General features: G+C 45.4%; 1 protein-coding gene and 1 long non-coding RNA gene across 4 annotated transcripts; both read left to right on the top strand.

Moving 5' to 3' along the window:
• Positions 1-21,594: 21,594 nt before the first annotated feature.
• oat (ornithine aminotransferase) lies at positions 21,595-48,995 on the top strand. Of its 3 annotated transcripts, none has more exons than XM_072479266.1 (10): positions 21,595-21,762; positions 33,913-34,139; positions 35,259-35,483; positions 37,708-37,803; positions 38,284-38,411; positions 38,515-38,637; positions 38,731-38,859; positions 44,806-44,919; positions 46,605-46,749; positions 48,160-48,995. In XM_072479266.1, the coding sequence occupies exons 2-10, from the start codon at positions 33,938-33,940 to the stop codon at positions 48,318-48,320; spliced, it is 1,323 nt and encodes a 440-aa protein (XP_072335367.1). In that variant the 5' UTR covers positions 21,595-21,762; positions 33,913-33,937; the 3' UTR covers positions 48,321-48,995. The 3 variants fall into 3 exon arrangements, with proteins under 3 accessions (XP_072335367.1, XP_072335368.1, XP_072335369.1); XM_072479267.1 differs by lacking the exon at positions 21,595-21,762 and adding an exon at positions 21,773-21,793; XM_072479268.1 differs by lacking the exon at positions 21,595-21,762 and adding an exon at positions 23,053-23,162.
• A 9,277-nt stretch (positions 48,996-58,272) lies between these two features.
• LOC140392436 (uncharacterized) lies at positions 58,273-59,681 on the top strand. The gene is made up of 2 exons (XR_011935352.1): positions 58,273-58,427; positions 59,412-59,681. It is a non-coding gene; the product is annotated as an uncharacterized lncRNA (long non-coding RNA).
• Positions 59,682-72,089: the final 12,408 nt, after the last annotated feature.

Below are 72,089 nucleotides of genomic sequence, written 5' to 3' on the forward strand. Positions count from 1 at the left end.
TCCCTTATGGTGCCAGTAAAACAATGCCGGATCTGCTTTCAACTGGCAACAGCCTAACTTTAACAAAACTGACCTTCCCGAAAAATAACAGACTCTAGATGCATCATTTAATCCATATACACATTTGTCCAACTTCCAGAGTATCCCTTCTGTGTTTGCGGCCTCTTTCGGAAGATGGAGAAAAATGTCTCTCTGAAGCTGATGCCCCTGCAAAAAGGCAACTTTTATATCTATAGATTTTCATTCTCATACCTTTGTGGTGAATAGAGCCAAGAAGGTCTTTAAAATAACCTTTCCTGCTGTAGATGAATCTATCCTTAAATCCTGATCGTCTAAATTTTCTTCAAATCCCCTTGCCACAAGCCTGGCCTTTCCCTTATAAGTTCCATCTGGAAGAATATTTTCTGTGCAAATCCATCTGTGGGATAGAACTCTTTGTCCCCTATCCGGTATTTCCGTTTATACCCCAAATTCACTCCAACTATGCAGTTCTTGCTGTTTGGTATCTTTGATAACTTTTTCATCTAATTTATTGGAGGCCACCAAAATCTCACGTGCATGTGGGCTTCTACTCCTGGCAGCATTCATAGTCTTACCCGTGTTCCGAGACCTTGACAAACAACGTCCCCTATCCCGCCTGGTATCTCGTTCTGTACTGCTACTTCTTGATCTTTCCCTTCTGCTGTGGGATGTCCTTTCAATAGTTCTCGACCTTTTCCTGTGAACCTGTTACTATCCAATGTACTATCTGAACTGGCACTGCATTTCTGTGCCCTCTATTTTTGAACTTTGTATTCCCAATCCATTGTCTTGACACCCTCCCCTGTATGCTGGACATTCAACCAGTGTTTATACTTTCCAGTGGCCTTCCCTGCTCTACTAATAACAGTTGCATCCTTCCATTAACTAGACCCTTCAGGCAAGTATGTCACTTTTGTACCAACTTTTGGCAGTTGTCCTTTCGGAAAAATGGCCTATTCTAAGATGTTCTTTGTTTTCCCTGGAAAAGTGTCTTTTAACCCTTTACATTTACACAGCAACCATCCTCTGCTACCACTGTTAGCCTCTGGCTGCTGTTGCGTAAAGAATCCTTTTTCCAAGATCATTTATTTTTCTTTGAACACACTCAGCACCAAACTCTATCATCACATACTCTAAAGACCACCTGTAGCCTCTTTACATATCAGTGCCAATGATTGGACCAATGAGACATCTAATTGGAATGTTTCTTAACCCATTCCTTAACATTTCCTACTTTTCCTTCTCTGACCTGACTTACCTTTTTCTCAACTTCCCATTATCGATCCCTAAAGGAGGGTCAGAAAAGAGGCTTTGATCTATGAACTACTTCATAGTCATCAGCAAGCTCTGCAGTCTGCCTGGCATTTATAACTCTTTGTTACTCCACTTGAGTCCTTATCATTGAAAATAATGAATCTTTGAATTAATAAAAATTACTTTGCTAAGAACTGTATAAGTTCCTTCTATTGTATTTGCTTTTATCCACCTATCACAATTACTCTATTTAACACTTTAGAATTCAATACAAGTCTGTCCAGACTGTTTTCTTGCATTGTGAAACTTTTGTCTATAAGCCTCTGGCACTAACTCATAAGCAATTATTATAGCTTTCATCACTGCATCATACTCCCCACACATTTCTGACAAAGACATATATGCTTCACTATCCCTACCTACTAATTTACCCTCTCAAGCAACCTTTTTTTCATCAAATTTTGGAAGTGCTTGAATCTCCCCCCTAGCTTCTTGGCCAGAAATATGTTCCTTCCTCCAGTGTCTTTGTAACTGCTAGCATTTTAATCTGATATTCCCTGTCTCTCTGCTTTTTGCTTCCTTCCCTTGATAACTTTTCCATTCCAATTCTCGTTCCTGTCTTTTTTCTTTCTCCTTTGCCTCCAATACTAGTTTTTAATTTCCATTTCTCTTTGAAAGGTTTGCTCCTTTTCCTTTCCTTTTCTTGGCTTTATTTTTCTAATTGTTCCATTTGTGAATGGATTTTTGCCAATTCAGTTGCCGCAACTTTAGGAGAACTTGGTCTGTCAGCTTTCTTCATCCCTGCAATTAATCCTAATTATAACATATCGGTCAATTCCCTCAAATTAGTTTTAGTTGCACTTTTTAAACCGTCCAAGGTTATGTCCTCTACACCCAAATAAGTCTTAGCCACGCCAGAGCCATTTTTCAGTCACCTTATTTTAAAACCACACAATAACCCACCTGGTTCAACAGTCGCCTCACTAAATTCTAAATTATAATACAAGCAAGGAATTATGCATTTAATATCCCACCAAAAAGCCCAATTTTGATATGAACCTTGCTGAAGTTAAATGTGAGGGCACCCCAAATGTCAGGAAAACCTGGAGTGCTGGCTCTTAACTGCTTATTTTTGAGATTTGACAAAAATGTGAAAACAGAGTTTCACCCCGGTGAGGAACGGAGTCACTCCTTTTGTAAATTATTGAAAACACAAAACGTTTATTAAATTTTAAAACACAGCACAAGAAAGGCAACAGTAAAGAACAACATTTACAATTAACTACAATAATGATTACACAGACAGTACACTTAATTTGCCCCCACAATCTAAATCTATCTGCTTTCCTAAAATCGGCGAAAACACCTTCTCCAAACAACAACCCATAGATTTTAACATTATGAGGCATACCAATCAAATAATTATCACAAAAGACCTGTAGCTTTCTTTTGGAATGCTTCTTAGAGTTTAGAGTAGAATTTATGGGGTGTCTGCTGTGTTCTTCTGCACAACAGCTCGATTCTGTCTGAGGGAGTTCTGCTTTGCAATTCGGTGTGACTATGATCTACTTTTTTGTTTTTAATAAACATTTTATTGAGGTATTTTTTGGTTTTACAACAACAAAATAAACAATGTACATGAATCTATAAACATAGTGCAAACTGCGTCTTCCTCCCTTACAGGTCCCACCTTTATTAACCCCTTACTCTAAACTAAACTAACCCCCCCCCCCCACTCTGCTGACAATTAATTTTCTGCAAATAAGTCGATAAATGGTTGCCACCTCCGGGCGAACCCTAATAGTGACCCTCTCAAGGCGAACTTGATTTTCTCCAAACAGAGAAAGCTAGCCATGTCAGATAGCCAGGTCTCCGACTTCGGGGGCTTTGAGTCCCTCCAAGCTAATAATATCCATCTCCGGGCTACCAGGGAAGCAAAGGCCAGAACGTCTGCCTCTTTCTCCTCCTGGATTCCCGGGTCTTCTGACACCCCGGAAATCGGCACCTCCGGACTCGGTGCCACCCTTGTTTTTAACACCGTGGACATGACATCTGCAAACCCCTGCCAGAATCCCCTGAGCTTTGGGCATGTCTAAAACATGTGGACATGGTTCGCTGCCCCCCCCCCCTCCTCCCCCCGCACACTTTGCGCACCTATCTTCTACCCAAAGAACCTGCTCATCCAGGCCACTGTCATGTGAGCCCGGTGAACGACCTTCAACTGTATCAGGCTGAGCCTGGCCCATTTTGTGGACGCGTTGACTATACTCAACGCAGACTATGATCTATTTATCTAGTGTGGTAGGCTATATTAGGGGTATCGCGGTACCTAGGTGGGATGTACCTTACATTGTAGAATGAGTTGTAGAACCTGCCTGCTGGTTCCGCCCAGCAGGCAGAGCATAAGAGTCTGTGTTTCACCCACAGCAGTCATTCTGTATTGGAGCTGCTGGAGTAACTACTTGTTCATTAAAGCCTTCAATTGGACTACAATCTCGCTTCAGTGGTGATTGATCGTGCATCAATTTAATGAACAAGATTGAAGAATGGCTGCTCTCCGCATCAAGCCAGAGTGTCTACAAATCAACCCCCACGCGGCAAATGCAGCAGCACCTTTTAAACATTGGCTGGCATGTTTCAACGGGTACATCAGGACGGCCCCGACTACCCCCACGGAGGAACTGGAAATGCAAGTCCTCCACTCAAGTCCTCCGGCATTACCTGGCCGGCAGGAGATTCACTCTCCTCACTGACCAACGGTTGGTAGTCTTCATGTTTGACAATGCACAGCGGGGCAAAATTAAGAATGATAAGATCTTAGGGTGGAGGATCGAGCTCTCCGCCTATAATTACAAGATCTTGTATCATCCCGGGAAGCTCAACGAGCCTCCTGCTGCCCTGTCCCGTGGCACTTGTGCCAGTGTACAAGTAGACCGACTCCGGACCCTCCACGACAACCTCTGCCACCCAGGGGTCACCTGGTTCTTCCACTTTGTTAAAACCCGCAATCTGCCCTACTCCATCGAGGAGGTCAGGACCGTAACCAGGAACTGCCAAATCTGCGCGGAGTGCAAGCCGCACTTCTACAGGCCAGAGAAAGCGCACCTGGTGAAGGCTTCCCGCCCCTTTGAACGCCTCAGCGTGGATTTCAAAGGGCCCCTTCCCTCCACTGACCGCAACACGTATTTCTTAAACGTGATTGATGAGAACTCCCGGTTCCCTTTCGCCATCCCCTGTCCCGACATGACGGCTGCCACTGTCATTAAAGCCCTCCACAGCATCTTTACCCTATTCGATTTCCCCGCCTACATCCACAGCGATAGGGGGTCCTCCCTCATGAGTGACGAGCTGCGTCAATTCCTGCTCAGCAAGGGCATTGCCTCCAACAGGACGACCAGTTACAACCCCCAGGGAAACGGGCAGGTAGAGAGGGAGAACGGGACGGTCTGGTAGGCCATCCTACTGGCCCTATGGTCCAAGAGTCTCCCAGTGTTCCGATGGCAGGAGGTCCTCCTCGATGCACTTCACTCCATCCGATCACTACTGTGCACTACTACCAACGAAACACCTCATGAACGTCTCCTCGGTATTCTGGTCTGGGTCAGCTCCAGGGGAAGAAATGAATCTGAGGCCTGCACCTGGTCCAGATGTTTTTTTACTCCCACAAGTATCTCATACGATATAGATCCTGTCCTGGCCTTGACTATTCCTGCTCCCCATGTGGGGCCATTCACATAATTTCTGACCCATATCTTTTCACCCGCGTTGAACTGCCTTTCTCGGCGAGTGTTGTCATGGTCCTCTATTAGGCCTCTTGGTATCTTTCTACTCTTCCGCCTAAATTTGGGAATAGTACGCTGAGCCTGGTTCGGAGTCGTCTGCCCATGTGGATCTCCGCCGGTGCTATTCCCATTGTGGCATGTGGGGTTGTCCTATAATCGAATAGCCAGTGCAACAGTGTCTACTCAACTCGACTTTTAGGTTCTGGATGGCTCTCTCCTCCATTTGATGGCAGGTGGTATGGTGCCGTCCTTATGTGCCAAATGCCGTTTGACTTCATGAATTTTGTGAACTCCTGGCTGGTGAAAACTGATCCATTGTCTGAAACTAACACCTCCGGGATACCGCTCTATTCTGCCACTTAAATTTGGTAATAGTAGACTCATCCGGGTTCGGAGGCGTCTGCCCATGAGTAGCTCCTCCGGTGCTATTCCCGTTGTGGCGTATGGGGTTGTTCTGTAGTTGATGTACCATCAATGACCACGAGACGAGAATGGTGAAACAATTGAGGCTTTATTGCACAAGATGTTGAGCCTCCTGCAGCTGGAACCAGAATGGGAGCACACACTTTTATACGGCGCATGCTGGGAGCAGCCAGCAGGCTGGATTTACTGTGGTATGGAGGCGAGCTGCGGAAGATGTTGGGAGGTCCCGGGCTGATCAGTGGTGGCGTAGGTATCAGCGGGCCACGAACGGCCAGACGAGCAGGGGTCCTGAGGCGCGGTTCAAGATGGCGGCACCCACGGGGCGCACATGGTGGGCGACATCAAAGATGGCGGCGCCCACGGGCCACACGTGACTTGTGGTGGAGAAGATGGCAGCGCCCCTGGATCACATGTGGGGGTGTAGCAATGCTGGGTCTGGAAACAGTGGCGACCGACCGGGCCTGGCAAACGGAAACAAAGTGGCTCTTCTTCCCACACCTGTTGCAGGTCGCGCTCCATGCCGGGCAGCGCTGCCTGGGATGTTTGCTCTGGCCACAAAAGTAACATTTGGGCCCTCTGGAGTTGGTCGACTGCCGCGTGGCACAGGCTTGCGGTGCAATCAAGTCGGCCATTGGTGGGGCCCACGATGCCCACGAGGGTGCCGTGCGATCGGAGGTGTAGCCCTCCAGATTACGGGAGGCCACTTCTAGGGAATTAGCAAGCTGCACAGTCTCTGTAAGGTCGAGTGTACCCCCCTCCAATAGCCGCTGGCGAACGTAAGTAGACTTAATGCCCGTGACATAAGCGTCTCTGATTAATAGTTTGGTGTGTTGGGCTGCCAAAACTGCCTGGCAGTTACAGTTCCTACCGGGTATCCGTAGAGCCCGCAAAAAATCGTCCTGAGACTCCCCCGGGAGTTACTGTCTCGTGGCCAAGAGGTGCCTGGCGTACACTTGGTTCACCGACTTGATGTACTGTTCATTTAGTAGCGCCATTGCTTCTGTGTAGGTGGGCACATCCCGGATGAGGGGAAAAACTTGTGGGTTCACCTGTGAGTAGAGGATCCAGAGCTTCTGCGGATCTGAGAGTTCTTCAGTGGCTGCTCTGAGGTATCCTTTGAGGCAGGCTAGCCAGTGCTCGAAGGTGGCAGTGGCTTCGGCTGCGTAAGAGTTCAGCTCCAGGCGATCAGGCTTGATTAAGACGTTCATCTCGAAAAATCATGTGCAATAAATTGATGTACCATCAATGACCACGAGACGAGAATGGTGAAACAATTGAGGCTTTATTGCACAAAATGTTGAGCCTCCTGCAGCTGGAATCAGAATGGGAGCAGCGCAGGAGAGCACACACTTTTATCCAGCGCCTGCTGGGAGGAGCCAGCAGGCTGGGATTTACTGTGGTATCTGTAATACAGTGGCAGTACCGTAATATGCATAGTGTGTTACCAGTGGTGTTTACCACAGTAGTCAAATAGCCAGCGCAACGGTTTGGTGTCCTGCTGACTGTTTCTTCAACCCGACTTTTAAGGTCTGGATGGCTTTCTCCACCAAACCATTCGATGCCGGATGGTATGGTGCCGTCCTTATGTGCCGAATGCCATTCGACTTCATAAATTTTGTGAAGTCCTGGCTGGTGAAAACCGATTCATTATCCAAAACTAACACTTCCGGGATACCATGAGTTGAGAATGAGGTGCAGAGTTTTTCAATGGTAGTTGTTGAATTTGCATAGTTCATTTTGTAGACGTCCAGTCTTTTGGAATGGGCGTCTACTATTATAAAAACCATTGAACCCATAAATGAGCCTGCAAAATCGACATGAAGTCGCAACCATGGTCTACCTGACCATTCCCATGGGTGTAGCGGGGCTGCCGGTGGCACCTTCTGCCCTTGTCGGCCCCGCACCTTCCACTACCATGAAAGGCAGCGTAACCAGTTGCTCTCCATAAACCACAGGTACATGTTTTGTGCCCATCACTCTCAGTGGTTTCCCTGTGTACGTCCTCAGTTTTGCCCAGGTCCTGGTTAGGGATAAGGGTTGGAGTCCAGTGCGAATTTTATTAAATACTGTTTCCCCTATTACTGATTGTGACTTCCATTAATGTTGGACATCCATTCAGCCTTATGGTTAATTTAACGGGTTTTGATTTAACCATCGTTACACAATTTAGTTGTTCCTCATCAGAGGGAGGTGGGGCTTCTAGGGTGTGCATTCTCTTGTACCCTGGCCTACGTGTCCTTCTCCAAAATGTTGGTTTTGGGCTTCTAGTTCTCCTCGCTGGATCTGATCTCTGGCAACAACTACAATACCTTGCTGGGAGAAAGGCTGCAAGGGCTGCCGTCTGTCTAGTCCTAATTTTCCCTTGCTTGGGAGTGGTTCAGCGAGTGGGCCTGGGTTCCTTCATATCCAAGTCGTTCCTGAGGGTCGTTATGCAGTTGCCTATCACCCAGTGGTAGTCCCTTAACTCAGTTGCACTGGTGTGGGCGTCTACCTCCATTGGAGTACCCTGTACTCAGGTGCTCCGCTTGACGCTTTTTCCAAGGACAAAGCCAGCTGCAATGCTTGTTTGCAATCCAGCTCGGCCTCTGCTAGCAGATGTTTTTGTATTGTTAAATTATTTATTCCGCACATCAACTGGTCTCGGAGCATCTCATTTAGCGTCAGGCCAAATTCGCAAGCCTCTGCTAATCTTGTTTAAAAATTAGGGACTGACACTCCCGTGTCTCGGAATGCTGCGTAAAACTGGTACCTTCGCAGGATCAGAGGTGTTTTTCGGGTCATAGTGCTCTTTTACTAAGTCCGTCAATTCCTGGAAAGTTTTTGTGTCCGGTGACTCCGGAAAAGTGAGATTGCGCATAATGCCCGCCCACACACGGTCAGTAGAATGACCCGTTTTTTTTCATCCGGAACTATCTCGTTCGCTCTAAAAAAGTACTTCAACCACTCTACATATTGGGCTCAGTCTTCCACTGCAGGGTCAAAAGAATCCTACTTCCCAAATAAAGGCATTTCGCCTGTCAGTGGCTTACCCTCAATATGTGGCGGCTGTTAATGAGCGGTTCCTTTGCATTGTTCCATTTTCCTTGTCGCCACTGTAATACATCCACGGAGGCAGAAGTTCCCTCACCAGAATTCCTTTTATTTACAAAAGCAACAGCAGAACAACCATGTGCATTCAGCTTGCTATCTGCAGGGTGTACATAGATGAGGTTGCAGCAGTAAAAGGATGCATTATGGAGCAAGGAAATGGGCAGACTGTGGAGTTGCCTCTTCATGTTGTCAGTGGAAACTTTGCTGCTTTATTTGATAGAACCTGGCTGACAAAACTTAAACTCAATTGGGTAACAATAAATCAAGTAGTGGAGTCCAAGAACAACCTACAACAACTCCTAGAGAATTTCAAGGAGGTGTTTGTAGATTCACTAGGCTCCATGACTGGAGTTGAAGTACAATCAAAAATCAAGCCAAACAGTACACCAAAATGTCTCAAAGCTATAACCGTACCATACGCCATCAGTTCAAAAGCCAAAGAAGAACTAGGAGGGCTAATTTAAACAGGAGTCATTGAACCAGTTGCTACGAGTGATTAGCAGAGATGAACTTACACTTCTATGGACCCGCGCTCTCCATCTTTGTGAGGCCCCACATCATGTCCTGCCAGCTGGTGAAGTGGCGGCCAGCCCCAATTGTATCACACTCCACCCCGAATGACACCAAGCTCTGCCCCCAATAACACCAATGCCCTCCTGAGCCACCCAACCTCAACTCACCCGATGGAAGCCACAAAATCCAAAAACCACTGCTTAACTTCCTTAGTGCTCTTTACCTTATGAGAACAAGTCTGGAATTGATCAATTGAAATCTAATCTACCTGTTGTCAGCATGACAGAGAGATGGTTAATATTGCGATTTGTGTGTCTAAGCGAGCAAAAATGAACTGGCTGATGAACAATAGGATGGAGAAATTAGCCAACGATATGAATGCAGCAGATGCTAGTGCAGGACAGAATGAGCCAGAAAAAGTCCAGTGCAGCAGCAAATATTCCAATGAAGTGTAATGCTTAGTCCAAGTCTAATATCAGTACCTTTGCTGGAAACTGGCCGGCAGGATTTTGACCTTTGTCCAGAAAAGAACAGACTTCTGAAGACCAGTATTGAGAGTGATGGGGGTTTACTCACCGGTTATAACTATCTGTATGTGACCACCAGCCATTACATCAGCCCAGCATATATTCTCTTTTAAAGAACAGAATTTAGACTGGGAAACATGGTAGAGGGACAGATTTTTAGGTTTTCTTGCTTCATCAGTTGTTTGCAATCCATGGCTATTCAGGTACCTTTTCTTCTGCACTTCACAAAATCGTCAATAACATCATAGGTAAAAAGGATGCATTTTGAATAGTCAGTTCCTGACTCATCGCACTTCGCAGATAATTTTTCAGTCTTCCATACAGAGAAAGAATGTTCACCAGAATCATTTGTCACGGGTATTATTAAAAATATTTTCAGAATGGTTTCCACATTTGACGAGATTGACTGTCAGATTCTTAGTGTCTCCATATTGGCTGATTTCTCTTGATTTCAACAAATATTAAATTTCATAAAGAGCAGGCTTCTTTGCCCTCCTCAGCCCTGGCCTGGGGCTCGAGTCACACCTACATCAGTTCCCCTGAATAACCTAAGCTCACAGGTGTGCTATTGGTGGCTCACTGCCTGGCTGGCTATATGGACTTGCCTCTGTTCTCACCCTTTCCAGTCCATTTGCTGCCCACTCTCATTCCTGGACTCTGGTTGAGTCACCTTGCGGTTCCGCGAAAACCATGACGCCAGTGCCTGCCTGGCCCTCAACTTCCGACTGCTCACCTCTCACTTGGGCGGCCGAGCCTCACGCTTCGATGACTGCATGTGCTCCTGGCTGGCTACCATTGCTGGCTATCTGGCCTGGCCTCTGCTCTCGCTGGTCCAGTTGCCTCCCAGTCCTCTCACTGCCAGCCCTGGCCGGGTTGCCCCGCTGGCTGCTGCTCCCCGAAAACATGGCGCCAGCACTTGCCTGGCCACACACCTCCCGAATGCTCACTAATTTGTTATGTTCTAGGTGTAACATAAGCGGCTTCCTTGTGGTGCACTTGATAAAGCAAGGTTCAGACGTGGAATAACTTCAGCATGTTTATTAAACTATTTACACTTCTATTACTCGGGTTCGACACTACTGCTAATCCTACTATAACTACCCAGACTGACTAACCAGTTGCTGCAATCCACGTGGTGGGAGTGATATTGGATCAACCCTGTGTCTCTACTCACTGACTGTCTCCACTGGAAAGAGGCAGATCATGTGTGTGGTGTCCTTTATATATGGGTTGATGTAATGCCCTCCTATGGTCGTGTCACCTCTGTGTATCGTGAATGTCCATTGGTCGTGTCCTATCTAACTGATCTATTGGTTGAGTGTGTGTGTGATGTCTCTGGTGCTCCCTCTAGTGTCTAGCTAGCCTACATGTATTTACATTGATGCACATCACCACATCCCCCCTTTTGTATATGTTACATATTTTCTGTACACTTTAAGAAAATTGAACAAAAAACACGTAGATAAGTTAAGGCATATACAAGTCGTGGGAACAGTGATTAAACAAAGTCCAAATCATTTGTGTGAGTCCAAAAACCATCAATCATCGTGGCCAAATGTCTCTCTTGGTTATGAACGCCATCAACGCCACTGTGCTACAGGAACCACGAAGTGGTCAAATCACTTCGCTGTCTGATTTGGAGTCCCTTTCTTTTTTGATGTTTGTGATGGTGCTGTCGGATGGCATCTTGTAGCTGATAAGGTGTTGATGTTGAAGAGGTACCATCAACAGTATCATTCGAGGTCATGGATGTGCCATATGTTGAACTTGAATAAGACTGTACATACTGGTTCTGGCCACATGCTGTGCAGGAAGGGTGATCCTGCTGAGAACCGTTGAAGCTTGTCGAATTGGAAACAGAATTGCTGCTCGCATAAATACCTGGTGATGGTGTGAAACTAGAACCTTGCATCTAATAGGAATATGCCATCTGGCCAGGCTGGGGTGCAGCAAATCCTGGGCTGTAACTAAGGCATCCAGTCAGTAGCGCAGATTGCGCTTGCGATAGTCCTCCTTCGGTCTTGATTCCATTAGTGGGAAATCCGTAGTGCTGGCCTGTTTGAGAATATGCTGCATAGACTGCTGGCTGCTGCATGCCTGAATACCTGAATGGGTTTGTCCAGCATGAGCTGTCATTGGCTGCACTGCTGGTGTGGAAAAAAATGTGTGGACATAGCTGTGGTAATATTGGTGTATTCCTCTTGGACTGTAGCCGCTGCTTGTTATTACTGACCCGGTGTAATTGTTACGTGATCCATCTCCTGTCGTTGTGGCATCTGCTGTCACCCTGAGCGTGCCATCACTGAGGTTGCGGCACTCCCTGTCTGGAGTAAAGTCCGGCTTACGTGAATCAGAGTCGGCGTTTGGTTGCCCCCTATCTGGAGTCTGGTCTGTTTTAACTGAGTTAGTGTTGGTTTGTTGATGCTCCCCGTCCGGAGTCTTAGCAGGTTCACTGGAGTCAGCTGAGATTTCTTGAAGCTGCACATCTGGAGTCGGAACATGCAGGAATGCATTGACTTGTGGAGAGGTTCGAGCGAATGAGGGTGGAAGTATCATGGTGTCACCGGAGTCACCAGTGGTCTCACAGTGATCGTCGAGTGCCTCTGTACACACTAGCTGAGGTCTGTCACTTGGCACATCTTGCATGGGAAGTGGGATGCTGTCATCACTCGTCTCACATACCGTGGGTAGAGCCTCAGTAGCTGCTTGTTGTTCACTTGGGTTGGGTACATTGTCAGAGTCTTCATCTGGTGGCGCAAACAATGTGGGTGGTCTGTCACTGTCTTGCTTTGTCATTTGGACTTGGACTGTCATCGTCGCTTTGTTCTTCACTGTAGCATGATAGACCGTCATGGTCGTCCTGCTGTGCACTGGATCATGGTAGACTGTCATAGTCTTCTTGCTGTTTACTTGAGCATGGCAGACTTGCATCGTCTGCCGCTAGTTGGTCAGAGGAGGTTGCTAGACCCTCATGGTCTTGTCCTGCAAGGACTGCGCATCGGAGTCGTGTGTATCTTCTATCGTGGAGGCTGTCCACGAGCTCGCTGCGGAGGCTTGTGACACTGGAGTCACGTCTTGTGTATGCAAGGACTGCGTTCTGGAGTCTTGCGTTTCTTCTATCGTGGAGTCTGTCCACGAGCTCGCTGTGGAGGCTTGTAACACTGGAGTCACTTCTTGTTCGTGCAAGGACTGCGCTCTGGAGACTTGCGTTTCTGCAATTGTGGAGTTTGTCCACGAGCTCGCTGTGGAGGTTTGTGACACTGGAGTCACTTCTTGTTCATGCAAGGACTGCGGTGTGGAGTCTTGCAAGTCTTCTTTCATAGAGTCGGGAACCCTCAGCGGTGTGTGGACCACGCTCTGTGTGGCAGCAGGCCGCTCTCTGTGGGCTTGCACCGCTCTCTGTCTCTTGGTTTCAGGCTGCAGCATCATCCTGCACTCATGAGTTGGGATGTCATATCTGCTGGGTTGAAGATCCTCAAATCCGAAGAATTCGTCGTCGGGGTCGTCAATGTGCAACACGTCTAGTTGCGGTTCGGATTTGGCACTGGGGTAGCCTCCCAAGGTGAAAGGTTCATTTGAGTCATTGTCTTCTAGGACCATATCATCATTGTTTGCGTCGGAGCTGGCATTGGGCTTGTGAGGTCCAGAGAAAATGTAAAGGTCGGTTTTGAAGTATTCAAGGTCGGAATCATCGGTTTGAGCGTAGGTAACTGCGTGTTGCAGGGTTCTTTGGAGGTTAATTTCATTTCCTGGTTCAATTTGAGGCATTGTGCTGTCATTCCAGGTGAAAGAAGGTTGTTTTACGGCTTTAAAAGATTTTTTCTTTGATTTGGGACGTGTCCCCTTTAAATGGGTGTGGTCCGGGGCCTCTGATGTCATGATGCATGTGACATCATACGTAGGAAGTGTTTGCACATGCGCAAATCGCTGTTCCTGTACTGATGGCCGTTTTCGTGATTGCGCATGCGCGGCGTCTCGCGCATGTGCAAACGGACCTTCCCGTTCTGTGCGCTTCTCGCGCAACTGCAGTCCCTTTAGAAAGATGGCCGCTGATCATAATTGTTCTTTGCTCCAGGATCTCGGCCTCGTGGTGAGTACTGGCGCTTCTCTTATCTTTTCTTGCTGGTTGGAGTGTGTTTTCCTCACAGTATTTACCGGATTTGTCCAGGACTGCCTGGAAGTCGCTCCTGTTTTGCCCTTTGGAGAACTTGAATTTTTAAAAGATTTCTTCTGCTCTGGCACCGGCAATGGTGAGCAGAAGCTGTCTTTTCAGCACGGCCACTTTATGTAGGTTGGCTGCTACCAGAAAGATTTCAAACATTTGCCGGAATACCCGCCAGTTTTCGCGGAGATCGCCGTGGCACTGGAGCTGCTGCGGAACCCGGATCTCGAACATCTTGCCTGGGTACCATTGCTGGTTATCACTGTACGCTGAGGTATGGCTGTAAGGATTGAAACAGTTCACTGCTGGTACCATGATTTGTTATGTTCTAGGTGTAACATAATCGGCTTCCTTGTGGTGCACTTGACAAAGGAAGGTTCAGATGTGGAGATAACTTCAACACGTTTATTAAACTATGTACACTTCTATTACTCAGGTTCGACACTACTGCTAATCCTACTATAGCTACCCAGACTGACTAACCAGTTGCTGCAATCCACGTGGTGGAAGTGATATTGAATCAACCCTGTGCCTCTACTCACTGACTGTCTCCACTGGAAAGAGGCAGATCATGTGTGTGGTGTCCTTTATATATGGGTTGGTGTAATGCCCTCCTGTGAGCGTGTCACCTCTGTGTGTATTGTGAATGTCCATTGGTCGTGTCCTATCTAACTGATAGGGCAGCACGGTAGCACAAGTGATTAGCACTGTGGCTTCACAGCGCCAGGGTCCCAGGTTCGATTCCCCGCTGGGTCACTGTCTGTGCGGAGTCTGCACGTTCTCCCCGTGTCTGCGTGGGTTTCCTCCGGGTGCTCCGGTTTCCTCCCACAGTCCAAAGACGTGCAGGTTAGGTGGATTGGCTGTGATAAATTGCCCTTAGTGACCAAAAAAGGTTAGGAGGGGTTATTGGGTTACGGGGATAGGGTGGAAGTGAGGGCTTAAGTGGGTCGGTGCAGACTCGATGGGCCGAATGGCCTCCTTCTGCACTGTATGTATGTTCTATGATCTATTGGTTGAGTGTGTGTGTGTGATGTTTCTGGTGCTCCCTCTAGTGTCTAGCTAGCCTACATGTATTTACATTGATGCACATCACCACACTCACCTATCGCTCGGTTGGCAGGGCCTTGAGCCTCGATGACCACATGTGCTCCTGGCTGGCTGCAGTTACTGGGCGCTGGCTTTTTAACTGACCTTTTCTGGCCTAGCTTCTGTTCTTTCTTGCCTGCCCTCCTCAGCCCTGGCCTGGGGATCAAGAGATATCTCGCTGTTCCACATGACGGTCGTTGGACAGCACCTCCTCCTCCTTGCTGAAGGATACACAGGCGCGCACCCCGATTTAAGGTCAGCGACCTCACTTTTGCCTCAGGCTGCCAGGCTGACTATCAGAAACCTGGCTGCAACTTCACTCAGTGAAAGTTCAGGAACTTTACACAAGACAATTAGGTGACCCATCTGAACGGCTCTAAGTTTCCACCACCTCCAAAGGAGAGTCCACCAATTAGAGCCTGATTGTTGCAAATTCATAGTTACCAGGCTCTGATTGGTGCTCCCACATTACAGCCACCTCTGAGTGTGCCCCACCCCCCACCCATTCGCTGGGGCCCCGGGCTGAAGCCCTGTGTGTTTCATTGTAAGTCCACTGCTGGCGATTGGGCAACACCAATTATTCCTGTACTGAAATGCGATGGCTCAGTGAGAATGTTTGGCGATTTTAAAACAACTATTAACCTTGTATTATGTGGAGATCGCTACCCACTGCCATTGATTGAAGACTTATTCGCTGGACTGTCTGGAGGACCGAAATTCAGTAAAATTGATTTATCACATATGTTTTTACCAATGAATGTGGCTGCAAAATCACAGCTGCTACTCACTATTGTGATGCACAAAGGTCTGTTTCATACAGAAGATTTCCTTTTGAATCATAGAATCCATACAGTGCACAGGAGGCCATTCGGCCATTGGATCTGCACTGACCGTCTGACAGAGCACCCTACCTAGGCCCACTCCCTCGCCCTATCCCCCATGACCCCACCTAACCGTTGGACACTAAGGGACAATTTTAGCATGGCCAATCCACCTAACCTGCACATATTTGGACTAGGAGAGGAAACTAGAGCAACCGGAGGAAACCCATGAAGGCACAGGGAGAATGTGCAAACTCTAGTCACCCAAGGTCAGTTGAACCCGGGTCTCTGGCATTGTGAGGCAGCAGTGCTAACCACTGTGCCACCGTGTCGTTAACATCTGCTCTTGCTCTTTTTCAGAGATCCATGAATCAAATTCTGAGTGGACTAAATGGAGTGCAATGTTATTTGATGACATTCTCATCACCGGTTCGAATGAACAGAAACATTGAAGAACTTCGAAAGTACTCGTGAGGTTAAAAAGGGAAAGTGTGACTTTTTTAAGACATCCATAAATTATCTGGGCCACACCATCGATACAGATGGCTTGCACATGGAGCCCAAGAGGAAGACAGCAATCTTAGAAGCACCACAAGCTAAGAATTTGACGCAACTAAGATAGTTTTTAGGATTGATCAATTATTACAGTAATTTTGTGCCGAATTTAGAAGATGATTTAAGCCTTTACACACTTTATTATGTGCCAAACAGGTACGACACTTTTCAGGTTAATGTAAAAGTGCATACAAGGGGAGGTGGTGGCATAATGGTATTGTCACTGGACTAGTAAACCAGAGACCGATAGTAATGCTCTGAGGACCCAGGTTCAAATCCCGCCACATCAGATGGTGAAATTTGAATTCAATAAAAATCTGGAATTGAAAGTATAATGATGAGCATGAAACCATTGTCGATTGTTGCAAAAACCAATTTGGTTCACTAATGTCCTTTAGGGAAGGAAATCTGTTATCCTTATCTGGTCAGTCCTCCATGTTGACTTTTAACTGCTGCCTAATGGTTCACTACAATCCCAAGCTGAAGTTACAACTTGCTTGCAATGCCTATGGGGTTGGCAGTTGTCTCAGGTATAATGCCTTCAGGAGAGGAACGACCAATAGCGTTTGCTTCACAAACTCTTACTAGTGCAGAAACGAATCACATTCAGCTGGACCAAGAGGCTCTATATTTTATTGACTTCATTTTACTCTTTTGATGGATCATCGACCCTTGATGACAATCTTTAGCCATATAAAAGGTATTTAACTCCTTTAGTAGATTACAAAGATGGTCTTTGATATTGTCGGCACACAGGTACGATATCCAATATTGTAAGTCAAAGCAACATGAAAACGTTAAGGATTTGTGAAGATTGCTGTTACAAGTGAAGCAAGCACGGTAGCATGGTGGTTAGCACAATTGCTTCACAGCTCCAGGGTCCCAGGTTCGATTCCCGGCTTGGGTCACTGTCTGTGTGGAGTCTGCACGTTCTCCCCGTGTGTGCGTGGGTTTCCTCCGGGGGCTCCGGTTTCCTCTCACAGTCCAAAGATGTTCAGGTTAGGTGGATTGGCCATGCTAAATTGCCCTTAGTGTCCAAAATTGCCCTTAGTGTTGGGTGGGGTTACTGGGTTATGGGGATAGGGTGGAGGTGTGGACTTAGGTAGGGTGCTCTTTCAAAGAGCCGGTGCAGACTCGATGGGCCGAATGGCCTCCTTCTGCACTGTAAATTCTGTGATAAGAACCTGAAGAGCATTTAGTCAACATCCTTTATTTCTCACTCATGAATAATGTACCTATGACTTCATCTCACGTTCAGAGATACCCAAGAACCGATCCAGCAATGAGGAAGGTAATGAATATGGTCCAAAACGGCACAATGTCAGATGTTCATTGTAAAATCCAGAGCTCAAGCCCTACATTACACGAGGACTTGAGTTGATAGTCCAAAATTGAGTTTTATTTTGGAAAATCTGAGTGATTATTTCTCTACGCTTGCGTAGTAAAGTCCTTGACCAACTGCATGAAGGGCAACCTGGTGTGGTGAGGATGAAAGAACTGGCACACAGTTAGTTTTGGTGGCCAGGATTAGATGCTCAAATCGAAGAGAAAGTGGGGCAATGTCAGTCCTGTGCAAAACTAGAAAACACTCCACCACGATAACAGTTACATCTGTGGGAATGGCCAACACAACCATGGCAGTGAATACAAATAGACTATGCTGGTCCAGTGGAGGGTCACATGTTCCTAGTGATTGTGGATGCACATTCTAAATCGCCAGAAGTCATTATCATGAAATTTGCGATGACTGAACAAACCATTGAGAAGCTAGACAAAATATTTGCAAGCTTTGGTGCACCGGAACAGGTTGTAAGTGACAATGATACTCAGTCCGTTTTGAAGGAGTCGTGGATTACTTAAGAGGAAACCGTATACAGCATAGACGTCAGCTTCATACCATCCTGCAAAAATGGGTTGATTGAACATTTCATTCAATCATTGAAACATTCCAGCAAGGCATTGAAGGTCCAAGGTACATCGACAAGAAGAGTAAATAATTAAAACATTTTTTTTAAAGAGTATCCAATTAATTTATCCAATTTAAGGGGCAAATCTACCAACCCTGCACATCATTGGGTTGTGGAGGGAACAATGCACAGGACTGACATTGCCCACTTTCTCTTTGATTTGAACATCTAATCCTGGCCACCAAAAATAACTATGTGCCAGTTCTCCCTTCACGCAGAGAAGGGGTGAATGTGCAAACTCTACACGGACAGTGACCCAGGGTTGGGATCGAACCTGGGACCTCGGCACCATGAGGCAGCTGTGCTAACCACTGCGCCACCATGTCCTGAGTAAATAAATTCTTCATGTCTTACCAGAACGCCACATACGCAACAACAGAGTTCACCAGTAATGCTGCTGTTGAGGTGGAAATTGCGAACACAGTTTGATTTGTTACTACCACCTGATACTTCAGGGTTTGTCAAACGAGAACAAGAAGCATAGATTTATACGAGAGAACAGAACTCTAAAAAGTGAGTACAGGTATTCAATCATGGAGAGCGAGTACTACAGCAGCAATGCGAAATGGGTACCTGTTATGATCCAAGCAAAGACAGGTCCAATATCATACACGATACAGACGTATGATGAAAGAACTTGGTAACGTTATGCTGACCAGCTACTAGCTTTACGAAGTGAAATCACGGAAACTTCTCAAGATGTATTACCCTTGAATAATATAGACCAGTTTTTTTCAAACTTTTTTCCCGGGACACGCTTTTGCCAACCGGCTAACCTTCACTCACGTGGCTGACTGACCTTCGCGACACACACTATGTTCGCTTACCTTTAATGCGAAACGGGAGCCTGCTTGGTGCTCACAATCTCACTCCGATCAGGTTCACAGGAGGGGAATGCATATATCAGGTACAGAGTTCAGCCAGTTCCTTTGTGCCGTGTTCATCTTTGTGAGAATGGAAAATTCAACCTCGCATATGGGTCGATATGAAGGACAATTAAGATCATAAGACATAGGAGCAGAATTAGGCCACTCAGCCCATCGAGTCTGCTCCGCCATTCAATCATGGCTGATATTTTTCTCATCCCCATTCTCCTGCCTTCTCCCCATAACCCCTGATAAGACCATAAGACATAGGAGCAGAATTGCAACAAACTGCTTGTTTTACTCGGCACTGGATGGGATACTCCTGGGAGATGCTGCTCCAGACAGCTTCATGGACTTTTGCCATGTTTCTAATGTGCTGTTGCAGGTCAGGTCAGCAGATTAGTCTAAATCACTAGCTTTGAAAGTAGACCAAGGCAGGCCAGCAGCACGGTTCGAATCCCGTAACAGCCTCCCCGAACAGGCGCCGGAATGTGGCGACTCGGGGCTTTTCACAGTAAATTCATTTTGAAGCCTACTTGTGACAATAAGCGATTTTCATTCATTCATTCATTCATTTGGAGTCAGTTGTAAGTTAATAACTAACTCTGGGGTCGCAGCCTCAAAAGGAAGTTTTCATCCACCACTTCTCTTTTGAAATCTGAAACGTTGCCAGTATATAACAAACATGGGCTTTGCATCCTCATTTGCATTAGCACAATTAACAAAACAATACCTCAAAAAATCATCTGTTGTGGGCCAGAGTTTAGAGAACCCCAAAGCGTATCATGGAGTTCCCCTGACCCACAACTTTTAATAGATTGTGATATGGGGAGCACATGGCCCACTCTACAGGTGTGGTACAGCAGAAATGGAAAATTATTTTTTTAAGCAAAACAATGTTTATTCTATGAACTCAAGTTAACCTTTTTAAAACATACAGTGAACATCTTAGCAACCATTAATTCAAATACAACCCCCAAAGAATACACCACTAAGTAATGCTTAATAACTTCCAAAACAACATCCAGAAGACAGAAGGAACACCTTTCAACAGAAGTACATTAGGTTAAAGTCATTACTGCAAGCAGTTATTAGTTTTAAATCACCAAAGGATCGATTTACAGTCTTTAGATTAGAGAGAAACTCATACACTTTCTGGCTGTGACTGCAGCTATTCCAGATCTGAAAACGAAACTAAAACACACCCTGCAGCCTGCTCAAAAATGAAAGTAAAATGCTGATAGGACAGCCCAGCTCCACCCACACTCTGACATCACTGCAGTAATATGAGCAGCCAAACATTTCTTAAAGCGACATTCATATGACACATCTATATGCTGCTTTGTTCCTGATTGAAGTTTCTTCTTTGTAGGATGTTGTCCAAAGATCTTGGAGCTTTGCACAGAGCTAATAATAGCACTGCTCTGTCCTGCCATGGACTCTTCTGACAGCTCTCTCCCAACAAATTCAGATGTGAGATTCTGGCCAGTAGGTACACTGCCTATTTGTGCCTCTGGCCGTCTCTTTCTTGTAACAAAACCTATCTTCATAGTCCTCTTGTCTGGTTAGCTAGGAGCTAGAAAATGGAAGAAGCTCGCCTCTGTGATTTCGTGCCAAAAGTACGCACATACGTTTGACGTCAAATGTACGTGTAAGACGCGCTGACCTGCCGCTTATGGTCGGAAGACTACGCTCAATACCATCCAAGAAAATGAAGCCAGCTTGATTGGCACCCCATCTACCAGCTTTCAACATTCACTCCCTCTATCATCAATGCCATGTTGCCACAGTATGCACCATCCATCTTGGGGGCAGCACGGTAGCATAGTGGTTAGCACAATTGCTTCACAGCTCCAGGGTCCCAGGTTCGATTCCGGCTTGGGTCACTGTCTGTGCGGAGTCTGCACATCCTCCCCGTGTGTGCGTGGGTTTCCTCCGGGTGCTCCGGTTTCCTCCCACAGTCCAAAGATGTGCGGGTTAGGTGGATTGGCCATGATAAATTGCCCTTGGTGTCCAAAATTGCCCTTGGTGTTGGGTGGGGTTACTGGGTAATGGGGATAGGGTGGAGGTGTTGACCTTGGGTGGGGTGCTCTTTCCAAGAGCCGGTGCAGACTCGATGGGCCGAATGGCCTCCTTCTGCCCTGTAAATTCTATGATAGATGTAATGCAGCAACGCATAAGTTCCTTTGACAACTTTCCAAACGTAGAAGGTAAAGCAACAAGAACATGGGAAAATCATTACCCTAAAAGTCCCCCCCCCCAGTCATACACCATCCTCCATTGTAAATATATCCCTGTTCCAGCACAGCTGCTGGGCCATGGTATTTTGATTTTGATCTATAGTGTTCAAAATGACGGAGGCGGGGCCTCAATGGAGAGCAACTGTTCCCATTGACAGAGAGTTAGAGAACTGTTCCCATTGAATTGAGTTGGAGAAGCAGAAGACTGTCGTTTAAGGTGATTGAGAAAAGAAGCAATTCCACCTCCCCACCCGAAGAGCGGTTAATGCCAGTACCCAACCTCCCCCAAGAACGCTCAGTGACGCAGATGCCAACTGGCGGGCGGCGCGCGCACACCCACCCCACGGTGACGTATCCGCTGTCACGTGGGATGCCGACGTGTTCATTTAAACGGTTGCTGTGGGCGCGCGCGGCCCAGCTCCAGTCAGTCCGTTAGCCCGGTGGTGGTGCTCAAGGTGAGACGGAGAGGTTTGGAGCGCACATCAGGTTCGGCCGCGACAACACTGGCCTTTTTTTTTTTTTTCCTCCTCCTGGGCTTCCACTTTCGAGCCTCGGCGGCAATTGCAGCTCGCCTGCGTCGTGCCGGCAGTTCGGGCTCCGCGCTTTTGACGGTGTTGCTCGGATCTCCCCGTGGGCGTTGGGGATCGGTTGCTCCCCCACCCCTACCATTGGCCACGCCATTCTGCCTGAACCGGGAGAGCCAGTGCTAGATCCCGCGGTCTTAACTGGCAGTCCCTAAAGAAACAAAATCTGGCCCGCCTGCTACATGGGGAGGGAGAGCGGGGCGATTAACTGTATTCCACCTTTCTCGACTGCCAGCCGCTTTGGGGAAGCCAGGGGCACAGGGAGAGAGCGCAGACTGATTTGGAGCCTTTGGGGAATTTCAGCAGTGAGTGGATCATTTTACACTTTGTGTAAATTAGGCTGGATATGGATCACGCAGCTCATTGGGATGTTGAGGTCATAAAAGCAATTTATACTAACTAGACAGCTGTTTGACTTCTCACTTTGGAATGGAAATGAATGCTGCACCATCTGAAATGCAGCTTACACAGTGTGAGGGATCTTCTGTTGATTGGTCAGCAGGGTACTTGCCCCCACGATGCGCAACTGCTAAAGATATTTGGGAGCAGATTCCTACTAATCCTACCAGTCACATGTGCCGGAGCTCCCAGGGCATTTTCCTGCACTCTGGAGTTTCGTCGATTTTTAAATGACCTGCCGTTTTAACAACTTTTTAGTTTTGCAAATGTTTATTTTAGCTTTTAGATGGTAACCCATTAATATGAAAGATACGTTGAATGGGAAATAACTTGTAGACTGCTTGAAGGTTGACCTGCGTCGAACAGTCTTTTGTAATGTTTTCCTTTATGGCAGGACTGTTGCAGGCATCAGTATCTGCTGATCAGTCCACAGCACTCCAGTTTTGTGACGGACAGGCTTGCTGCACAACCCAATGTTTGAACACTATTGGGCTGGTCTGCCAAGGCCTATTTGTGAAAGGTTGAGCATACCAGTTCTCACCAAAAGCAATATTAGATGCAGTGTGTTAGACCATATGAAAAACGCTTGTCTTTGCAGGAGCAGGCCAGTCGATTTCAGCGGGAGCGGTGCGTTAGTGATTTCTGGGAGACCGTCACAGGGGCAGGCTAGTCAATTTCAGCGGTAAACACTTACCTGGTCCCGTTTTCGGTCCCTCTGCTGTTTTTTTTAAATTTTAGTGTTTAAGGCGGGAACAGGAAGTTCGACCCGCGGACTTCTTGGAAGACCCTCACCAATAAATTCTGGTGGAGAGGAAACCCGAGACACTACACGTGCCGCCCTCTAACCTAATAATAAAACCCATTGGTGTGAGGTAAGTACCATATTTTATTATTATTATTATTTTAAAAAAATTTAATTTAGTTGTTAGCCAGATCTTTGTAGAAAGTTAGAGGGATGGCAGGGAAGGGCGTGCAATGTTCCTCCTGCAGGATGTTTGAGGTGAGGGATGCCGTTAGTGTCCCTGCTGATTTTACCTGCAGGAAGTGCTGCCATCTCCAGCTCCTCCAAGGCCGAGTTAGGGAACTGGGGCTGGAGGTGGAAGAACTTTGGATCATTCGGGAGGCAGAGGGGGTCATAGATAGCAACTTCAGGGAATTAGTTACACCAAAGATTGGAGATAGATGGGTAACTGTAAGAGGGACTGGGAAGAAGCAGTCAGTGCAGGGATCCCCTGCGGTCGTTCCCCTGAGAAACAAGTATATCCCTGAGAAACAAGTATACCACTTTGGATACTTGTGGGGGGGGGGGGGGGGGGGGGGGGACTTACCAGGGGTAAGCCATGGGGTACGGGCCTCTGGCACGGAGTCTGTCCCTGTTGCTCAGAAGGGAAGGGGGGAGAGGAGCAGAGCATTAGTAATTGGGGACTCGATAGTCAGGGGCACAGATATGAGATTTTGTGGGAGCGTGAGAGACTCGCGTTTGGTATGTTGCCTCCCAGGTGCAAGGGTACGTGATGTCTCGGATCGTGTTTTCCGGGTCCTTAGGGGGGAGGGGGAGCAGCCCCAAATCGTGGTCCACATTGGCACTAACGACATAGGTAGGAAAGGGGACAAGGATGTCAGGCAGGCTTTCAGGGAGCTAGGATGGAAGCTCAGAACTAGAACAAACAGAGTTGTTATCTCTGGGTTGTTGCCCGTGCCACGTGATAGTGAGATGAGGAATAGGGGGAGAGAGCAATTAAACACGTGGCTACAGGGATGGTGCAGGCGGGGGGGATTCAGATTTCTGGATAACTGGGGTTCTTTCTGGGGAAGGTGGGACCTCTACAGACGGGATGGTCTACATCTGAACCTGAGGGGCACAAATATCCTGGGGGGGGAGATTTGTTAGTGCTCTTTGGGGGGGTTTAAACTCATGCAGCAGGGGCATGGGAACCTGGATTGTAGTTTTAGGGTAAGGGAGAATGAGAGTATAGAGGTCAGGAGCACAGATTTGACGTCGCAGGAGGGGGCCAGTGTTCAGGTAGGTGGTTTGAAGTGTGTCTACTTCAATGCCAGGAGTATACAAAATAAGGTAGGTGAACTGGCAGCATGGGTTGGTACCTGGGACTTCGATGTTGTGGCCATTTCGGAGACATGGATAGAGCAGGGACAGGAATGGATGTTGCAGGTTCCGGGGTTTAGGTGTTTTAGTAAGCTCAGAGAAGGAGGCAAAAGAGGGGGAGGTGTGGCGCTGCTAGTCAAGAGCAGTATTACGGTGGCGGAGAGGATGCTAGATGGGGACTTATCTTCCGAGGTAGTATGGGCTGAGGTTAGAAACATGAAAGGAGAGGTCACACTTGGGAGTCTTCTATAGGCCTCCAAGTAGTTCTAGGGATGTAGAGGAAAGGATGGCGATGATGATCCTGGATAAGAGCGAAAGTAACAGGGTGGTTGTTAATGGAGACTTTAACTTTCCAAATATTGACTGGAAAAGATCTAGTTCGAGTACATTAGATGGGTCGTTTTTTGTACAGTGTGTGCAGGAGGGCTTCCTGATATGTTGACAGGCCAACAAGAGGCGAGGCCACGTTGGATTTGGTTTTGGGTAATGAACCAGGCCAGGTGTTGGATTTGGAGGTAGGAGAGCACTTTGGGGACAGTGACCACAATTCGGTGACGTTTACATTAATGATGGAAAGGGATAAGTATACACCGCAGGGCAAGAGTTATAGCTGGGGGAAGGGCAATTATGATGCCATTAGACGTGACTTGGGGGGGATAAGGTGGAGAAGTAGGCTGCAAGTGTTGGGCACACTGGATAAGTGGAGCTTGTTCAAGGATCAGCTACTGCGTGTTCTTGATAAGTATGTACCGGTCAGGCAGGGAGGAAGGCGTCGAGCGAGGGAACCATGGTTTACCAAAGAAGTGGAATCTCTTGTTAAGAGGAAGAAGGAGGCCTATGTAAAGATGAGGTGTGAAGTTTCAGTTGGGGTGATGGATAGTTACAAGGTAGCGAGGAAGGATCTAAAGAGAGAGCTAAGACGAGCAAGGAGGGGACATGAGAAGTATTTGGCAGGTAAGATCAAGGAAAACCCAAAAGCTTTCTATAGGTATGTCAGGAATAAGCGAATGACTAGGGAAAGAGTAGGACCAGTCAAGGGCAGGGATGGGAAGTTGTGTGTGGAGTCTGAAGAGATAGGCGAGATACTAAATGAATATTTTTCGTCAGTATTCACTCAGGAAAAAGATAATGTTGTGGAGGAGAATGCTGAGACCCAGGCTAATAGAATAGATGGCATTGAGGTACGTAAGGAAGAGGTGTTGGCAATTCTGGACAGGCTGAAAATAGATAAGTCCCCGGGTCCTGATGGGATTTATCCTAGGATTCTCTGGGAGGCCAGGGAAGAGATTGCTGGACCTTTGGCTTTGATTTTTATGTCATCATTGGCTACAGGAATAGTGCCAGAGGACTGGAGGATAGCAAATGTGGTCCCTTTGTTCAAAAAGGGGAGCAGAGACAACCCCGCCAACTATAGACCGGTGAGCCTCACGTCTGTAGTGGGTAAAGTCTTGGAGGGGATTATAAGAGACAAGATTTATAATCATCTAGATAGGAATAATATGATCAGGGATAGTCAGCATGGCTTTGTGAAGGGTAGGTCATGCCTCACAAACCTTATCGAGTTCTTTGAGAAGATGACTGAACAGGTAGACGAGGGTAGAGCAGTTGATGTGGTGTATATGGATTTCGGCAAAGCGTTTGATAAGGTTCCCCACGGTAGGCTATTGCAGAAAATACGGAGGCTGGGGATTGAGGGTGATTTAGAGATGTGGATCAGAAATTGGCTAGCTGAAAGAAGACAGAGGGTGGTGGTTGATGGGAAATGTTCAGAATGGAGTTCAGTTACAAGTGGAGTACCATAAGGATCTGTTCTGGGGCTGTTGCTGTTTGTCATTTTTATCAATGACCTAGAGGAAGGCGCAGAAGGGTGGGTGAGTAAATTTGCAGACAATACTAAAGTCGGTGGTGTTGTTGATAGTGTGGAAGGATGTAGCAGGTTACAGAGGGATATAGATAAGCTGCAGAGCTGGGCTGAGAGGTGGCAAATGGAGTTTAATGTAGAGAAGTGTGAGGTGATTTACTTTGGAAGGAATAACAGGAATGCGGAATATTTGGCTAATGGTAAAGTTCTTGGAAGTGTGGATGAGCAGAGGGATCTAGGTGTCCATGTACATAGATCCCTGAAAGATGCCACCCAGGTTGATAGGGTTGTGAAGAAGGCCTATGGAGTGTTGGCCTTTCTTGGTAGAGTGATTGAGTTCCGGAGTCAGGAGGTCATGTTGCAGCTGTACAGAACTCTGGTACGGCCGCATTTGGAGTATTGCGTACAGTTCTGGTCACCGCATTATAGGAAGGACGTGGAGGCTTTGGAGCGGGTGCAGAGGAGATTTACCAGGATGTTGCCTGGTATGGAGGGAAAATCTTATGAGGAAAGGCTGATGGACTTGAGGTTGTTTTCGTTGGAGAGAAGGTTAAGAGGAGACTTAATAGAGGCATACAAAATGATCAGGGGGTTGGATAGGGTGGACAGTGAGAGCCTTCTCCCGCGGATGGAAATGGCTGGCACGAGGGGACATAACTTTAAACTGAGGGGTAATAGATATAGGTCAGAGGTAGGTTCTTTACGCAAAGAGTAGTGAGGCCGTGGAATGCCCTACCTGCTACAGTAGTGAACTCGCCAACATTGAGGGCATTTAAAAGTTTATTGGATAAACATATGGATGATAATGGCTTAGTGTAGGTTAGATGGCTTTTGTTTCGGTGCAACATCGTGGGCCGAAGGGCCTGTACTGCGCTGTATCGTTCTATGTTCTATGTCAGAGACGGCCTTTTGGCCCATCGAGTCTGCTTCACCAGTCTGAGGTTAGATTTATTGTCACATGCACTGAGGTACTGGGTGAAAAGTATTGTTCTGTGCTCAGTCCAGGCAAATTGTTCCATGCATGAGAAAAACATAGGATATACGATAATTACACAATGTAAAGACATAGACATCGGGTGAAACATGGAGTACAGTGCTACGACAGTAGCGAAGATGTGTAGAGACATCAGTTCAGCCCACAAGATGGTAATTCAGAAGTCTGGTAGCAGCAGGGAAGAACCTTTTTTTGAATCTGTTAGTACGTGTTCTCAGACTTTTGTATCTTCTGCCTGATGGAAGAGAGAATATCCTGGGCAGGAGGTGTCTTTAAATATGCTTCCTGCTTTCCCAAGGCTGCAGGAGGTGTAGACCGAGTCAATGGATGGGAGGTGGCTTCACGTGATTGACGGGCTGTGTTCACGACTCTCTGTAGTTTCTTAAGTCTTGGACTTGCCGTGTCAAGCTGTGATGCAGCCAGATAGGTTACTCTCTATGGTGTATCTGACTGATCTGATGAAATAATCTAAACTCTACTTTTCTGTTTTATCCTCAGTCCAAAGATGTGCGGGTTAGGTGGATTGGCCATGCTAAATTGTCCTTGGTGTCCAAAATTGCCCTTGGTGTTGGGTGGGGTTACTGGGTAATGGGGATAGGGTGGAGGTGTGGGCTTGGGTAGGGTGCTCTTTCTCATAGCCAGTGCAGACTCGATGGGCCGAATGGCCTCCTTCTGCACTAAATTCTATGATTATTAAAAATCAGTCTTTTGCAGCCTTGAACAGACTTAATGCCCAGCATCTACAGCCCTCTGTAATAAAGAATTCTGCTGATTCATTACCCTCTGAGAGAAGAAATTGGTCCTTGTTTCTGGTTTAAATTAGTGACCCCTTAGTCTGAGATTATTCCCTCTGGTCCTCGACTCTCCCACAAGAGGAAAATAACTCCTCAGCATTTACCTTGTCAAGTACCCAGAGTATCCTATCTGTAAAGATAAGTTCGCTGAGGACCCCGAGAGCCTAGCAAACCACTCCGTTGTAATCAACCACTACGAAACCACAAAAAAGGAATGAAACGGGATGGATCTCCCAGTGCCGAACCAGGCACCGGAAACGACAAAGGCAAGCCCAGCCCTGCCGACCCTGCAAAATCCTCCTTACTAACATCTGGAGGCTTGTGCCAAAGTTGGGAGAGATGCCTCGCAGATGAGTTCAGCAACAGCCTGGCATAGTCAAACTCGCAGAATCATACCATCCACCACTCGCCATTCCTGGGCGTGTCCAGTTTCATTGACAGGACAGACCCACCAGAGGTGGCGGCACAGTGGCATACAGTCGGGAGGGAGTTGCCCTGGGAGTCCTCAACATTGACTCTAGACCCATGAAGTGTCATGGCTTCAGGTTAAACATAGGCAAGGAAACCTGCTGATTACCACACCTTCATCAAATGATGAATCTGTACTCCATGTTGACCCACTTGGAGGAAGCACTGAGGGTTCAAGGGTGCAGAATATGCTCTGGGTGGGATTTCAATGTCCATCACCAAGAGTGGCTTGGTAGTACCACCACAGACCAAGCTGGCCTGGCTGTAAAGTACATAGCTGCTAGACTGGGACTGCAGCAGGTGGTGAGGGAACCAATAAGTGAGAAAAACATACTTGACCTCCTCCTCACCAATCTGCCTGCTGCAGATGCATTTTTCCATGACTATCGGTAGAAGTGACCACCGCATCGTCCTTGTGGAGACACCGTTTCATCTTCACATTGAGGATACAGTCCCTCGTGTTGTGTGGCACTACCACCGTGCTAAATGGGATAGAATTTGAACAGATCTAGCAACTCAGAGTGGGAATCCATGAGTCACTGTGGGCCATCAACAGCAGCAGAATTGTACTCCACCACAATCTGCAACCTTATGGCCCTGCATATTTCCCACTCTACCATTACCACCAAGCCCGGGGATCTACCCTGATTCAATGAAGCGTGCAGGAGAGCATGCCAGGAGCAACACCAGGCATACCGAAAAATCAAGTCGATCTGGTGAAGCTACAATACAGGACTGCTTGTGTGCCAAACAGCATAAGCACCAATTAATAGACCGAGCTAAGCAATTCCACAACAAACACATCAGATCTAAGCTCAGTTCTTCCACATTCAGCCATGAAATGAATGAATGGTGGTGGTCAATTAAACAACTCACTGCAGGAGGAGGCTCCACAAACATCCCCATCCTCAATAATGGAGGAGCCCAGAACATGTGTGCAAAAGACGAGGCTGAGGCATTTGCAACAATCTTCAGCCGGAAGTGCCGAGTGGATGATCCATCTTGGTCTCCTCTGGAGATCCCCAGCATCACCGACATCAGTCTTGAGCCAATAAGATTCACTCCACGCGACATCAAGAAACGGCTGAAGGCACTGGATACTGCAAAGGCTATTGGCCCTGACAATAGTATTGAAGACTTGTGCTCCAGTACATGCCGCACCCCTATACAAGCTTTTCCAGTACAACTACAACACTGGCATCTACCTGGCAATGTGGAAAATTGACCAGGTGAGTCCAAGACACAAGAAACAGGAGAAATTCAAAACCGCCAAATACAGCCCTATCAGTCTACTTTCCATCAGCAAAGTGATGGTAGGATTCATCATCAGTGCTTTCAAGCATCAGTTACTCAACAATAATCCGCTCATGGACACACAGTTTGGTTCCGCCAGGGTTAATCAGCTCCTGACCTCATTACAGCGCTGGTCCAAATGTGTACAAAAGAGCTGAATGCCAGAGGAGAATGAGTGACTGCCTTGACATCAAGGCAGCACTTGATCAAGGAGCCCTAGCTAAACTGAAGCCAATGGGAATCACTGCCAGTTGAAGTCATACCTGGCACAAAGGAAGATGGTTGTGGTGGTTGGAGGTCAATCATCTCAACTCCAGGAATTCATCCAGGTAGTGTCCTAGGCCCAACCATCTTCAGCTGCTTCATCAATGACCTCCCGTCTTGTAAGGTCAGAAATCGGTACTGCACTGTAAATTCTATGAAATCTATGAAATGTTCAGCCCCATTCGTGACTCAAATAATGAAGCAGTCCATGTCCAAATGCAGCAAGACCTGGACAATATCCAGGTTTGAGCTGACAAGTTGCAAGATATATTCGTGCCACACAAGTGGCAGTCAATGACCATCTACAACAGAGGATCTATCCACTGCCCCATGATATTCAATGGCATTACCATCGCTGAATCCCCCACTATCAGCATCCTGCAGGTGGGGGGGGGGGGGGGGGGTGGGGTGGTGGGGGTAGCATTGATCAGAAACTGAACTGGACTAGCCACAATAATATTGTGGCTACCAGGGCAGGTGAAAAATTAGGAATCCTACAGTCAGTAACTCCCCATCTGACCTCCCTGTCCCCTCCCAAAAGCCTGCCCACCATCTACAAAGCACAAGTCAGGAGTGTAATGGGATACTCTCCAGTTTTATGGATGAGTGTAGCTCCAACAAGAAGATCTACACCATCCAGGACACAGCCTGCTTGATTGCTCCCCCCCTTCCACAAATGTTCAAACCCTCGACCACTAACAGTGGCAGCTGTGTGTACCATCTGCAAGATGCACTGCAGTAACTTGCCAAGGTTCCTTAGACAACACCTTCAAATCCACAACCATTACCATCTAGAAGGACAAGAGCAGCAGACACCTGGGACCACACCACCTGGAGGCTCCCCTCCAAGTCACGCACCACCTTGACTTGGAAATATATTGCCGTCCCTTCACTGTCGCTTCGGCAAAATCCTGAAAATCCTTCCCTAACTGCACAGTGGGTGTACCTACACTTCAGGGACTGCAGTGGTTCAAGAAGACAACTCATCACCACCTTCTGAAAGGGCAGCTAGGGATGGGCAATAAATGCTGGCCTAACCAGCAACTCCATCCTGCAAATGAATAAAAACAAATAAAAAAATCCCGGCCCCGGGTCACTGTTCATGTGGAGTTTGCACATTCTCCCGTGTTTGCGTGGGTCTCACCCCCACAACCCAAAGACTTGCAGGGTAAGTGGATTGGCCACACTAAATTTCACTTAATTGGGGGAAAAAAAAGAATTGGGTACTCTAAATGTTCAGTTCACATTCTTCTAAACTCCACTGAGTGTAGGCCCAACCTAATCAACCTCTCCACATAAGAAAATCCTATCATATCCATGATCAACTGAGTTTACCTTCATTGGACAATCTCTTGTATTCCTTCGATAAGGGAATAAAAACTATTCACAGCACTCCCGCTGTGGTCTAACTAGTGCCTTGTATAGTTTCAGCAAGGCTGTATTTTTACTCCATTCCTTTTGAACTAAAGGCCAACATCTCATTTGTTTTCCCTGTTACCTGCTGAAATTGTGTTTTATGCACGAGGACTCCCATATTCCTCTGTGCTGCAGCTTTCTGCAGTCTTTCTCCAATTCAATAATATGCAGCTCCTTTATTCTTCCCACCAAAGTGCATAAGTTCAGATTTCCTCCACTATATTCCATCTGCTAAGTTTTTGCCTGCTCACTGAACTTTTCTATAATCCTCTCTCAGACACTACTAGTTCAGCCTCAGCTGCAGTATTCTGGGTGCCACACGTTAAGAAAGATGTGATGGTATCAGAGAGATCACAAGAATGTTCCGGTGCTAAGAAACTTGAGTTACGCAGATAGCTGATGTTCTTTGATATGATACTGGTGATTGCAATTAAGAGTTGGTTACTTTCATCAGAATCTTTCACCCGCTTAATATAACCTAGCTTCAGCAGCATCAATGCTATTAATTTTAGCCTCAACAGTTGCATGCATGTGATTCAGAATTTACATTTTGTTCTAGTGATTGAAGTACAAAGGCATTTCGTAGGTGCAACTTGCCTTCTTAGCTGGTGCTGGAGTGTTCAGGTTACATTGAAAATGCTTAAATTCTGCAGAACTGACAACAGAATTTGACTTAAGATGGGTGAAGATTTGTACATCAATTTGGCTACAGTATTACTTGCAATTGAATTTCAAAATTTGGTTTCAGTATAGTTTATCATTTTTGAAAACTAAATTTTAGTCGACTTTCATTGGGACTGACTACAAAATAAAATCTGCTTTATAAAAAATAAACTGTTTAAAAATAAATTAAGAGTATCCAATTATTTTTTCAAATTAAGGGGCAATTTAGCGTGGTCAATCCACTTAACCTGCATATCTTTTGGGTTGTGGGGGTGAAACCCATGCCGACACGGGGCGAATGTGCAAATTCCACACTGACAGTGACCCAGGGCTGGGATTCAAACCCAGGTCCTCAGCGCCATAGGCAGCAATGCTAACCATCATGCTGCCCCTATTTTTCAGAAACTTGATTGTGATCAGCCGTGGTAGTTTTACAACATCCATGTTGAAGTGCTTATGTAAGAAATACTTAAATGGTCTAGAAAATATGGGGAATACTCAAGTCAGGCAGCATGTGTGGCGAGATAAACCTAGTTAATATTTTGCCAGCGGTCTGACAAAATGTAATCGCCCTGAAATGTTCACTCTGTTTGAACTGCTTATTTCCAGCATTTTCTGTTCCTTTTATTTCATGTTTCCCGCATCACCAGTGTTGCTTTGACGAGTGGTATACTTCATAACAGGAGTAAATAAAATGTCATAAACTGGGAGATTGCACAGGATAGTTGTTTCTGGAGTGAGGGGCTAGACCAGAAAAATGCTTTCCTGTTAATTTTAAAAGCAAACTAAACTATAATAAAAACTAATTTGTACATTGTGCTTGCGTCAGTGGTGTTCATTCTGGATATGCAAACGTATCCTTGGTTAAATAGAGCAATGCTCCTTACATGTTGCATCATCATAACATGGCTTCCTTCCAACTATTGCCTGCTCCAAGCTTTTACTGACACTGAAATGAGCACCAAAGTAGTCGGGCATGACTTGATTATTATATTATCTTTGTATGTATGCATATAATAATTTTTCACAAGTAGGCTTCAATGAAGTTACTGTGAAAAGCCCCTAGTCGCCACATTCCGGTGCCTGTTCGGGGAGGCCGGTACGGGAATCAAACTCATGCTGTTGGTCTTGTTCTGCATTACAAGCCAGCTGTTTAGCCCACTGCTAAACCAGCCCATATATGCAACAACGTGTAAATTCAAATAATTTGTTCAGCCTTACTGTAAAGACGTCTGAACTTAACTAGCAGAACAATTTCAGGAGAATTCATTGAAACATTCAAGTTGAGGGGTGAGAAAGATGCTGTTTGGGGTGCAGTACAATTTGTTGGGCACTGGATATCAGATGTAGTTGCATTAGTGCTGCATAAAGGATGGTTAAGATTTGCCTTCTCTGGGATGTTAGGGAGGTATTGTTGAATTGAGCTTATCTTGTGGGGACTGACTTCCCCATACTTATTAAAGTCTAAATCCTTCCTTGATCAGCTGTAATACCGATCCAAGTTTTATCGTACAGTGATTAAATATTCAGATGTAACCGAGAAAAGTTAAGTTGGCTTGTGTTAACATTGAAGTAGGGAATTGGAAAGTGATTCTTTTTTCCGATTGGAAAGTTCCTCTGCATGTACTTCACTTTTAGTTTCAACTATTTCAATGTTTAGCATTGTAGTTGAATCAGTGAAATTAAATATCAGATGAGACTTCCTGCTACACAAATTACATAAAATTTAATACACAAATAATTAACCCTCCCTTTATTTGTACAGCAACGCTTGGAACTCTTGAGGAAAAATGCTGTCCAGGTTCTCACGTTACATAAATTCCAACACTTCAGTCTTAAAGCGAAGACTCAAGACTGTGGCTCACTCTGCCGCCACTGAAACATCAATAAAAACTGAGAAATCACTCACTTCAGAAGAGGTTTTTGCACGTGAAGCAAAATATGGTGCACATAATTATAGTCCACTACCTGTAGCATTGGCTAAAGGGAAAGGTAGGCACTTCTGAATATTTGTTCTTAAACTTAATAGCGGATTCTGCAATCAAAATGCCCACGCCAGATCCTCTACAGCATTTCTTGTGCTTTTGTACAAAATGCAATTGATATTATTTGAATTCTAAGTTGTTGAATTTGTGCAAGAGTGCAGACTGTTTTGATTGAAGATTTGGTGACTGCACACCCTGCTTTTGGATATCTGGACTAATCACTATATCTCTGGATGGGTGAAGTAACTCATCTCTTCAGAAATACTCAAAAATCCCTCCTGAATTAACATATGGTTACATATTTTTACTTCCTCTGCTCTGTTCAAAAGTCTGCACTGCATGAAAACATTCCTCAAAATTAGTCTGAAATTTCCTTTGACTACTTGTGGACTTGTTACCCCCTCCTCTGGCAGTTTTAATTTAAAGCAATTAACTTGACGTTTCTATATTGGTAACTATGTGTATATCTCTGTAAGATCAATTTAATTTCTTATTTTGAAAAGCTCAAGTTCCACCAGACTTTTTCCTTGCTTCACAAGAGCTGTGAAACCAGAACTCTACCTTGGTTTTTCTCTATTCCCCATGTGCTTCAGAGACCTAAACTTGAAAGTGCATCAATGTGATCCAGCCAGAGCACTAAGGTTTAATCATGACTTCTCTGACTGCACCAAACTGCTTGGGCTAAGTGTCGCTCAATATTTAATTGGCTTCGCTTGGACACAAGTGCAGAATCCACTAATGCTTTTAGGTCTATTAATTTCATTCCTGACTACTTTAACACAATTAGTGGAAGAAGTCACCCATTTTCCTTCCTATTTGCAACACTTGTCAAAATGTGTGCCAATTTTCTGGTCACTTCTGTTTTTCATCTCTTGTAATTATTAAGATGTCTCCAGTAATTATTAGGATGTCTCCAACCCCTGATGTCACCTGCAAATTGAACTAGTTTGCATTGATGTGAAACCACTTGAGGGATTCATCTTTTCAGAGAACCAGTACAGAAGGAGATCATCTGGCACCTTACACCTGTGCTGGGGAATTTTTGATGGTTTAAAAAGTGGATTTCCAATATTTGACCGAAATACATATTTAACAAAATTCATAGCTTTTATAATCAACTTTTCAGGAGTTTATGTATGGGATATGGAAGGCAGACGGTATTTTGACTTCCTGAGTGCTTACAGTGCTGTGAATCAAGGCCATTGTCATCCAAAGATTGTTGAAGCACTTAAGACTCAAGCTGATAAATTGACTCTCACTTCACGGGCTTTCTACAATAATGTACTGGGAGAGTATGAAGAATATATCACTAAGCTGTTCAACTACAAGAAGGTGTTGCCGATGAATACAGGTTAGTAAACAACAATTTAATATACAATGTTTGCAGCTGTATTAGAAAGAAAAACGTGTTGTTTTTTTTGGTCTTTATTTCTTGACATGATGAAATACCATGCGATTTCACTGCTATATAGGTTTATTTTGTCTAATGTCTGAAGCACGTGACAGAATGCAAGTAGGGGCTGTGTATGGGTGATTGCAAGCACAAGCTTGTCCTGTTCACCAGCTCATTATGTATAAAATTTAATACTGGGCACTAAGTTCTGCATGCTATGATGCAACTTTTGGTTGTCAGCTTCACACGTTATAGCTTTTACTCTCATGCCCTTTGCTAAATGTGGCAATTATGTTTTTCAAAATCAAATGATAGCTTTAAAGTCATTTATTTGTTCTGCTTATAGTTCAGTGGTATTAGTTCAGTGGTATTATTTAAATGCTTTGCAGCATGTTGGCATACTCCTGTTCCAATTAAAATACTAGCTGTTTTTTAAAATTAGCTCCCCAAAGAGCTTGCTCTTCTGGAGTTAGAAAATTCATACTGTTTCAATTATATTGCTACCTGATCAGTGTGGTGCTTATTTAATAATCTTCTGCAGTTAAGTACCAAGTGCATCCAAATCTGGTGATACATGATTCTAGTCAGCTGTCTAACTAGGCTGGCAAGTCATGGCACTGTGAAGGGAACAAGTGCAGGAAGGGTAGCACAGTGCCTGTGGCTGTTCCTCCCTGGCAGGCTGGGGCCCTGGCAATTTACTATTTGGGCAGCACTTGCTGTATAATCCTGAGTGCGTTCATAGCTACACCAAATAATTTAAGTCTCACCAGTCAAATGTATAACGTGGCTCATTTATGCTTGCTGGACATGAAATACATGCACATACAGGGTCCTATTCTCTACAAACAAAACCATTGTATTCAAGCCGTATGCATTACCCAGGTGCTTGGGGAGCCTATTGTTCCCGACTGAGGCATTGCCATGGAGAAAGCAATCAGAATCAACTTGCCAACCAATCGGCACCCTTTTCTCTTGTAGTATAAATTATTGTGATCGTTTGAAATTTGGCACTCTTCCGTCAATCCTGATGGAATGCAAGGTGCAAAGCTTTGGCAAATGTCTCTCTTTTCCAGTGGTTTCAATAGGCTGTAACTTCTGAGCTCCACTGTCAGATTGGTGGGTAGCCCAAAGATGCACTGGGGAACCTCTCTGAGAACTTCATGGGTAAAGTTTAGCAGGGCAATTGCCCTGTCCTGAGGACCATTTCAAAATGTGACCTTAAGTTACAAAGTTTGGGTAGATCTGAATAGTTACCCAGAAAGTTTGAAAAATTTAAACCCCTTCTAGCTTCTGAGGAACTATTATACAGATATAATCTCTTCCACCCCTGCCCCCCCCCATCCCACTTTTTGAGATTTCCCCCTACCTAGGGGACTGTTCCCTCCACTCTCCCAGGCCTGATCTCTGTCCCATCCCCCAAATCCTACTCCCTTACCTTAAATGTTGACTGTTTCCCTGACCTGTCAAGGACCTTTACATTTTGATGGGACCTTTTACTTACCTGGTTTATGGCAGTGAGTGCTGTGAAAAAAAGGGGGCGTATCCTCCTTCACTTTGACAGATTGGACTTCAATGATGGGCCCTGAAGACACTCTTGTGCCGGCAAGATCAAGCCTGGCCTCAGTCGGAAGGCCAGACAAGGTGGGATGGGAGGAAAATCCAATGCTGATTGCCACTTTGAGGAAATTACAGCCCAATGGTTCCTTTGTTATTTTTACAGTTTGATCGGTCATACTCATTTAAAGCAGTTTGCAGTCTAGCTAAGTGATGCTGTTCCGTTGCCCAACATTCTGTTCTGGTGAACAAGTGGTAAGTTATGTATTCCTTTCTAGGGAGTATATACTATTTGCCAGTCATTTTAAGCAGTAGCTAAAATATTGGAACCTAAAAGCTTTTTAAATTTTAAAATCATCATGTGACTCTGGATTCCATTGGTAATTTTGAAGAGGTTCTTGGCATTGATTTTTTTTTTTTGTTCATGATTTTGAGTCCTGAGTGCTCGTTTTCTGAAGAAAAGGAAAATAGCATTCCAGCAGAATGGAATGGAGATCATGAACTAATCCCTGTCATGTGGTGTGGAGTGAAATTGAAAGGCGAGTAGAGCATGACATGAAATTTGGCAATATGGACTTCTGGTAATTGTTTATCATATTTGCTTTCTGATTTTAATGTTTGGATTTAGGAGTGGAAGCAGGAGAAAGTGCTTGCAAGCTGGCTCGCAAATGGGCATATGAAGTTAAAGGAATTCCAAAATATAAAGCAAAAATCCTTTTTGCGGGTAAGATTGTTTTGAAAAGTGCGACATCAGTTCCATGTAATATTCAATTATTGCAGTTGTAATTCACGTTAAATTATCCTGGTTATTTACTACATTCTAATGGCTTAATGTTTTGGGGTTACCTGTAAATTTAATAGTTTACTTAGTGATTTCTGGGGGATAGGACAGCCCATTAAATTATTGATATTGCTCTGAACATTACCAATTAAAATCTAATATATAATGGTGCAAAGATCGTGTTTTTTCATTTGGTTATTATTGAACTGTTCTAGTTCTGGTACAGGAAAAAAGAAACATTTTGAAAGATTTTTTTCTCAAAGAAAAATGCAGTTTCAAGTATGTTGCATACATTTTAATCTCATGAAGGAAATATTTCTGTAAATGGATTTACAGCATGCCATGTCCCAAGCGGGAATGTTTGAAGTGGCTGAAAGTTCAAGTGCAGCATTAACTTTACCTTATTAACACTCTTTGCTTCAGCTGGTAATTTTTGGGGTCGAACTATGTCTGCTGTCTCCAGTTCAACAGATCCCAGTAGTTATGAAGGATTTGGACCATTTATGCCTGGGTTTGAAATTATTCCATACAACGATCTGCCGGCATTAGAGGTATAAAAAAATACAATTGGTTTTAATATTTTGTTGCAGTTTATTTTATGCTTTAATTTTGTGTTGACATTGCTGTTAGATAATTGCCGTTCTCTTTCTTTAGCGTGCAGTCCAGGACCCTAATATTGCAGCATTTATGGTGGAACCAATTCAAGGAGAAGCTGGAGTAGTTGTTCCTGACAAAGGTTACCTCCAAGGAGTCAGAGAATTGTGTACAGCACATAATGTGAGTTTTAGGAATGCAGGTGTGACAAACGTTACTAGTTTATTGAATATGGACAGGAAATCTCCAATTGTTATGTTTTGCATCATTGAATAGGTGCTCTTCGTGGCAGATGAAGTGCAGACTGGACTGGCTAGGACTGGACGACGATTGGCATGTGATCACGATGATGTCATACCAGATGTTGTTATGCTTGGAAAAGCCCTCTCAGGCGGCATATATCCTGTGAGTGATGATTTTCAGATATAATCTGAAGTATTTCCAACATAGCAAGGGTATGATGATGATGCCATGGCAAACAGTGAAATTGTGTTCAAGAAATAGGAAAGCGTGCTAAGTTGCTAGATTGCTGCAAAATTCAACTCTGCAAAATATTCTTCAGGAATTGAAGCTTCAACCTTGGGACCGACATGTGTGACTCGACCACAATCCTATGGTTGACTGTTAATCTATTCAGTTTCCACAAACCGGTCTACCACTTTATTCAGCAAAATAGGGATGATCAGAAAATGTGACATATCTGAGATCACTTAAATCCAAAAGGGACAAAAAAAAACATTGAATCTAAATGAAATGTCTTGTATTTTAATTAAATATATAAATAAATGGCACGCTTAGAAATTAGTGAGAGGCACATGTGGATCAATGCAGATGTAACAAATACAGTTAAAGATTGAAAACTAAATGAGATAATAACTCAAATTTTATATTTGGAACAAATACGCAATTACTTAGTCATTGTTCAGGCGCAGTGTGTTGTATGAGGGACTGGCCATAAATGGTCAAGGAATTAGCAATAAGAAGCTTTGATGCAAATAAATAGACCTTTTATTGGCAATTATGCAATCATAATGTTTTACATACAATAATGAAACCAAACGTCTCTTCCCCACTCTGTTGACTTATGAACAGTGCAGTTGGTCACAAATGGCATCAAAGTCCGGTGTCAATTTTTTTCTGACCTAAGTATTTCCAGCATTTCAGATTTCCAGTATGCAGTAAGTATTTCGGTTTTGTCCTACCACTAAAAGTGATCTATAGCATGGTGTTGCATGAGCCACCAAAGGAAAAAAACAGTAAAGAGAAGGAAAATGGGGAGACCACAGACATCTCGAAAGCAGTCACCATGTCTTTTGGGGAGTACTGTGGTCTGTGTCCTCCCTGCAGTCCTTGTTACCAATACTGGGATTAAGTAACCTCATGGCTCAAATTAGAGATGCTACCAAGTGAATCTGTAATCGGTTTCAATCTGGTAGGGAACAAAAAAAACCTAACCTAAAACCCTATACGTGGCTTTCTGTTACATTCTTCATTGTTCTAAAAGATCTGCATCTCTGACAGGAATAAAAGATGCCTTTAATTTTCGGAAGTGCAGGTGCCCATGTTAAACTGAGATTGCTTGTGGAGACCATCTGTCAAGCAGGTCATGGTACTTGCTGCATTTAACAGCGTTTATCCTTCAATATTTCAATCCCTTCATCGGCAGAACTGGGTAGATCAGATTTTTGCTTAGTCTACAAATTCGTTGACCTCTGGTTCTTCTGCCATTGTCTTAAATCTGTGTCCTTTGGTTACTGACCCGTTTATCACCAGAAACTGTTTTTTCTTATTTACCAAATCAATACCATTCATATTTTGAACACATTAAATCCTTAGTTCCTCCTGTTGAAGGAGAACAGCTGTCAGTGACACCGACATCAGCAAGAATCCGTATCTTCTGTGAGGGGATGGGAAAATGGGTGTTATCTGTAAAACCTCAGACATTTTGATCGATTACTCAATCGTTTTACCCAGGTGCCTTTATATGTGAGATGAACGAAGGACAAATAAGGTTTATGATTCAACCAAATTTAGTGTTAAACACAGTAGAGCAGTTATCCCCCTTAAAGTATCCCAATCTCTCCTACCACGGCACCGGGCCTTCGCTAGGTAGACTCCTGGGTGGTCGATTTTATATTCTTATTCGTGCCTTTGCAGAAATTCCTCTGGCCTTCAGCCAATAAGACCTCTGGGTGGGGGTCGTAACACCCAATGGAGTTGCCGATCGCAATACTGCAGGGCTACAGGAATCCATCTCCAAGTATATTGTCCACACATAGCCGTACTCCATATTTGGTAACGGCTGGAAAACTGGGTGCCAGAAAGACACCCAGTGCAATCTGTGCAATCCCCAACAATCTATCCATTTAAATGGGGCCGATTATCTCCTGATATCTTGTTGACAGGGCATGCCCAGACTTGTCCCAAGTGTCTCTCTTCAGCGGCTGTTCGAATTCCCATGCCTGGAGCTGACTGTGGTTTAATTCTTAGAACTGTCCAATTTTATCTCAGGCCTAAAATTCAGGCCACTGTCCATTTTATCATAGTCCCTCCTCTTGATCCAGTGACGGGCCAGTATCAGAATCTTATGTAAACAATCCTACTCCCTAACCCAACATACATTTTGCGCAACCATGAATAAAGTATAAAATTTAAACTGCTCATGTATAAAATACAATGGTTGAAAATACAAAAGTAATAAATACACCAAGCAACAATAGACAAAAGAAAACGTTCAGGTTTCTCTCCACTCAGGAAACTATACCTTCACTTGCCCCGTAGGCTACTGGGTTTAAAAAAAAAACAGGTAGATATACATAGAAGAGAGAACGTAGTGATGAATGCTCGCAAGGAACTCTGGGGGAGTACGGCGATAAATACAACACCGGGATAACACTTATGTCCAAGCAATTTCAACAAATTCAAATACAATCAATCAGCCACAGCACACAAGACCCTCGTCATAGTGCAACAAACGGGGAAAATCAAAAGAAATATTAGTGAGATCAGAGTCACTATCTGATGGGAGGATTTCTGGGATTGAGGCTCCAACATCCAAATATATCCATGAGTTTGCCACCGGCCATACCTGACTGGAATAGGCATTATTTATTAGTTTATTCAACCATCCTCACACTTCAGCTCGTCCGATGGAAAAAGAAACTGATGCGGCGCCTGGATGCAAAAACCTTTTTTTGTCCAAGTCATGAATAAGGATTGTGAACAATTTGGCCCCAGCATGGATCCCTGTGGCACTCGACTAGTTACAAGTTGCCATTCTGAAAATGCTCCTCTTATTCCACTCGGTGCGATTCTCTGGCCTTGCTGCACTCTTGCTCAAGTGAAACAAGGGCGGTGAATAGCAGGAGTGGCCGAAAACGAGAACTGCACCTGGTGGCAAACAGTTTGCAATGCAACCGTCCCGCTCCCCTGGGCAGAAATCAGGATCTCGCTGTAGCGTATCACTACTTAAGCCCTACATAAACAGGAGCCACCCCATATCCAACTGCCTCCTGTCATTCATCGGCCTCCCAGCAAGTGATCACGCTGGTGCCGATTAGTACTCCAGTTTAAAAACGTGAACCTGGAGGAAGGGCTTCTGAGGGGAGCTGAGGTGAGTAGCCATCTTTGCTCTCAGGCAAAGAACCCGGGGCGCTGGGCTTGCCGACCCTCGGCTGGGTGGGGGGGTGGTGGGGGGGGGGCACCCTTGGGATGGGGGTAGGGAGGCACTGGGGGCAACCATTCATGGTGAACTCCTGGATCATGTACCTGTTCCGGGGGCAACACTCTGCCACACTGACCACCCATAACCTCCACCGACTGATGAGGCCTCTGGCTGCGTAGCTGAAGGCTATTGCTAATAGGGAATTGGCAATCGTGGTTAAGTGAGCACCTCACACAACCCAAGTGCATCCCCGTGGGTGGGCAAGCCATGTAACATGTGGAAGTCATTGCCTAGCATCCCAAAACACCTTGATGAATGAACACTGCTTGAACACTGCGGATGGGCCACTGCTCCGGGGACATGTCCACGACCGGACAGTGGGTGAATGCCATGGGGAGGAGGAGATGCCTGTTGAGATAGGCCAAGTGTTCGGAGGTCAGGCCGCATTGCGGAAGAAAGTGACAGAGGCAACATATTGCTTGTGGTCAAGGGCTTATTGTGCTTTACAATTCCCCGCTCTCCCGGTTGTGCCCCCATTGCCCCCCCCCCCCCAATCCCTGTCACCCCTTACCTTCCTCCCTCCCCCCGTGCCCTCGGTTATCCTTCAGGTGCTTTGCTCTCCTAGCTCTACCGCTACGACTAGGCTTGGAAGAGGATGTTGTTAAGCTGCTATATTTGAAGGATCTTACAAAGGCACTACTGATCCTCCTGTAGGTTGTCCAAGTCTCAAAACCATAGAATAGTGGAAGGATCATGTTTCCCATAAGAGCTAGGAGCAAGAATAGGCCATCTGGCTGCTCGAGCCTGCACTGACATTCAAGAAGTTCATGGCTGATCTTTTTGTTGCTCCATTTACCTGCCTGCTCACCCTAACCCTTAATTGCTTTGCTGTTCAAAAATCTATCTATCTTTGCCTTAAAAACATTCAATGAGGTAGCCTCAACTGCTTCAGTGGGTAGGGAATTCCACAAATTCCCAACCCTTTGAGTAAAGAAGTTGCTCCTCAACTCAGTCCTAAATCTGCTCCTCTTCATTTTGAGGCAATGCCCCCCCCTTGTTCTAGTTTCACCCGCCAGTGGAAGCATCTCCCTGCTTCTATCTTAATTATTCCCTTCATAATTTCATGATTCTGTAAGAACCCCCCCCCCCCATTCTTCTAAATTCCAATGAGTACAGTCCCCATCAACTCAGTCTCTCCTCATAAGCCAATCCTTTCAACTCTGGAATCAACCAACTGAATCTTCTCTGCACCCCCTCCAGTGCCAGTGCATCTTCATGTAAGGAGACCAAAACTGTACACCGTTCTCCAGTTCACCAGTGCCTTATACAGCTGCAACATAACCTCCTTGTTTTTAAACTCTTGTCCCTCTAGCAATGAAGGATACAATTCCATTTGCCTTCCTAATTACCTGCAAACCAACTTTTTGTGATTCATGCACAAGGACACCCAGGTCCCTCTGCACAGCAGCATGCTGCAATTTTTTACCATTTAAATAATAGTTAATTTTACTGTTATTCCTACCAAAATGGATGACCTCACATTTACCAACATTGTACTCCATCTGCCAGACCCATGCCCACTCAAACAATCACACTTTACCACTCATCTTAGTGCCATCTGTGAATTTTGACACATTATACTTGATCCCCAACTCTAAATCATCTGTGTCAATTGTAAACAATTGCAGTCCCAAAACTAGTAAACCATGACCGTCAATGTGGGTTTGAGATCCTGGTCTCAGATTCTCTTTTCCTCAGTTGGCTGAAGGCTGTGCTAGCACACTGCGTAGATGTTGACTTTTGATGTCTGTCTGCCTTTTGTTGAGAGGAAGCTCCAAAGATAAAGAAACGGTTCTCACTATCCAGGATCTCATTGTTGAACCCTCTCTTCCATCTTCCTCACTGCATTCCTCACCTCGAGAACTACCCACAAGCATAGATAATTTACCGGTTAGACATGAAATTGTTCAACCTATACTCTTCAATCCAGAATCATTCTAGCTTTAGTATGTGGGGGATACTTCATTATTGACTCCTTTTCATTAAACATGAGAAATTGACATTTCACTAAACAACTGGAAATTGAAGCTGCTTTTGCAATCCGATCCCAAAGCACAATTTACCCCCCCCCCCAAAAAAAAACCTTCACTAAACTACCCGGTATAATCTGTTCCTTAAGAAACTAGATTACCAACAAAGGGCTGGTTATTTCCGTAACCTAGAGGAGGCATATAATTAGACTTCAGTCAGCACCAGCTCCCAATTTTATGTTGTTTTTAAACCAACAGTGCAACCTATATTCTAATTAAAGTTTCTGGTGGAAAGCCATTGTACATTCAGGTATGTGCAAGACCCTACACATGAAAGTATCAAGATGACTGTATTCTGTTTTTATTAGAGTTCAAATAAGGATTGCAATCGAAGGTTATTTTGGCCTATTTTTTGCTTGTGCTGAATAGTTTATCTGTGACCATTGATCTTCAACAGGAGGCAGCTAAAAGAAGTGCCTAATTCAGTACAGTGCAAAAGGGGATCATTCAACCCATCCTGTCTTAACTGTCTGAATGAACAATTAACCTAGTTGAGCTGATTTTAATCGCTCTTATAATGGCACTTGATTCTAAAGAAAATATTGCTGAAATTGTATGTTTTTCATAAGGAATGAAGTTAATTTTTCTCTTTCGCAGGTGTCGGCAGTGCTGTGCAATGATGAAATTATGTTAACAATTAAGCCAGGTCAGCATGGGTCCACATATGGTGGCAATCCTTTGGCATGTCGTGTTGCTATTGCTGCACTTGAGGTATGTCTGTGATGCAGACAGGTGGCAATTCGCTGCAGATGAGTTTTTATGCCCAATTAGCTTGATCTTTCACATCTAATAAATTCTCTCTTAGTGGAAATACTTGAATAATCGATTACCAGATTGTCATGGATGAGCAGCTGCTATTTATAAAGTATGCTGATCTAAATCTGTTCCTAGCAAGTAGGACAGGGCACTGAGCAGTTAACAGATGAAAACTTGTGCGGGGGGTGCAGTGGATGTGAGAGTGGATTTAAATTGACTGACTAGATATGGGTTTAAGTTTGGGAAGGAAAGATGGAATAAGAAGGCAAAGTGCAAAAGAGCAGTTATGTAGTGCTAAACATTAATCTTTGAAGTAGTGGATAAATAGTAATGTACAACTGGAGGAATGTAGGATGAAATGTGTAACCTGGTTATAAGTGTTTGCTGCATGGACCTTGAGGACGCAAGGAAGGTTTGGATTAATATGTGAAAGCTGAAGGAAGGTAAACTGAAAGCCATTAAACAAATTGACCCTTGGAGTAATAAAGGCAGCTTCCTTCAGAGAAGAATCACTGGGCAAAGTTCTGAAAAGGGATTTTGAAATTTGGCAGCTGGTCAGATATGGGATTAAAAATACTCGAGTGGGGATTGGGTTAACCTAATGCATAGGTTATACACTATCTGATTCAGCTTGTGCTGAAAGGTTGATGAAGCTGCAGCTAGAGCTATGTAGTAGCTTTTGGACTTAAAAGAATGACTTTTATTTGGATTGAAGGAAATTTAAACTCATCCAGGACTTGCCAGGCACTCTGATAGTGTAGCCACAGCCTTGGAGTGGTCATAATAGAATGGTAGAATTGGATATCATTGGCACATACAAAAGCTTTCAAAATAGCTTTCAAATACCATCTAGAGGGATAGTATATAAGTGATAAAAGGGAACTAAGATAGAACCCCTGGGAAATCTTGCTGAGGTAACTGCATTGGACATGTTATTCTTTTCACAGTAACTTCATTGCAGGGTTAATGTGAGCCTACTTGTGATACTGTTAAAGGTTATTATAACATGTTGGAATTGAACATGTTGAAGATGAGCTACACACACGATATTGAAGGAGAATGTAGTGGCTAGTTATCATTGGGCTCACAGTGTAGGCACATACGATGGCAATAATTTTGACCAGTATGGTTAGAGTATTGTGGGAGATCAGAAATGGGGTGAAGGCAGTACCGGCAAAGCTAAGGGCTTCAAAGTTGGATGACATCATAAAGAAAAAAGGCAGATTAGAAATAATGCAATAATTTGACATTCTAAAGATTTATTTTTGAAGTTTTGCTTTGAAAAATACTTCATGCTGATATGTTAATGTGAAGGGAGCTATTGAGGAAAATAGTTCAGCTTGAAGGTTTCAAATCTGAGCTACAGAAAATTTAAAAATGAAGAAGCTTGAAGTAGTGGCATGTCTGGTGGAATGTTTTCACCCAAAGGATGATGGAATTCTTGACTGTTATCAGGAAAGTCACTGAAACAGACCTTGTACATGTTTCCAAGCAGCAATAAGAATGAGGTTCTGATCGAGGAAGGTAGATGGTGTTTGCGGAAAGGAGAATGCATGTTCAAGCCTAGTTGGCTTTATTTGTTCCTAATGACTGGCTAAATCTTTTTTTTTCTGCAATATCCCTTAAACTGAAATATACAGGTTCTTGAAGAAGAAAATTTGGCAGAAAATGCAGAGGAAATGGGAATGCTCCTCCGAAGCGAACTAATGAAATTACCATCAGATATTGTGACTTGTGTAAGAGGAAAAGGATTATTGAATGCCATTGTTATTAGAGAAACAAAAGGTACAAAAGCCTTTCAATTTTTCATCAACTATTGCTGTGTTGCATTCTACGTAATGTAGCAATTCCAGTCCAGCAGCACAGGCGATCTCTTGAGAGTCTATTTAAATAAGTTTAATTGGGGGCCTAATAAAATGCAGCTAGTGATGATGGTGCCTAGAACAGATGTCAAATTTAATCTGTCAATGTGAAAGAATCACTGAGCTAGCAATGGAGTATCACAAGGAAGACAAACATACCCTAACCTTTGTTTTTGCAATTCTCTGTACAAAACACCATTGCTTAAACTAAGTAATCTCATAAGTCTGTGATCCAATTTATTGAAAACACGTAGCGACCGGGGTGGCACAGTGGTTAGCACTGCTGCCTCACAGCTCCAGGGTCCCGGATTCAATTCTGGCCTCAGGTGACTGACTGTCTGTGTGGAGTTTGCACTTTCTCCCCGTGTCTGCGTGGGTTTCCTCGGGGTGCTCTGGTTTCCTCCCACAGTCCAAAGATGTGCAGGTTAAATGGATTAGCCATGCTAAAATTACCCTTAGTGACCAAAAAGATTAGGTTGGGTTACGGAGAGGGTGGAGGCGTCTGCTTAGGTGGGTTGCTCTTTCCAGGGGACGGTGCAGACTCGATGGGCCGAATGGCCTCCTGCACTGTAAAATTCTATTTATGAAGGTGCAATGTTGTATTTCTGACATCGCAGGGTAGCACAGCAGTTAGTACTGTTGTTTGATAGTGCCAGGGTCCCGGGTTCGATTCCCACTTGGGTCAATGTCTGTGAGGAGTCTGCACGTTCTCCCCGTGTCTGTGTGAGTTCCTCCGGTGCTCTGGTTTCCTCCTACAAGTCCCGAAAGACGTGCTTGTTCAGTGAATTGGACATTCAGAATTCTCCCTCTGTGTACCCGAACAAGTGCTGGAGTGTGACGAAGGGGGCTTTTTACAATAACTTCATAAGCTGAACATCTCTTAACTTAATTTGCTTTCTGCTCAAAGTACAAATGAGATTTCTTGCCTCATTTTTTTTCCTCCCATGTTTTATCGAAGTTAATGGCTGAGCCTGAGCTACTGGCTGACCTCCGCTACCATACTCATCATGCAAAGTTAGACAAATAACCCTGTTTTTCTCGGCTGGTTACTGTGGGGTTATATTTGAACTTAAGCCGGTCAGAATGAATATATATGAGGTCATTGAAGAGCAATTAAGAGCATCACCTGCCTGTCTAGCACAATGCAAGATGATTTTGGTGCGCTAGTACTGCTGTACTCGTGCAAAGGTGATGTTGAATGGTCTTGCAGCTGAAAGGTAGTTTACCTGGTGAAAAATGGTCACAAAATATAAACAATTACAAAGATTTGTTTTGAACAATCTCAGAACTGTTCTTTTCAATAGCTTTATTCAACCTTTATTCCCTGTTTCAGCCTTTGATGCAACAGAAATTTGTATTCGCCTACGTGATAATGGCCTGCTAGCTAAACCAACCCACGGACACATCATTAGACTGGCACCACCCCTGATAATTAAAGAAGATGAATTAAGAGAATGTGTGGACATAATTCAGAAGACTATTTTATCTCTTTGAAGTAGATTAAAGCTGTTAATACGAAGTGTTTTCAATAAGTACTCAAGATCATGTATTCTTGATTTCTTTGCAGCTATATAGTATTTGTTGCACACTATACTTCGGATTTTGTTTCAAACAACTGATGCCTACTAAGCATTTCTCAAATCTTCATCTTTAATTAAGAAACTACATTTAACTTCAGTTATAAACCAAAGACCTGAAGTAGTCCTTGCTTGACTGTTAAACCAGTGACAATTTGTACTATGCTACAAATCTGATTGAAATGTAGAATAAAATCCAAGATGAAATCAAAGTTTGCTAAAGGTTTCCAAATTAACTTGAAAGATTATATATATCCATCACTGGAAAATTGTTTTCTTGAAAATAATTAACTTCTTGAACTGTTGAACCTGAGGAAGGAGCAGCTCTCCGAAAGCTATTGACATCGAAACAAACCTGTTGGACTTTAACCTGGTGTTGTAAGACTTCTTACTGTGTTGAATTTTTGACATGGCATTTCTTATATGTACACAGATATATGAAGTCTTTGATCCAGTTTTAATTTTTGTGGGTTGTAAGAATCATAGCTAGTCTCGTCAAAGCATTGCTCATGCTCATACACTTTGTAAAACTCTTGTAGGAGAATTCTGTTACATTTTTTCCATTGAAATATATTAAATGAATGTGTTCCTATTGAATGGTACTGTTTATTAATTGGAAAATGTCATGGATTTTAGAATGGATTTTTTCCAGCTGTGCAGGAACTTGATCTGTTCTGCTACGATGACCATCATGAAATATCCATATTTTAATGCAATAATATTTGGTGCTGGGGAACTTTGTCGACCTGTGTTCATGTAGATTGATCGTGATTAACAGCCTGTGCAGTCGAATAGCTTGGTTACTGAACAGAACCTGTAGGAAAAGGCCCATAAAAGTCTGTAGATTTGAACTTTGTTTTAACAAGTCTATTTTTTGATAGTTTTTCCATTGAAGATAATTGTTTACAGGGTTAATTCTGGTATGAATGGGTGAGGTTTGAATTGTTCAGTTGTATTTTTGTGAAATTACATATGGTTTGGGAGTTGGAGATTCAACAATGTTCTTGTATTCATTGAAGTAATTCTTTTGGACTTTTTAGACTTGGTTCATGACCTTGATACAAGTCATCCAATTTTAAAGGTTCAATCTAACAAATGGTGCTCAATGGAGCTGCATTTATTGAGTTTACTGCATGGATACTCACTGGACCTTTCATGTGCCCACCTGAGTTATTACCTTTCGTCTTTCATTTATGTTGACCTGTGCCTGCCTCCCACTTGATGCAGCATTAAAAAGATCAGGAAGGCTATAAAAAGTTGAACGTTGGTGTTGTGAGCAACTACCTTCTAAATATTTTGTAGTTTGGTCCCATTGAATTTTTATTTGCATAGCCACTGTGTGCGATAATTTGTGCACCGCTTGCAAGGGAACGTTTGGGTCGTTATGTGATTATGCAGCTTTTGAGGGAATGTTGGCTGCAACGTGTATAAATGTAATTCTGGACAGTGCTGTGTTTGATTCTGGCGGTTTGAGCACTTTATTAAAGCGTAATGTTGCATAGTACCTTGCCATACATGCTAATACCTAAAGATTGTACTTGGCAATTGTAGATTGCAATGTCAATGTCCAAGGCAAAATTTGTTTAAAGATAAGTGACTGCAGACTCCAAATGGTACACCTGTTTGGAGGGCAGAAAATGATGCATCATAATTGATCATGTATTACCCTCAAAAGCGATGTTACAGTCCTTATAACTTAAGTTAATAGTCGTTCTATCGAGAAAGCTCTTAAGTTATCAGAAAGCTATAAAAAAAAGAGTAAGATAGATTGAGAATAAACTTGCTCATAATATAAAAACAGATTGTAAAAATTTCTACAAATATATATATATAAAACAAAAAAGAGTACTACTGTAAATATTGGTCCTGTAGAGGATGAGAAGGGAGATTTAATAATGGGAGATGAGGAAATGGCTCAGGAACAGGTTTTTTGGGTCGGTCTTCACAGTGGAAGACAAATAACATAATATGCCAGTGAATGATGGAAATGAGGCTATGACAGGTGAGGACCTTGAGACGATTGTTATCACTAAGAAGATAGTGTGGAGCAAGCTAATGGGGCTAAAGGTAGACAAGTCTAGCCCTGATGGAATGCATCCGAGGGTACTAAAAGAGATGGCTTGGAAAATTGCAAATGCACTCCTGATAAGTACCAAAATTCACTAGTCTCTGGGGTGGTCCAGCGGATTGGAAATTAGCAAATGTGACACCACTGTTTAAAAAAAGGAGGTAGGCAGAAAGCGGGTAATTATAGGCCAGTTAGCTTAAAGGAATCTATCATCAAGGAAGAAATAGCGAGGCATCTGGATGGAAATTGGACAGAGGCAACATAAGGGCAGGTCGTACCTAACTAATTTAGTGGAATTTTGAGGACGTTACCAGTGCGGTAGACAACCGGGAGACAATGGATGTGGTATATCTGGATTTCCAGAGCTTTTGACAAGGTGCCACACAAAAGGTTGCTACATAAGATAATGATGCATGGCGGTGAGGGTAAAGTAGTAGCATGGATAAAGGATTGGTTAATTAATAGAAAGCAAAGAGTGGGGATTAATGGGTGTTTCTCTGTTTGCAATCAGTAGCTAGTGGTGTCCCTCAGGGATCAGTGTTGGGCCCACAATTGTTCACAATTTACATAGATGATTTGGAGTTGGGGACCAAGTGCAATGTGTCCAAGTTTGCAGATGACACTAAGATGAGTGGTAAAGCAAAAAGTGCAGAGGATACTGGAAATCTGCAGAGGGATTTGGATAGTTTAAGTGAATGGGCTAGGGTCTGGCAGATGGAATACAATGTTGACAAATGTGATTATCCATCTTGGTAGGAATAACAACAGAAGGGATTATTTGAATGATAAAATATTGAAACATGCTGCTGTGCAGAGGGACTTCGGTATCCTCGTGCATGAGTCACAAAAAGTTGGTTTACAGTTGCAACAGGTGATTAAGAAGACGAGTGGAGCTTTGTCCTTCATTGCTAGAGGGATAGCGTTTAAGACTAGGGAGGTTATGGTGCAACTGTATAAGGTGTTAGTGAGGCCACACCTGGAGTATTCAGTTTTGGTCTCCTTACCTGAGAGGATGTACTGGTGCAGAAGAGAGTCACTAGGTTAATTCCAGAGTTGAGGGGCTTGAATTATGAGGAGAGGTTGAGTAGACTGGGACTGTACTCGTTGGAATTTAGAAGGATGCGGGGGATCTTATAGAGACATATAAAATTATGAAGGGAATAGATAGGATAGATGCGGGGAGGGTGTTTCCACTGGTGGGTGAAAGTAGAAGTAGGGGGCATTGCCTCAAAATAAGGGGAAGTAAATTTAGGACTGACCTTTGGGAGGAACTTCTTCACCCAAAGGATGTGAATCTGGAATTCCCTGCCCAGTGAAGCAGTTCAGGCTCCTTCATTAAATGTGTTTAAGATAAAGATAGTTTTTTTGAAGAATAAACTGTTACGGTGTTTGGGCGGGGAAGGGGAACTGAATCCACAAGATCAGCCATGATTTCATTGAATGGTGGAGCCGGCTTGAAGGGCCAGATGGCCTACTCATGCTCCTAGTTCTTATGTTCTAAATATATAGTACAAACATGTTACCCTCTTGTGTAAAGGTTCTTCCTAACATTCCTAATATTTAAAACGCTGTTCACAGACCGTGTTTTGTAGCAGGTTTAATGGAGTCACTGTCCCTGTCAAGACCAACTGGATTTGTTCAACTACTACTTCATAGTGTAGGGCAAAAATGTTTCTGCAGTTATTTTTCTTAATTTGAACTCTGATCCCCTTGTGCAAAATTATTACCTTTATGAAATACTGGTTTATCAGTGAAACACAAGTGTGTTTAATGTGCATTTATGCTATTGGTTCCTTGCGTACTCATTTGAAACTGACCAGCCCAAAATATTCAAATTCTGATCCAGATGTCATTGTTTGCTGCTGTACTTCCATACAGGGAAAGCCTGAAATAAAAGCTTACCTGAGTGGATACGGTTATCTTTTAACTTGCTTTCACTACCTACTTTTTGCACTATGGCATATTCAGGATTGCTGTGAGGCTATGCGTGTATATATTTCAGAGTAAGTCTTGGTTGGGTGTGCCTTGTGTTATAAAAAAAAATGCTCATAAGGCATTCTGCAAAAACATGGATTAATTTATTAATTCTAGGACCATGAATGATGCCCATGGGCAGAAATCTTGAAAACAAAGTGTTCTGCTCCAGGCCAAAATAAGGGATTAGATCACATGATGCAATTACCTCAAAGGCATAGTGCAACACTGCAGTAAATTTCCACGTCAATTTCTTTTGACCTGTTGCCTGCTGCTAAAAAGTGGCCACCTCGAGGAGTCAAGTAGCTCTAACCAAATATGGGCCTAACAAGCTCCAGGTTCACCAGACAATATTTCCTCGAGGTGATTACAGCTGCATCAGAAGATAACCTATTAACTGAAGTACCAAGTTCTTGTCAGGTGAGACAAACACCAGGCGATAACCTTATTAAGTGGGATAATAGGATTTGGTGGCTTGCTACATGCAGCAATGTCCGTATTGTAGCCGTCTGGGATGGCCACTTCCAGAATACAAAATGGACATTTGCAGGGAAATATGGACAATGTTAAGAAAGCAAGCGGGCACGGAGCCTGTCTGCATATTGGAGCCGTAGCTCCCAGACAAGACTGAAACTGTAGGCCCATTAGCATATGGATGGCCCATCTCCGGGAACAAAGGAAGATACTTAAGTAACCGATCTGGCCCCAAATCTTGTGGCGCCAGTTCCCCAAACCGAAAGCAGAAAACAAAGCAGGCCAACGGCCACCTAGGACATGCCCAGTCATCAGGGCACTCACCCCTTTATTGGTCAGGATCAATACGAGTGATCAAGATACGACCCAATTAATTGGGGCCAAGTTCAAGGCCTGCCCAAAAGCGCGCGAAGCCCCTTCGGGTATAGGAAGAAGGCCCCAAGAGAGAATCGCTCTCTTGGACTCTGCTCTCACAGCGGAGAGACCCGTCCACCAGCTGCACCAGAAGCAAGTAAGTCCAAGGTCAACGCTCGCTACCAGACGGACGACCTTAGCTGTTCCCCCTTCACCACTTCGCCCCCAGCAGCCTCAGAACCAAACAACGGCCATTGTTCCTCTGACTGAGTGGGTGCGACTGAAGCCAAGTATAGGCTTTAGCAGTAGTGATAGTTTAGTCTAGTATTTCGTGCATGAGTAGATATTACTGTGTGTGTAAAATAGTATTGACTTTGAACTAACTAACTGGTGTACTGACTCTTGATCAGTCTTTGGGTTTGAACCTTGTGGCGATATTGAAAGATACCTGGCGACTCTAGAGCAAACATAATTAGGATTAAGGAAGGCAACCATATTGACCGCCATATTCAGAGCCAGCCAAAGAGAGTACCATTTACTGGCGACCTCTGATGGGACTCGACCTAGAAGTGGCCCAGTCACTCCGAGAAAACCCAAATTTGAATTGGAAACAGAAAAACCACAAGTGTAAGAACAATACTGATCAAACCTCCAAGATTCGGAAGTGTGTTAATGCATGCATACTAACAGGGATATAAGGTAAACCTGAGAGATTTTGTTGCGTAAAACTGTCGGGAGTTTTGTAGGCCGGAAATTAACGTAAGCTGTACCCATGTTTACATCAGCACTTTATCACCCCCTGATCCAAATTTAGTAGAGAACCCAGAGATAGAGAAATGGAGGTAATGGAACGCCTTATGAACCTCCAGGAATTCGAGGTCGCAGCGACCAGTAGAGTAGGACAGTGTCCCAAATGGGAAGAAGAGATCAGAAAATATCTCAAAGGGAAAGGATGGCCCCTTTGGAGTGAATTCTGCGCCAATGATGAAACGGGTCCCGGGAGTATAGTGTATACTTGGTGGGAGAACCTGACCGAGATCCATAAGAAGAGCTTAGGGAAAGCTCGCAAGCCGATGGCAATCATGTCCTGCTTGGCACAATTGCGAGGCACAGAAGAGGTTGTTAGAACGCTCCGTAGAGAGATTGAGGACAGGACTAGTGAAGGAGATGTGAGTGAATTTGAGAAGGGGAACAGGGAATTGAGAGAGCAGTTGGTGGCGAGGGACAAGGAGGTGGCTGATGCCAAGCTGGCACACCAGTCTTGTCTCACCCATTTGTGTAGTTTTCAGACCCAATATGATAAGGCCTACCAAGACACGCAACGCGCGGTCTTGGTAAGACAGGAAACCGAACAACAGGTTGAGCATTTGCAGAAACAGTGCAATGACTTAAAAGCAGCCCTACGAGTACTCCACACTTCCACGACAGAACAAAGGCAGAGCTCGGTAGATCACGCAAAGTGCCGGAAGCAAATTGCAGAATTGCACTCTCTGCTTTCCGTTCAGAATGGGTTTCAGAGTACGTTTGGACCCCAGTTAGACCAGGAAAACGACCCCGATTGGCAGGAGTTAAATGCGACTGCCCACAGATATGCACATAAACCACAAAAACGAAAAGCACCCCAACACAGCTACTAATAGATGGTCGACTTAAGGATGGCACAGTCAGCCAAATCCACGCAGGCCGTTGGACCCATATACAGGGACAGGACATCACAGTTGAGAGAACCAAGACCCATACTTTCCTATCTGATAATTTACAATATACAGGTGCCCCACATGAGTGTGCGATCATCTCCACTGAAGTCAGCTCCCAGGAAAGCAGGTGCTACACCCCAGAGACCCCAGCCCACAGACACGTGCGCACCCCTTAGAATCTATGTGGATGGCTCATCTACAGTTTTAAATGGGAAAAGAATTATCGGTTGCGATATTTATGTAGAGGACGGGACCTAGAAGAGATTTCGTTGAAATTGCCAGGACACCTAGGCTCGCAGGCAGCAGAACTGGCAGCCATAGTGTACATTATAGATCACCCCGACTCATTTCCGACCCCAGCCGACATAAATTTGGACAGTTTATATGTCTGCAACAGTTTAACCGAGTTCCTACCCCTGTGGGAAACTAGAGGATTTGTTTCTGCAGACGGAAAGCCACTACCCTCAGCCCCATTAACCGGCATATCCTGGAGACAGCTAAAGATAGGAAATACGGCATTATTAAGATTCGCAGTCATCATCGTTCTTCCCCCCCCTCCCCCCGGTAACGTTAAAGCAGACGCCTTAGCGAAGGCAGGTTCCAAACATGGTCACTTTTGGAACCCCCCCCGAAAGCGCCCCAGTACACGCGGTTCAGGTCTCACAGACCAACATTCAAGATTTGGCAAAGGCTCAAAAAGAAGATGAGAAGCTCAGGGAAGTTTTAAAAGGCAACTTCCCAGCCCCTTATGATAAGTTTAAAAACGCGATAACCACACATGACGGTGTGATTCTAAAAGACGGCATTTATGTAGTCCCCAGCCAGGACAGGAACCAAATTATTTGTCAGTTCCATGACAATCATGGACACCTGGGCATTGAACCCACCCTAACCCACCTCAGACCTCTCTGCTTTTGGCCTGATTTAAAAGCCAATGTTACCCATTACATTGAGAATTGCTTAATCTGTGCCCAGAACAATCCGGACAGATATGCAAGGAAAGCCCAGCTTAGTCACACCCGCTCCCTTAATGGCCCCTAGACGAATTTGCAAATAGATTATATAGGACCCCTACCCCCCTGCAGAAATGGTTTTAAGTATGTGTTGGTGGTCATCGACACCTTCACAAAATGGGTGGAAGCTTTTCTATCCAGAACAAACCCAGCCAAAGCGACAGCTAAAATCCTAACACAGCACATCTTTACAAGATGGGCCCTCCCACGCAGTATAGAGTCCGATCAAGGCTCCCATTTTACAGGACGAGTGATGAAAAATGTCCTCACAATTTTCAGAATAAAGCATAAGTTTCATATAGCATACCACCCCCAATCAAGTGGCATTGTAGAGAGGATGAACAGAACTCTAAAAGCCACCCTCATGAAAATGGTGCAACAGTACAATAGCACCTGGGACTCAGTTCTCCCCTTTGCACTAATGTTCATAAGAAACACGGTATCCATGTCCACAGGATACACCCCCCCCACACCCTCATGACCGGACGCCCCATGAAAGGGACAGAGTATTTATTAGGACTGGATTTGGCCAGCCCCGCAGTCACCGCCCTCACGCATGAAAAAGCAGTACAGCAGAATATTGATAATGTAAAGGCAGCCCAACTCGCAGCAGCTGTTAGACTTGGGACACGGAAGTAGCAAAGCAAGGCTTGATTTGATAAAACGGTACATGCCACCGAGTTTGCAGTAGGGCAGCAAGTGATGCTATCCCTATACAACCCCAGTTCATTCCTTTCCCCAAATTTTCCGCACCGTGCTCCATTTCTGACAAATTCAGCCCCTCTGTATACAAGATCACATATCCCAATGGCAAGTCTGCGTGGTTTCACATAAACCAGCTTAAGGCTTATGGCTCGCAGAACAACCATGCACACCACATCTCGCTTGCAGCAGCAGATGAGCACGCCCCGCCCACGAATGTCGTATTCCTACCCTCCCCCAACCAGTCCAGCCCATCCTCAGACACGACTTCGACTCCACCCCCAGAGGTACAACTCCGCCGCTCCCTTCCTTCAACCAGCAGTGACAGCGATAGCGACAGCCCCAGCACACCACACTACGATTACACCCCTGCACCAGGTCCCACTCCCAGTGAATCCGAACATGATTCCAGTGACCCCTTTGAGATAACGTACATTAAAGCCCCCGACCCACTGCCCGACGATTACGGATTAAAATCTAACAGCTCCAAACTCGACACAAGATTATGGCACCGAGACAATTCGTTCAGGTTCATCCGGAATGATGAGATGGACCCTAATTCGCCCCAAGCAGCTTTAGCCAAACTACTCCAGTCAAGATTATGGCAGCCGGGAGAAGATGATGACATCGAGTCTGACTCCCACCAAACAAATCCCTTTGCGACTCTGTTCGCTATTGAGCAATGAGGTGTCCAGATGATGGTAAAAAGGAACCGATGGAGAGATACGGTGTCCTTTCTGATGGAACCTGCACCATGTTTGTAATGAATGTTTGTTCGTTATTGTGAACGTTAAATGTTGTTTGTTAATTTAAAGTTTTCATGGCCCCATGCCACCACTCTTTTAATGCCCACTGGCGGAGAACCGTCCACCAGCTGCACCAGAAGAAAGTAAGCCCAAGGTCAACGCTCGCTACCAGATGGACGACCTTAGATGTATCCTGTGTATCCTGTGGACATGGATACCGTGTTTCTTATGAACATTAGTGCAAAGGGGAGAACTGAGTCCCAGGTGCTATTGTGCTGTTGCACATCTTCACCACTTCGACCCCAGCAGCCTCAGAACCGAACAACGGCCATTGTTCCTCTGACTGCGTGGGCGCCCGAATAAGTATAGGCTTTAGCAGTAGTGATAGTTTAGTCTGTAGTATTTTGTGCATGAGTAGATATTACTGTGTGTGTAAATAAATAGTATTGACTTTGAACTAACTAACTTGTGTATCGAGTCTTTGATCAGTATTCGGGTTTGAACCTTGTGGCGGTATCGAAAGATACCTGGCGACTCTAGAGCAAACATAATTAGGATTAAGGAAGGCGACCATATTGACCGCCATATTCAGAGCCAACCAAAAAGAGCAACAGTATAGTGTCACACATGTTATGGAATAAGGTATATAAATATACTGACGAACATGGGCAGTGACAACGATTGCAATGTAATGGCCCTTCCTGTTCATTCCCTTATTTCCGATTTCCTCTACTTTGCTGTTATCATTTTGATCCATGGATGTTTAATAGACATATACCTTTAAGTTGAGCAGAGGAGGTGAACTCAAAAAGTTGCAAAATAGTACAATTCTAGCTTTCGAACAACAGATCGCAGACTTTTTGCATCCGAGAGACTGGAGGGACTTGGTTCGGTTGGTTGGTTGGTGGCCAATAAATTGACCAAAAGACCGTATTCTACCCGGCAACAGGCAGTGATTGGATCCTACGCAAGTGAGATGGTTTTCAGAGAACCAAGGTAAGGACAATTGCGTCCAGGACGCTCTGATAAGCGCTGTGCGTCTCTTGCCAGAAAGGCTGTGTTGGTGTCTGCTGGCATCAACAAAAGCAGACAAAATTGAATACTCACTGCCAGTTGATACACCTTTAAATCTGGCTTTTTTATTCAACTCAGACTTTAGATATGTGTTTATTTAAACAGCTACATAAGTTTCATGACTCACAGCTTGAACAAAAATATACTCCCCCTTAGAGAGAACGTGGTCAGGCCCACTCGGGGGTATCTGCTGTGAGCTTTCAAACCCCAGTCTGATCTTGTGAAGGTTGATCCCCAGGGCTATCGCCAGTGAAATCTCTGAACTGTTGCTTTAAGGCTTTTGTTAAATAATCCTTTAGTTTTGAGGCATTGTTCAATCTTGAGAGAGAGAGAGAGCCTTGTTCTCAATGTTCCGAAAGTGAAACGTCCAGTTGCAACAGTTGTCCCACGAAAGGCATTCTGCTTAAGCTGAATTTTCCACACAGACAATCTGTTGGCTTCTTTTACCATCATGCCTCAGGCACAATGTTGGCCATCTTTCCTACTCAGCAGCTGCTGTATTTCTGAACTTGCAGAGAACCTGGATGAATCTGCAGTGAAAACCATTGCAAACTGAAAGCAGAAACCTCAAGCTGAAAACTTAAACTGAAGGAAGGTGTGCTAAAAGACAACTGTCTGAAACAAAGACACATTCTTTTTACTTCCATCATTTTAACACCCCTCTTTGTCTTCTGTGTATGGGTAGAGGGTGGGGTCAGGGTAAAGATGGGTGTGGTGAGTTAAGGGGGGGGTTAGGAATTGGATAATAGTTTAGCAGTTGTATTTGCTGCATATTTAATGATAGCTATTATTAATAAAATTGTGTTTAAATTTACAAACCTGGTGATTATGGTTATTGGACAACCAAGGGTCAAAGACTTTAGGAATTTTTCTAAGAATTATTGGTTAATTTCAATTGTGTTGCAGCTCCGGGACAAGCGAGGCTGGAATTGACCACACACTAGCCCTTAACAGCAAAAAGAGGAAAAGATTCCTGAGCTTGAAGATTCCGGAGCCTCAGCTGGAACCCAGAGACCGCAGCAATGGTAGTCGATCCCTGTTAGTGACTGGCCAGAGTGACTCAGATTTAACTAAGCTTTTTTGGGAAGGCAAGTATAGTTGGGAAATAGATGTTATAGTGCTGTAAGTTCAAGTAATAATTACTTGAGCTTGTTAAATAAAGATTGATTGAGCAAATTCTGGAAATCTTGTGTGTTTTATGTTCTTCAAATAGATTGAGCAGCCGAGCCTTGGTCAGGATTGGCATCCCTGCCTCCAGGCCGAATTCGACCTGGTGACCACCATGAAGGCGGAGGTGCAGTGGAGGACGGCCCAGGGGGCGGTCTATGAGTATGGGGAAAAGGCAAGCCGGATGCTGGCGCATCAGCTTCGGAAGCGGGACGCAGCTAGGGAGATCAGGGGAGTTAAGGACAGGGGAGGGAGCGTGGTGCGGAGTGGGGTTGACATCAATGGGGTCTTCAGGGACTTCTACGAGGAATTGTACCGATACGAGCCCCCACGGGAGGAGGGAGGGATAGGCCGTTTCCTGGACCAATTGAGGTTTCCAAAGATGGAAGAGGGACTGGTGGTGGGACTGGGGGCCTCGATTGGGCTGGAGGAGCTGATCAAAGGGATAGGAAGCATGCAGGCGGGGAAGGCACCGGGGCCGGACGGTTTCCCGGTCGAGTTCTATAAAAAATATATGGACCTGTTGGGCCCGCTGTTAGTTAGGACCTTCAATGAGGCAAGCGGGGGGGGGGGGCTTTACCCCCGACGATGTCCTGGGCACTGATCTCCTTGATCCTGAAGCGGGACAAGGATCCCCTGCAATGTGGGTCTTACAGACCGATTTCCTTGCTAAATGTAGATGCCAAGGTGCTGGCAAAGGTCTTAGCCTTGAGGATTGTGTGCCGCAGATCATCCATGAAGACCAGGCGGGGTTTGTGAAGGGGAGACAGTTGAACGCGAATGTGCGGAGGCTTTTGAACGTTATCATGATGCCGGTGAGGGAGGGGGAGGCGGAGATAGTGGTGGCGATGGACGCTGAGAAAGCCTTCGATAGGGTAGAGTGGGGGTACCTGTGGGAGGTGCTGAAGAGGTTCGGGTTTGGGGAGGGGTTTGTCAGGTGGGTTAGGCTGTTGTATGAGGTCCCGATGGCGAATGTGGCCACAAATAGGAGGAGGTCCGAGTACTTTCGGTTGCACCGAGGGACGAGACAGGGGTGTCCCCTGTTCCCCCTGCTCTTCGCACTGGCGATTGAACCCCTGGCTATGGCACTGAGAGAGTCGAGGAACTGGAGGGGGTTGGTGCGGGGTGGGGAGGAGCATAGGGTGTCACTTTATGCGGACGACCTGCTGCTGTATGTGGCGGACCCGGTGGGAGGAATGTCAGAGGTAATGAGGATGCTTAAGGAATTTGGGGACTTTTCGGGGTACAAGCTCAATATGGGGAAGAGCGAGCTGTTCGTAGTTCAGCTAGGGGACCAGAAGAGGGGGATTGGCGGAGAGGAGCTTCAGATATTTGGGGGTCCAGGTGGCCAGGAGCTGGGGGGCCCTGCATAGGCTTAACTTTGCAAGGCTGGTGGAGCAAATGGAGGAGGAGTTCAAGAGGTGGGACGTGTTGCCGCTGTCCCTGGCGGGTAGGGTGCAGTCAATCAAAATGACGGTGCTCCCAAGGTTTTTGTTCCTGTTCCAGTGCCTCCCCGTGTTTATCCCGAAGGCTTTTTTCAAGTGGGTTAACAGAAGTATAATGGGGTTTGTGTGGGCGCGAGGGACTCCGAGGGTGAGAGGGGTGTTCCTGGAGCGGAGTAGAGGGGGGGCTGGCGCTGCCCAACCTCTGTGGGTACTACTGGGCCGCCAATGCGACAATGGTGTGCAAGTGGGTGATGGAGGGGAAGGGGGCTGCATGGAAGAGGCTGGAGACGGCGTCCTGTGTGGGTACGAGTCTGGGGGCGCTGGCAACGGCACCGCTGCCAGTCCCTCCAAGGAGGTATACCACGAGCCCGGTGGTGGTGGCGGCCCTCAAAATGTGGGGGCAGTGGAGGCGGCATAGGGGGGAAGTTAGGGCCTCGGCGTGGACCCCATTACGGGGGAACCACCGGTTCGCCCCAGGAAGAGCAGGTGGAGGGTATTTGGGGTGGCACAGGGCAGGGATACGAAGGTTGGGGGACCTGTTTGTGGACGGGAAGTTCGCGAGCTTGGATGAGCTGGAGGAGAAGTATGGGCTCCCCCCGGGGAACACCTTCAGGTACTTACAGGTAAGGGTGTTTGCCAGACGGCAGGTGGTGGAATTCCCACGGCTACTGCCACACACAGTACAGGACAGGGTGCTCTCGGGGGGGTGGGTGGGAGTGGGGAAGATCTCGGAAACTTACCAGGTGATGCAGGAGGAGGAGGAGGCCTCGGTGGTGGAGTTGAAAGGTAAGTGGGAGGAGGAGTTGGGAGAGGAGATCGAAGAGGGGACGTGGGCAGATGCCCTAGGGAGGGTGAACTCTTCCTCTTCATGCGAGAGGCTCAGCCTCATACAGTTTAAGGTGCTGCACAGGGCACACATGACCGGGACAAGGATGAGCAGGTTCTTTGGGGGTGAGGACAGGTGTGTTAGGTGCTCAGGGAGCCCAGCAAATCACACCCATATGTTCTGGGCATGCCCAGCGCTTTAGGAATTTTGGAAGGGCGTAGCGAGGACGGTGTCGAAGGTGGTAGGATCCAGGGTCAAACCGGGCTGGGGGCTCACAATATTTGGGGTGGCAGGGGAGCCGGGAGTGCAGGGGGTGAAAGAGGCCGGAATTCTGGCCTTTGCGTCCCTGGTAGCCCGGCGGAGGATTCTCCTTCAGTGGAAAGATACGAGGCCCCCAAGCGTGGAATCCTGGATCAAGTATATGGCAGGGTTCATTAAATTGGAGAGGGTGAAATTCGCCTTGAGAGGGTCGGTACAAGGGTTCTTTAGGCGGTGGCAACCGTTCTTAGACTTTCTGGCAGAACGCTAGACATTGGTCAATGGCAGCAGCAGCTCGGGGGGTGGGGGTTACTTTATTTTTGTTTATGTTATTTACACTGGAAGGGTCTGAGGGGGTGTATACACCTGTTGTCTTAAGTCGAGGTGTTAATGTTAATTTATTATTTAGGTACGGGGGGGGAGGGGTTTGGGGGGTTGCTTTTTTAGATTGTGTTTTGTACTTAACCCTGTTGGGTTCTTTTTTCTTTCTCATTTTGTTATTGATATTTTATGAAAAGCTTTAATAAAAATTATTTTAAAAAAAAAAAGGATTGGCATCCCTGGCACTCTCGATTAAAGTGGTTGTCTCAATGCCACAATCAAACCTGAACCCCTAAAATAATTGTTGCACGAGGGAGAGGTGACCTCCGGCAGTCTCGGTGTCCAAAAGATCTCTGATTCATAACAAAAGAATAGTCAAATAGGTACTCTTGGATTGCCTCGAAAATGTGTATAACCCATAGCAGTAGACTAGTTGGGAGGATACAGGTGAACTCTATAGTCAACCTTGAATAACATTCTGTAGTTCTCTTGTGCATCGACAGAGGGATCAGAATGGGAATTTAGCGAAGACAAACTGTTAAGGGGGGCTGCAAAAGAACTTGGACATGCTAGGAGAACGTCCAGTGGCAGATGGAATACGATGTGGAAAAGTGTGAGGTTAGGCACGTTGGAAGGAGGAATGGAGGCACAGACCATTTTCTAAATGGGGAAATATTTAGGAAATCAGAAGCACAAGGGGACTTGGGAGTCCTTGTTCAATATTCTCTCAAGGTTAACGTGCAGGTTCAGTTGGCAGTTAGAAAGGCAAATGCAATGTTAGCATTCATGTCGAGAGGGCGAGATCGCTTCCCCATATCTTTTGGCTGTGTCTAATAGTTGGAAAATATTTTTCAGGCATCTGGTAGTAGGTGGCCCATTTTAAAGAGCTCTGGGGTTATGTCATTCAAAAGTGAACCATGGTATCAAATTTTACCAAATTTGTAAGAGATTTTTGGAAATAAATCTGGAGGGAATGTGGAAAACAGGCTGAGAAGATACACATTGGCCAGGAACAGAAACTGCCTCATGAGACCCTGGCTGGAATCGATACTAGCCATCTGCAAAAACACTCAAGTCAAAGCATGAATCTGTTATTGCTATATGGACTTTGTGATTACCCACTCCAAAGACTATGAATATGTAACAAACTCCCAGACACAGGTGATCAACTTTGCAGCAGGACGAAGAACAGACAAAAGAAGCCATCAGACTCCTTAATGAGCTGATGACTGGTCAGACAAGGGGAGCTTCCGAGGACAATGGATCTTGATTGAACCACCATGGATACACAGAAATATCCTGGCCGGGATTCTCCAATCCCGCGGCCAAGTTCTGACGCTGGTGTGAAAAGTGGCCACAATCACTCCGGCATGAATGGTCCCCGATAATCAGGAATGCTCCCCTTCCTAGGGGGCTAGGTCGGTGCCAGAGTGGTCCCCGCAGCTCCAGCTGGTGCGGAACGGCCGGCACGAGTTCGCGCATGCACGCTATGGCCGTCGTGATTCCGCGCATGAGCGTGGGTTCCCGTCTCCGCGCCGGCCCCCGGGCAATATGGCAGAACCCTACAGGGGCCCATGCTGAGGAACATAGACTCCCACAGAACCAGCCCGCCTGTCGATCAGTAGGCCCTGATCGCGGGCCAAGGCACCATGGAGGCCTTCCTCCGGGGTCGGATCCCCCCCTCCCCGCCCCCCCCCCCCCCTCCAGTATGGCCCCCGCAGACACACCTTCCAGGTCCCGCCATGAGTAACCAACGCTGGCAGGACTTGGATGAAATCAGCGGGCTCGCAACCCGTCGGGGCCCAGAGAATCGTCGGGGGGGGGGGGGGGACGCTTTCAACGACCCCCAACTGGCGCAACGGCGAACCCGCGGGTCCCCAAGAATGGAGAATTCGTAAGCCGATTCTCGCGTCCCCCACGGGGATTCTCCGACCCAGCGCGTGGTCGGAGAATCCCGGCCCCCGTCTTTCCCATTAACCAGTTGTGGTCTGGCAGGACAATGGCTGGTGGTGGGCGTATACCTGTGACTCAATCCAAGCTTTCCAGTATAAAGAAAGGAGCACCTAACAGATCTAGAGAGAGATGCTGAGAGTTTCCCGGGCACAATCATCGCAAGAAGAAAGGACCCTGGGTTTCGAACCGAGAAGTAATCTACATTGAGTGATTCTAGCCTGCCAGTCTCCTTTAATAAGTGTGAGGAAAACCCAAAGCTCAGCTGTAATTCTGCGTCATATTTTTTTGAATAATGGAATTGTGAATAAAATTGGGTTAGAGTGTGAACCTGTTTTGTCCTTTGTTCATCTCACAATTAAGGGCACATGAGTAAAAAGTTTGAGTAAGTAAACTGGTTGAACGCATCAGAGGTTTTAAAGGTACAACAAGATGAGTTAGACAAAAAGTTCAGCAAAGTACAAAAACCATTTGCAGTGACTTGTGCCACCAGGTCTCTCCAAGAAGTGGAGGAAACAAATTATTTCAGAAAGGAAAATAAAAGAATAAAAGAAACAATTGAATTCTGAGATAAAGAAGGGAGGATAGCTTTGACCTAATTTCAAAATCAGTCTGAAATAGCCTATCAGAAGGAGCATGCCTTAAGGGCAACGGAAACAGCAGAAGATGAAATTCACCAAATTTGGTGACCCTAGATCGATTGCAAGAGTTTAACAGCAAAATATTCAGGATCGTAACTCTAACCCTAACCCTAACCCTAACCCTAACCCAACCCTAACCTTAAATCACCTACACTGGGAGGTCCAAGATAGTGAAACACATCCTAGATATCCGATGATTCATGATGATGTATACCAAGCAAAGTATCCAGAGGACCAGTATGGTCCACAACGGGGTGACCACTGCAACCTGGAGGACTGATGGTATGCGAACCCCAAAGTGGGGGTGCATCTGCTTGTTAGCTGCAAGATTAGAGGCCACCCCGCTAAATTTATATGGGACACTGGGAACTCCCACACTACCATTACCACAGCAACACATCTGTTATATTGTGTTATGGCCGTGGTAAAGATCAACACAGAACATCTAGTTCTTTGACGAGTAAGATGATTTATTAATGCGAAGAACACGTGGAAGTTAACTAATGAACCATGATACAAACAGTGATGAATAAATTAATTCAGTGAATTCGCCTGGAGCTACTTCTAGTGCAACTACCCTCTTGTATGACTGACTACCAACTGCCAGATATCTTGAGTCACATGGTAGATCTCTACACCACAAGCTGGTTGGAGGTCATATCGATAACTATATACATTGATAGACAACTATGTGCAAAACTGTGCACAGGCATATCACCACAACACCCTAAATTCAATTGGCACCCCAAAGGAAGAATTATTGTGAGCGGCTTTACAAGTCATTCGCAGGAGGGAATTATAACAGAACCGGTAGATTTTACATTTGGATCTTTGTATTGTCTAGATCTGCATTGTATTTTTTACCAATGTTTAGCACAAGATTGCAAATATACTCTAAACCAGAATACCTAGTTCAGTATGTAGACTACTTGCCTCTCCAAACAGAGTCAAGGCAGGAATACATTCGCCTACTTAGACAGATGCAACCTTGACTTAAAAATCAACCCTAATAAAGCTCAAATCATGAAGGCTCAAGTCACCTACCTTGAAATGACGAGTACACTTGGGAAAGAGAGAGAGAGCAACATTGGGTGACAACAATTCTAAAACTGCCTCTTCCAACTGAAGTTATATCTCTCAGATCCTTCTTGGGACTGATTGGCTATTTTAGAAATCATATTTATAGTTTTGCTACTAAAGTGGTATCCTTTGTGGGTCTTTTAAAACAGCCTGCTGAATGGCAGTGGGTGCCAGGGCATGCTCAGGTGATGTCGGACTATTTCTGCATATTGCAGGAGCGACATGGCAGACTGGGACCGGTGGCATATTTCTTTAGGAAAGTTTCCCCGGTTGAGCAGGGTTTTATGTCTGCGAACGCCATCTGCTGGCTGTGTTTCGGTCAGTTCAGTATTTCAGTTAGACCGTGGGATCAACCCCCCCTCACCATTCTGACTGAGCACACCCCATTCCAATTACTCCTGGACGGCAGGATTAAAGATGGAATGGTCAGTCAGAATCGGATCGCTAGGTGGATCCTTCCATTTCAGGGCAGCGACATTTCAGTGAAACGAATTACTTCGAAACTTTTACTGGCCAATAATATTATTTTCCATGGTCCTACACACATTGGTAATTTTGTGGCACCGATCGATCTCAAGCGACTGTTTGTGTCAAAAATAAAAGGAGGAAGGAGAAGGACATGGAGACCCACTCATTGAATATCTTTGTTGACGGTTCCTCTATGGTAGAAGAAGGAGTTAGGAAAACTAGATGTGGAATATACATAAAAAACCCAAAGGCTACATTAAGTATAGAATTAGTCTTAAAATGACCATCTCCAATGAACGATTAGCACCAATGCCTAACAGCGCAGGGACCCGGGTTCAATTCTGGTCTTGGGTGACTGTGTGGACTTTGTACTTTCTTCCCGTTTCTGCGGTGGGTTTCCTCCGGGTGCTCCAGTTTCCTCCCATAGTCCAAAGATGGCAATTGGCCATTCTAAATTGCCTCTTAGTGTCCAAAGAGATGAGGTTAGGTGGATTGGCCATGATAAAATTGCCTCTTAGTGACCAGGGATTTGCACATTAGATGGGGTTATAGGTATAAGGCGGGGGAGTGGGCTTAGATAGGATGCTCATTGGGCTGAATGGCCTATTTTTGCACTGTAGAGATTCTATGGTTCTATGGAGTGCTCAGGGAGCTGAGTTAGCAGCTTTTAGCTTATGTAGTAAGCTATCTGGAAGAGCCCCCCATACGCACCTCCCCCTCCTCCCAACCCTTTTCAGACTCATTCTCTCATTCTGGGAAAGCTGTGAATCAACCAATGTGAATTCGTTAAAGTTAAGGCATAGTGCAAAAACACAGCACAAGGAAATAAAAAGGTGGATGAACTAGCTAAACGGGGAGCTAGTGACCCACCAATTGGGTGTGAAGTAGAAAAAGATCCCCAACCTATGTGCACGGCAACCGCCGGTCGGATACAAGTAAGTGATCTGATTGAAGCCCAACAGGCAGATGATGATCTGAAACAGCTTAAATCAGGTGTAATCCCACCTTCGTATAGTAAATGGAAAGAGAAAATATAAGAAAAGAAAAGGCTCGCATTAAAGGATGGGAAATAAGAACAGAACCAGGTTATATATCAATCCCACAACATGCAAGGGCACCAAGGGAAGGGAAGTACAAGGGAACAAATAAAAGGTCTGAGTTGGTGACCAGACAGGGACGTGGACATCCATCAATATGTCGACAATTACTTGACCTGTGCCCTAATTAACCTGGACCGGTGTGCCAATAAAGAAGATCTTAGGCACAGGCAACCCATGGACTAATTTTCAAATTGACTATGTTGGCCCCCTGCAAGGGTAGATATTTAAAAAACTTGTTCATGTGGGTGTTGCTGGCTGGGCTCAAAGAATCAACCACAGCATGGTAGGGCAGCACGGTAGCCCAGTGGTTAGCTCTATGGCTTCACAGCACCAGGTCCCAGGTCCGATTCCCGCTTGGGTCACTGTTTGTGTAGAGTCTGCACATTCTCCCCGTGTCTGCGTGGGTTTCCTCCCACACTCCAAAAGATGTGCAGGTTAGGTGGATTGGCCATGTTAAATCACCCTAAGGTTAGATGGGGCTGCAGGGTTACGGGAATAGGGTGGAGGTGTGGGGTTAAGGAGGGTGCTCTTTCCAAGAGCCGGTGCAGACGCGATGGGCCGAATGGCGTCCTTCTGCACTGTAAATTCTATGATCAACATTGCTGTGGATCTGGAGTCACATGTACGGCAGGTCCCTAAAGGACATAAGTGCACCAGATGGGTTTTTACGACAATTGACAATGGTTTCACAGTCAGCATTAGGCTTTTAATTCCAGATATTTATTGGATTCAAATTCCACCAACTGCCCTGGTGGGATTCAAACCCAGGTCCCCAGAGCATTACACTGGGTCTCTCGATTGCTAGTCCAGTGACAATACCACTACGCCACTGCCTCCCCTGGTAGTATATGAATACTTTCTTGTCATAATAGACACGTTCAGTAAGTGTTTGGAAACATTCCCGACAACCATAAACACAGCCGAGGCTGTGATGTAGGAAGCTGCTGCATGCTTGTAAAAGAAATGCTGAATTGATATGCAGTTCTGATTTGCTTATTTCAGTATAACTTGCACATTGGTGTAATGAAACTCCTCAACCTATATTACAATTGTACAGTTCAGATAAGAATCTATAACAAAGATTAAGTAATTGTAATTATGATAAAGGATTGACTTCACGAGAATTATGAATGGAGGCTATTTGCTCCATATTAGTTCATCTACCCCTAAATGATCCTACTGTTTGCTGCAGCATCCAATTGTTTATCGAAGAGCTAGATGGTTTTCACTGATCCCATCACTCTGCCCATAAACACATTGCACGTTCACCACTCTGTGGAAAGTTGTCTTGAACAAGTTTGAACTGCTATCTATGCTACACTTTGGAATTAGATGTGCCTTTTCATTAAGATCATCAAAAGTTGTTACTGTTCAAGTTGAAAAAAACGTACGTTTCTGTAGTTTTTCGTCATACCATAGAACTCCAATTATTGGGACTGTGTTAGAGAAACCGCAGCTTGCAGTCAGCTGCTCCTTTTCCACTGAACGCAATTGCACCAGACCAATATTACCATGCGGCTTAAGCACGATGTCTGCTGATTCGTACAATCCTGTTTCGATGATTTACTGTTTTTCATTTGATTTCTTGCACATCTGAAGCATCAACTCTGTCATAATATACACCAGTATATCATGGTGCAGACACACATACTGGTGGACACACAGCAAGACCAAGCAACACACACAACACTGCAGCCAATCACCAGTTAGAGCACACTCACTATAAAGACAGGGGGCATCAGAGTTCCTGTTCATTCGGGATGCAGCCTCTTAGAAGGACAGAGCTTACAGCTTACAGCACAGATCTTCACCATGTGCTGAGTGCATAGACTGGTTAGGACAGGCATTAGTTTGATCTAACATTGTGTAAACCCACAGTGAAAGTATGTTCAACAGTTTCTACCTTAATAAAATAGTGTTGTACTATTTTAAGTGTTGGTGGCCTGTATGTGTTCCACGGATCCAGAGCACCCAACACATCATGGTAACAGGAGTTGAGGGATATTATAACTTCTTAGACCTACCTGCAAGTGATCTGCCTTCCACCAGCATACAGCCATCCTGCAAAATGGACAGCGTCCGCCCGCCGCCGCCACTCCGCATCACCGGTAACCTAGGGGCCAACTGGAAGATATTCAAACAACCCTTCCAGCTTTACCTTGAAGCCACAGACCGGGAAGCTGCCTCAGACACCAGGAAGATCGCTCACTTCCTATCCACGGCCGGGGAACATACCATCCACATTTTCAATTCTCTCACCTTTGCTGATATTGAAGATAGATCAAAATTCAAGATGGTCCTCCTCAAGTTTGACAGTCACTGCAACATCGAGGTGAATGAAAGTTTCGAGCGCTATGTATTCCAACAGTGTTTGCAGGGTAAGGATGAACCTTTCCAGTCCTTTCTCACCCACCTCCGCATCCTTGCGCAGTCCTGTAATTACGGGCCCACCTCCGACTCCATGATACGCAACCAGATTGTTTTTGGTGTTCAGTCGGACCCCCTACGCCAGAAGCTCCTCAAGGTAAAGCAGCTCACCCTAGCCATTGCCATCGAGACCTGCGTGCTACATGAACACGCCACTAGTTGGTATTCCCACATCCAAGCGGCTGAAACGGCATGGCAAGGTCCCCACGAGGCAGAACGGGTCCAAGCAATCGAGCAACTCCAGGGCCTCAGCCTGGATGAGGGTGGCCATTTTGTGCGCTTTTCGCGGACTCCCGTGCAAGTGCGCAGCGAACGAGGGGATGGTGACGTCGACGAACGTACGGTGCAGGCCCGCAACACGTACGACCACACTGCGCCTGTAAATCCCGACGATGCCTGAAATGTGGCAAACCTGGCCACTATGCTGCTTTATGCAGATCAGCTCAGCCTGCCAACTCTTATCGCTCCAGCCAGCCTCGCAGGAATGTCCGGGCCATTCAACCCATGGTCACCGAGTCCGATTCGGATCTGCTACCCGATATTGACACCGAGGACCCGAAGACGCCTTTTCAAGTCGGTATCGTTCCAAAAAACAGGGTGTCCCCGAAGCAAATAATCCAGCCTCTATCGGTAGGCAGCATCGATCCAGACGATTTGTGGGTGTGCCACCCTTACGGTCAACCGGTCCCAAATACGATTCCGCCTGGACACTGGTGCCTCAGCCAATCTCATTGCGTGGTCTGACCTCCAAAGCCTTTGTGTCAAACCAGCCATCCTCCCATCAGCCTGCCAGCCATTAGATTATAATGGCAATGCCATTGCTGCCAGCGGCTCATGCCAACTTGAAGTGACTCACAGGTCACGCAAAGCCATCCTTCCCTTTGAAATCGTGGGCTCCTTGAAAGCCCACTTGGCGCGCAGGAATGCAAGCTGTTGAACCTAGTTCAGAGAGTTCACTCTCTCTCTCCTGCTGACGCGTCTGCCTTTCAGGACACCGACTTCAGGGCGCAGCTCGACGCCATTACCAACCAGTACCACGACGTCTTTGAGGGCATGGGCACGCTCCCATACACCTACAAGATTTTATTAAAACCGAATGCCACGCCTGTGGTGCACGCACCTCGCAGGGTCCCTGCACCCCTTAAGGACTGCCTCAAGCAGCAGCTGCAGGACCTCCAGAACCAAGGAGTGATTTCCAAATTCACGGAACCGACCGACAGGGTCAGTTCCATGGTATGTGTAAAAAAGCCTTCCGGCGAATTGAGAATTTGCATTGATCCCAAGGATCTAAATCGCAATATCATGAGGGAGCACTAACCAATTCCCAAGCGCGAAGAGCTCACATGTGAGAGGGCTCGCGCCAAGCTCTTCACCAAACTCGACGCCTCAAAAGAATTCTGGCTAATCCAGCTCGATAAATTCAGCAGAAAACTTTGCACATTTAACACCCCCTTTGGCAGATCTTGTTACACAGGATGCCGTTTGGGATCATATCTGAATCAGAAGTGTTCCATAGGATTATGGAACAAATGATGGAAGGCATTGAAGGTGTTCGCGTCTATGTCGATGACATAATCATTTGGTCCACCACCCCGCAGGAGCATGTTAGTCGCCTCCAGCGCGTATTCAGACGTATACATGAGCATGGCCTCCGCCTCAACAGGGCCAAATGCTCTCTTGGTCAGACGGAACTCAAGTTCCTCGGGAACCACATCTCCCAATTGGGTGTGCAGCCGGATGCGGACAAGGTAGCTGCCATCACAGCTATGAAAACACCAGAGGACAAGAAGGCGGTCCTCTGATTTCTGGGCATGGTCAATTTTTTAGGGAAATTCATCCCTAACCTCGCCTCTCATACCACGGCTCTCAGGAACCTGGTCAGGAAAACGACAGACTTCCAA

Source organism: Scyliorhinus torazame, chromosome 16 (genome assembly GCF_047496885.1).
Source record: "Scyliorhinus torazame isolate Kashiwa2021f chromosome 16, sScyTor2.1, whole genome shotgun sequence".
Classification (NCBI taxonomy): Eukaryota; Metazoa; Chordata; class Chondrichthyes; order Carcharhiniformes; family Scyliorhinidae; genus Scyliorhinus; species Scyliorhinus torazame.

Bases quoted from the DNA above. Each gene is read 5' to 3' on its own strand.
- oat (XM_072479266.1), top strand. From the start codon at position 33,938: ATGCTGTCCAGGTTCTCACGTTACATAAATTCCAACACTTCAGTCTTA. The intron at 34,140-35,258 runs GTAGGCACTTCT...TCAACTTTTCAG, and splicing joins AGCATTGGCTAAAGGGAAAG to GAGTTTATGTATGGGATATG. The intron at 46,750-48,159 runs GTACAAAAGCCT...TCCCTGTTTCAG, and splicing joins TGTTATTAGAGAAACAAAAG to CCTTTGATGCAACAGAAATT.